Here is a 68,719-nt window from a genome sequence, read left to right on the forward strand (position 1 = left end):
TCAATTTCATATGCCATTTACATCTTCTCAAAATAAAGTTCTAAAACTCTTTTTTAAGTCATAATAAACATGGGATTGGTTATATATGACTTGTAATGGAAATTCTTGAGAAACAGAACAACTTAACAAAATAACAGAGACGAATAATTGTGATACATAACCGAAATTGCTGATTATTTGGACCTTGTAAAAATATCTAGTGTATAAGTTTATTCACTTAAATTTCTTTTTTCTGTTTAAAATAAAATATACGTTTACTTATGTTATTTTTCAATTATGAAATATACACATGTACACTGTACCATATCCTTTTTCGGAAGTTACAGTAAATACCGTTATTAATTAATGGTCTTTTTGAAGAGTGAAAATTAATCTTTTATACTTGAACATTTTGTTTATTTATAGAAATGTAAAAAATTTATTCTGTCGTGAGAGACATACGTATATAGTCATGCATTATTTACGTACAATTTATACAAAGCATGAAACAGTATAAAATGTATGTATAGGATACAAGCATCTTTCACCCAAAAATTGTGGTAGTCCAGCATGTTTAAGCTAACCGTTGTCATTTAATAATAAATATAAAATCTCCCTTCATCTTCTTGCTACTCAAAGAATGATTGATTCATCACAAGGAGAGGCCACCACTTGCCGCTGGAGAGCTACAAATGTTGTGCTCAGCCCTCAAGGCCAATGAACAGTAAGAAATCTTTTTTGAACCAGCGTTTACTGCGGCACGGGGCCTTGGTTTATACGGTCTCATCCGATGGACGATAAGATGAACTTAAGAAAGAATTTTAAAAGTTCCTGTAGAAAATGAACACAAATTTTCTAAGGGGGGGGGGATATGCCGAAGAGATAGTTCAAGATGACTCTACAAGTGATTCAAGAAGTCGACGTGAGTCATCCATTGAAAAAAAATTAACCTGAAGGAAGGAATACATAATAATAGCAAAGACGTTGTTAACACAAGTATTTTTCTACATCTTTAACAGATGTCTTTAGGAACCGACCAATTTGGACGATTAAACTGTAAACAAAGCAAAACATTAACAAAAGTCAGTGACCTTTCTACAGATGATAATAAATGTACATCAAAATATGAAAATATATAACCCAGACTTGATTACTATAAGTAGTGTATATATTTTTCACAATCTTTCAAACTACCGTAAAAATGATAGTAACCTCAACCTCCATGTAAAAATTACCAAGGTACTAGTATTTCATTGATGGACAATGTAAAAAATATATAATGACATCATTTTGTAGGCTCTATCTCGGTCAGAGGGTACAGCGGAAGCAAATGTCCAAACAGTGATACTTTAGAGGAACGTACCAAATTCTCCTGTACATACCTCAACAAAATATGGTGAAAATTTTAGTTTTTTCTAAACATGCTTAATTTCGAATAACAAATCACAACAAGGCATTATAATGATCTGCATGTCTATATTTCACAGTTGTGTTCTTTGTGGCAAGACCTTACTTTGAATTCTTCCAAATTTTATCTTTTGACCTTGAGCTTTGAGTTTGACCCACTTTTATCAAAAATTAAAAAAAAAATAAGTTGGCCATGAGTTTTGAAATGTTTGTGCTAAGATTCTTATAATTCACATATGTATTCAATGAGACCTTTATTTTTCTGAATATGTTTTATTTGACCATAGAGTCTTACCAACGTCGTAAAATAACTCGAACCTTTGCCGTAACTTTGGAACAGTTAGATGTTACATCATTATACTTCTGTTAGAATGTTTACTATCTAAAGTTCAGAAGGTAAAATAGCTATCTTTTATAGTTCACGCATAGCAAAGCTATACACCGGGGTATAGTTTTTGCTATCCACCCTCGGAAAATTTTCATTCAATTTTTTCTTCCAATTTTTATTTCCAGCGATAAATCTATCAACTGATGATTTCATAATGACATCAGTAGCATTGTGACGTCATCAGGATTCCAGATTATTCTTGCATTATAACCTTACTCCCAAAAAATTCAAACCTCAGTAATTATATTATACATCAGTATAATAAAACGCTTATCCACTAGTTGTGAGTGGGATAGCTCTTTTATCAAACCCTTGACAGTGACTATTCCCCTCGGGCAAGCCCTCGGGGAATAGTTCCCTGTCGCAGGTTTGATAAAAGAGCTATCCCACTCACAACCAGTGGACAAGCGTATAATAGTATCCCTTGTGAAAAGATCTTCCTTTTGATATCACCATTTTGACCTTGGCTTTTGAGTTTGAATTGCATTTGAGAAATTTCAACTATCTACGTGAGCAGCCCTACGGGGACATCAGTGTTTCAAAAACACATCTTTTTAAGGGGTTATTTTTACATGTAATGTCGTACGTATTAGGATGTTCAACAAATAAATCATTTACAGTGGTAGCTGGCAATTACTGCACCTGCTTCCAGCTGCTCAAGCCAATTTTTTTTCTCTTTTAATGGAGCATCAACAGGTGTTGTTTGACCGTTCTCTTCTCTTTCCTCATGATCACATATGTGAGGGTTTTTTTTATCTGTGAGCTGGTGGCCCTTCGGAGGATGTGTATTTTGTATCTCAGTCTCCTTACTTCGATCACTTTTGATAGAAGTATTGATCTTGCTCTCTCTATACATAATTGAGACAAACAGAAGACTGACAGCGTCACTGATAAAAAAAAATAGATTTTTCTATATTTGTCTATTTGTTTATGTATAAATGTTTATACATATGTATATGTATAAATCATAAATACTTTTTAAAAAGTGGCAAAATTTTAAACCTTGCATGTTTGTGCTAAACACAGTAGAGTTAGAAAATTTAAAAATAGATATTGTGTACGTTTAAAAAGGAATCTCGAGGGACCGTATCCTCCTTCGTTGCACCGGGTAATTATGTAATTATTTTCATACACCGTTTGACGACACGGGTTGGTGCCTTTCTAACGGAAACAAGCATATATGCTTTTAATAGCTCGGGGACTTTCCTGTTTTGAGTTAGGCATTTGATATAGAACATAAAAAAGAAAGTGTTTTCAGCACGAAGAAATTAAATGTATTAATGTGGATATTATAAAGTAAGTAATATATACAAATTTCAAATGTTGTTTAACAGAGATTGTCATACCTTATTTTCTAATTCAATTTGATGTTATGATAGAAACATTCTTTTGAGATGCCACTTCTAAAGAAATCTGTCTGATGTTTACCTCTATATCAGAGAATTTCGATAAGTTCTCGATAAAAGATAATTACCTTTTGATTTAAAAGAAATTAGCTCAAATGTGATTTAATCCACGTTCAAATTGATTGTAAATGTATCTTGCATTCGAGAATACATGTTACTTAAATAAATCTAATATTTACAATTACATGTATTTCAGTTTTCACGGGAAAAAAAGGAATTATAACAGGTAAAACCTTAAAATCTTTTGTTCAAATTTATATGCTCGAGTAGATGGAAGCTACATTGGACAATCAATGTTTACATAGAAAATTTATTGAAAATTTTTTTTCTCAAGAAAAGCAAAATCACGTATTTCCAATTCTATTTCTAGAGATATATAAAAATAAAAATTCTTTCTTATTTTAAATGAATACACAATATTTCAAACCATAAATGTAAATACCTATGCAATAAAATAGGATTATTTTAAAAGCCCTAATATTACAGTAGTTATGTAACTGTAATAGTAGTCACTCATACAATCTCAATTGCAATACATGTTAAAGAATTTGGCTCATAACTCCTATTAAAATCACCTTTCCTCAGAAATAAATAGAACGTACATGTAGTAAGTAGTAAATTGTCTATATTGTAAGCTCCCTGGGAATAGCCAAGCGTAAATCAGGGACGCTACAAAATAAATACTGGTAGTTCTCCTGTACTAATTAAAATCCTTGTTCCTCTGCTTATAGGGAAAACATAAGATTTGTCTTGGTCTCAACAATATTTATTAATCATAAATCAGTTCTCATTTCAACAGGTACAATAATTAATAAACTCTGGTGGCGTCTACCGTACAGGCTACTATTATAAAAGGGGGGTGTACAATGGCTATACTAGGATGATCCCCATAGTTAATTGCAGTTAAATAGGTGTCCAGTGTGTTGGGAGATAATTTTCGATCATTTTTCCCACCTGAAATCACAATGGTAATGCTATATAAGGCTACGGTGAAAATATGGGCGGATCTTGGATTTATCTCTTTGAAATGTGCGCGCCTGACAACTCGGCAAATTATCTGTTTACATAATGAAATCGGCCTATATATATAACCTTTGGAAAAGGGTCACATGACTAGATTCAACCAATAAAAATGCTGTACGGCGACGTTCCACCAATCACGGCACTGTACGGTATCGTACAAACAGAGATCTGCCAAGCAGTGCCAAATAAGGCTACCGTACAATGACGATAATAACTACAAAATGGATTAAAATGTGAAAAGAAAAAATAACCAATAAATATGGATAACAAGAGATGTGTCTATAATAAGTAAGTAAACAATTTATCTCTGAAACTAGTAAATTTCACATAAGTAATCTTGCTGAGTATGCAGACGATATTGCGGATGGATAAAAATATAGTGCAAAATGTAGACACATGTAATCAGGAATAATAATGTCTAAAATGAATAGTAGAACCCACAATAATAAATAACATAATAAATAGCAAGTAATTATGCCCGTAATATAGCATAAATAACAAGTTTGGTAAAATACGAAACTGTGTACATAACATGCGCCGATATAAAATGGCAGACAGAATGTAAACAAGTGACATGTCAGCAGATAATTCAAAGTATTACAGCTTATCCACACACGTAGAACTGCTAAAATAATGACAGTTACCTCAAGAAATACATGCAGATTTAAGATGAAAGGTAATTAATTCATGACATGTAAAAATGAATACAAAATTTTCGGCCAATGTTGTCACAACGTTTTTGACACACATGAAATATCATTACAAGTAAAGTCCACCCACCAAATAACTATTACACAGTACAACAAGTTAAATTATAGACATCTGACAGGTCCTTACACTTCCCCCTCCCTAGTTACTTAATTCTCCTGAATTAAAAGATTTGAAAATATTCAGTACATAGATTAATAACAATACAGCAATATAATAAAAGTTCATAATGATGTTATTTCACTATCACTCAGTCAGCCAGAGAGGAATCCTAGCTTCATCGATCTTGGAGATGACCTTGTCCCACTGTTTGTCCCGTTGCAACCAGCCTGCAGAAAAGAAACCATGGCCTCATCATGTTTGGTGCAACTCTTACCCATGGCAATAGATCGCACTGCTTGGTATAGGTATACGCGGCTCTTTGATGGGGGATTAGAAGTCGGAGAGAGAACAGCTGTTCCTGGCAATAGTGGCATACAGCCAGTGGAAAGAAGCTTTTTGGCCTGTCCTGCAAGTTGTCCAAGAGACGGGTCCTCAGGGGATGGGGAGAGAGGAGGCAAAGAAACAGCAGCAGGCTCTGGAGGAATGGCAACTTAAGTCTCATTGGGGAATCTCCTGTCTCTCTGGCTCCTTCAGACCTTGGCTTTGGGAGGGCTGTGGTTTCTGGTGACCACGGCACGGGATGGTGATGGCAATGAATCAATATGAGAATTAGTATGCAATTACATGTAAATTTCTAATATAGGTTTGTTTGTTTTCTAGGTCATTATGGTATTAATGTAAAGTAGCACCATTGCAGCTATAGGACTTCTCAATATGGGACAAAATCTAGGAAATCACAGGTACAAATGGCAAATGGCAATATCGGTTTCTGTTGGTATGGAAGGGAATACATCCTAGGTCTTTGGCAAGGGGTTAAGGTAGGACATCTGTATAGGTCCTGGAGGGAAAATGGGGTAAAGGACTTGCTAATATCTCTGGCAATAGTAGGTATAGTGTAACCAAATTATCATTTAAGTAAATTCACATATATGGTACCAAGGGAGACTAAAAACAATGACAAAAGAAAAACAATAATAATGCAGCAGCACCTCTGCTGGTAACAACACACAACTAATTTGTCTACACACAGGCAATGGTCACATCTTAAGATGCAGGGCCCACGCATCTAGATGTCGACCCAGTCAGGGCCAAAGGCTGCACGCATCCGTCGCCTCCCGTCACCACTTGGGCAAGGGCCATGGAGTGCGCACCTCCGTCCCTCCCAATACCCAATGGTGCGGGCCATAGACCGCACACGCCCGTCGCCTCCCTTCACTGGCCTCCATAATTATATAAAACAATAGTACAAAAAAAATTGTATGTCATATAGTCTCTTACTGAAGTAAACAACTCTGAAGTTCTATTACCTGTTCTGTTTTTGATAACATTTTGGTGGGTTTCTGCCCAGTTAGGAAAGTAATAGATCAACATGGTACACCTTGGCTCCCCTAGATTACGAATTGGTCTTAGGCCTCTCCATCTCCGCCAGCTCCAGACCTACTGAGTCAGCGGGCTGGAGTTTCCTTGGTTTATTTTAGTCCTGGTGTGGTTATAGGAAGGTCTCTGTGATCTCTGGTGCTGATACCTCTGTGGGCACATATTCATAAAGTGGTCTGGAGAATTGCAGATGAAACAGTTTTTGTGTTGAGGGTATCGTTGATAATTCCTCTGACTGTTATCATTATTTTCTAAACGGTCAAGTCTGGACATAAGTTCTCGTAGTGTTGAGTTCAACTTGTCAAGTGTTGTTGATGCTTCAGATCCTAGTTCACTAGTAGGGCGCTTTGGCTTGGGATTAGTGTCTACACTGCGTACCTTAGAGTTCTGATTGTTTTCATCTGTGCCAATAATGGATTCATATCTCTCTATAACGTCAACAGCCTCAGCAACGGTCTGACAGTCCTTGTCTATACATCTACACTTCATTTCCAATGGAATGACCTTGTACAGCTGATTCAGGGCCAGTGCCTCATGGGCAAGTGCATCAAGATTACGGTACGCTCTTTGAGCCATCTGGCGAATGTCATCACCAAGGACAGCAATAGACTCCCCTGGTAACCCCTTCCTTAACTCTAGCTTGGACAGCCATCTGTTTTGGTTTTTGCTACTTCCGAATCTTTGGTTTAATTTACCTCTGAGGGACTGGAAGGAGTCTTTGTCTTCAGCAGACAGACTCATGTAGTAGGTTCTTGCCTGGTCACGAAGACTGGCAGCAAGAAAGAGAAGTTTTGTTCTATCAGACCACCTACCTAATTCAGCGCAGTCATTGAAATGGGAAATGTATTCGTCCCAATCCTCCTTACCGTTAAAAGGTTCAGGTTTCATAACAAGGGACATACCCTGCTGGGTAAAACCACCTATGGGGCTGCCAAGCTGACGTCTTGGGAGGGGAGTTCTATCTAAGTCTGGTATAATTGGTATTCGGAACATCTCAGGGGCCATATTTGGAACTGGTGAATGATTGGGCCCCTCTAACCTAACATGCTTAGGAGAAGGGGGTAGGTCACCTTGACCTGCCTCACTGTGAATATTAAACTGTATTTCTGGGTCAGAAGAATTACAAGAGGACTCTGCCATGGTCTACTTGTGTAATAATGGCTAAATAAATTAAATTTTAAAAATAATTTTTTTTCAGTAAATTTGTATATTTATATATACTCACAATATGTACACTATATACAATAAAAACCAACACACTGGACAGCTGGGCGGTTACTGGACATGGAATGGGTTTGTATCACTGGATGCCTCTAGGAAAATAGGCATCCCACATCTGACACCAAAAATTGTAATCTCCCTGGGAATGGCCAAGCTTAAATCAGGGACGCTACAACATAAATACTGGTAGTACTCCTGTACTAATTAAAATCCTTGTTCCTCTGCTTATAGGGAAAACATAAGATTTGTCTTGGTCTCAACAATATTTATTAATCATAAATCAGTTCTCATTTCAACAGGTACAATAATAAACTCTGGTGGCGTCTACCGTACAGGCTACTATTATAAAAAGGGGGGGGGGTGTACAATGGCTATACTAGGATGATCCCCATAGTTAATTACAGTTAAATAGGTGTCCAGTGTGTTGGGAGATAATTTTCGATCATTTTTCCCACCTGAAATCACAATGGTAATGCTATATAAGGCTACGGTGAAAATATGGGCGGATCTTGGATTTATCTCTTTGAAATGTGCGCGTCTGACAACTCGGCAAATTATCTGTTTACATAATGAAATCGGCCTATAAATATAACCTTCGGAAAGGGTCACATGACTAGATTCAACCAATAAAAATGCTGTACGGCGACGTTCCACCAATCACGGCACTGTACGGTATCGTACAAACAGAGATCTGCCAAGCAGTGCCAAACAAGGCTACCGTACAATGACGATAATAACTACAAAATGGATTAAAATGTGAAAAGACAAAATAATCAATAAATATGGATAACAAGAGATGTGTCTATAATAAGTAAGTAAACAATTTATCTCTGAAACTAGTAAATTTCACATAAGTAATCTTGCTGAGTATGCAGACGATATCGCGGATGGATAAAAATATAGTGCAAAATGTAGACACATGTAATCAGGAATAATTATGTCTAAAATGAATAGTAGAACCCACAATAATAAATAACATAATAAATAGCAAGTAATTATGCCCGTAATATAGCATAAATAACAAGTTTGGTAAAATACGAAACTGTGTACATAACATGCGCCGATATAAATATGGCAGACAGAATGTAAACAAGTGGCATGTCAGCAGATAATTCAAAGTATTATAGCTTATCCACATACGTAGAACTGCTAAAATAATGACAGTTACCTCAAGAAATACATGCAGATTTAAGATGAAAGGTAATTAATTCATGACATGTAAAAATGAATACAAAATTTTCGGCCAATGTTGTCACAACGTTTTTGACACACATGAAATATCATTACAAGTACAGTCCACCCACCAAATAACTATTACACAGTACAACAAGTTAAATTATAGACATCTAACAGGTCCTTACAATATGTTAGATTTGAGATATCAAGTTTGAATATTTTCCTGTAAATGAAAGCTTTGATCTATGTTCCCACATATGATTTATCTACATGACTGATGGAATCATACCAATGAGTCAGTGTTTAACACCAACGAATGCAAATGAGATAAAGCTCCGCCCACTATGTGACGTGAGCGGCCCAACATCTCATCGACAGGTCTTACATCTCACTCAGCAGTCAAACATAGATTTCTAATGCTAGATCAGAAAAACATAAATGTCAGACTTTTTCGCATACATGTGTAAGAGGGTTGATCCAAAAGTTCGTGGAATTTCTTTATAAAATTTTATCGTGACATGATGGAAGCAAAGAGCAGGCATATCTATAATATATGTAGAATCATAATACAACAATATTGGAAAATTTTACCTCTTTCCAATTACCAATAAGGAATAAGGTCACGAGAGCTTTCTGAAAATGGATAGTTGTGAAACGTTAGGAAGACTTCGTATTTACGTCAAGTTAGGTATGCCATGTCACGTTATAGAATCGAAGCAAATCATCCTAATGTCCAGTTCGAATATCTTATTCTACAAAATGCCATCCTTTTCTCCATTATGTTTCTAAAGAAAAGTCTGGGTATCCTCTCGCTCCTGTTTATCTTCATTTTCGCTCATAATCCAAAATACTTCCTATCTTTCCTCGATTTTCCAATTTCAGTAGCAATGTCAAGCATAGTACGACAGTCCATAAAGTCCATGCAACGAGTTTTGGATATCATTTTATGGAATATGATATTTTCCATAATTTTTGTAAGTATTCTTTTCATTGTTGTTATTGTATATTTATGAATATCTATTCATTTTAGTTCTTAAACTGAATTTTGTCGTTATAGAGTTTGGTTTTTTTTACCCATGAATACATTTTTGGAGGAAAAGCACAATTTTCTTTGATTCACGGGGACGTTTTTGCCAATATCAATGTAAGTATGCAAAGTAACATGCAATTAAAATACTAGAATTGATTTTTATCATTCAAAACTTTTTATCTTTAAATCTCTGGAGTATTTTAAAATTATTTAGGTTATGATCAATGTTTGCCAGGGTTTCATTTTTTGTTGTAATCGTTTTGAAATAAAGTTATATTAATCTATACATCTCAAGATGACATGCAAAGTTTCTTATTTTAAAACATTAGTTCAATGTATATAGTCTTAGCTAAGCACAATTTGAGTTAACAAAAGTATAACCATTGTTAATTTTGTATTAAAAATCTATTTTTGATGCATTGTAAAAAAAAAAAAAAATCCAGTAAATATCGGGTGTGATGAAAAGAGGATATGGAGCATTATAAGAGACAAAAATGACAAGTTACCATAGAAATATCTTTGATGAACCCTTTATTTATTTTATATTAGTTTATTGATGTAATATATAAGGGGAGCTGCCTTATATTCTACTGTATCATATTAGTTGGAGGTAGGGCTGTCAGACTAGAAGCAGTGAAGAAGCGAATAATAAAGAATATATACGAAAATGGAAAGTAGGAGATATGGATTTAAAAAAGGGGAGCGGAATGACTTCAGTCCGTGTATTCAGAACGTAAACCCTTGCCTTTCTTCTCTCCAAGCATAAATGATGCTGAATACATGTTCAATATCGAAAAGCCAACATATCTATTATTCAGCTAAGAATCCCTTTAAATACGTCAGATATTATAATATAAAACCACTGGAAGACACTAATTTAGGAAGATTACATAAATAGTTATAAACAATTTATAGTATCCAATCTGCGAGTTTCAATATGTGCTGAAAATACACTATTCAATAGTAGTTAAATAGATAGAAACAATTACCATGTAAATGTATATAATACTGTTTTATTGCATTTTAATTGCGCGTTTGTCTGGTGATGTTCATAATAAGGGCATAAAAAATTAAACATTTAGGTTTAAACTTTGCATCAATTATGTGTTTTCATTTTGTATACTTCTGTCGGAAAATAGGTGTTTTTTGGACTTTGATATCAAATATTGTACGTTATCTCCATGTGGATTAATTTTTCACGAGACACACAAATAAAAAAAAATGACTCCTAACATTCTCTTACTTTAATAAATTATTTTTTCTACGGTTATCGGGTCATTTTTCGTCGTTTAAATTGTTATGACTCACCGGTCATTATTCAATGGGAGTTATTATTCGTCTTATTTCGGATGGTAGCTTATGCAGCCCAGAAAAAAGGGGGAGGGGGTGGTAAATTGCCAGTATATGTTCCAAAATATCCTGTAAACTTTAAAGTATCAGTTCCGTAACATCTTTTTAAAGAGATTTCAGGATATATTTTTTTTAAAAATAGAATATAAATTTCTTATCTTAAACAATGCAGTCTGAAAAGATAAACCAGCATGGTTGCTGTTCCAGTCCTATACGTAAACTCGATCGTGATATTACGAATTCTGTAAATGGTAAAATAAATGTAAAGCGTTTGAATATAAACTCATCTTATTGATCATGAAATATACTAATTAACAATATTTGATTCTATCAAAAAACAAATCTCTTGTTTTCTAAAATGAATCTTTCTAATTGTGAAATTTAAATTAAATCACAAAATGAGAGTAGAAGAATTTAGTTTTAAGATGTCTCACTGTGTTAAGGTAGTATTCTTCTCTGGTTTCTGACTACATGAAATGTTCAATGTACATTTCCATACATGTCTTTTTATTTAGGTGTAAAAAGATTTTTAAAACCATATTTTTCTTTCCTCATCACAATTTTACACCAATAAATAGAAATGGTAAACGGCGTGAAAACCAGCAGGGACCACAGGCCTTTAGATCGCTCAGAAAAAAAATTGAGGTGTGGAAAAAAAATTGTACAAACACATAATTTTTTTAAGGAGGCTCATTACACCACTTTTTGATGACATACTACACGAAAAAAATAAACCTCCGTTGTGTCGGCCGGTTTGCTCAGGGAACGAGTAGTGTAGGAACCTCTTTAATATGACCCTGACCTTTAAAACGCTTTAAAAATAGATGAAACATGTAGCCTTTCCACATAAAATTGTAAAACCTGAAAAAAAACAAACAATATTTAACATTTTCAAATATCTTTCTACTAATATTACTTAAGACTGCATTGAATTTTGATATATTCATAGTGAGAAAGAAGAAATTATAAATAATTGAAAACTACATTTTATTCTTTTAATGAAACAGTTGTTCAAAGAGGGAGGTAATCCAATTACAAATATAAGACTGTAATTTCAAGGAAAGATAATTCATTTTTATGAAAGATAACTCTAAAAAATCAATAATCCTTATAGTCTTTTTCAAGAATTTGTGTAGCAATGATCCAACTGTGTACTGTCTGAAAATTAAATAAATACTCATTTTAATGACTAAATATTCTTAGGTTACATAGTTATAATGAAATATTAGGACAATTTTAATCCCAGTAATAAATTACATCCCCCCAAAAAGCAGTGTATTCAAATAGGAAATGTAAAATGAACTTACTAAGGATAAACAAATTTCCGTCCTTCAAATCTGTATAAAATTCCTGTTCTGTTACAATATGTAATTCATAAACATCATCGTCCTTCTCACAACCATCCAGCCAATACTGCACCTGTTGTAATATATTTGAATAAGTCAGTTATATTCATAATGAGGCAAAATATATTAAAATCTACTTTACTTAAAGACACAGACATGTAACACAAAGTAAGACATTACAAATGCAAGACATACATATATAATTTACTTTAAGATTAAATGCTTTAATTTCTTAAATATTTAAAGTATACTATATTGCTAACATTTTAAAGGTACTTGGACACAGATTTGATGGTAATATTTTCTCATTTTTTCTGTATAATATCGCGAATTATATGTTTTAATAGTATTTCACACAAAAATTAATTAAAAATCTTATATCATTTAGAAGTTATTAAAAGTTAAAAAATTTTGGCGGGTTTGGTTGACACATCCTTGCACTTTCACAAATTTTAACTTTATTCTTAATCCTTAGGAAAAGTGGCAATTCTGATGTGTATTAATGAAAAATATTAATACTATAATCCACAAAATTCAGAGTAGACAAGTACTAAAGCAAAACAAACACTCAATATATTGTCAGTCCGTGCAGATGTGGTGAACAGACTTTGGCGATTTAACGCACCCGATGAATCGTTAACACCAAACAATAACATGTTTACAAAAACCTGTGTACATAACAGGAGTGCGATCGATTCGCAAAACTCTGTACACAACGGAATGACGATACTTGTGATGTAGTTCTGCTTTCTTACATTTCTACCCTGAATAAAACCATTACTCTTGATTTAAGTTTTAATATTTCTCATTAATACACATCAGGATTGCAACTTTTCCTAAGGATTAAGAATAAAGTTAAAATTTGTGAAAGTGCAAGGATGTGTCAATCAAACCCGCCAGATAATTGTTTGTTTTAATAACTTTTAAATGAAATAAGATTTTAAATTATTTTTTGAGTGAAATGCTATTAAAGTATATAAGTTGTAATATTATAGAGAAAATATTAACTTCAAATCTGTGTCCAAGTACCTTTAACCACCTCACACCACTGGAATATTATACTTCATTGTAACAAATTGTGATGGGTTTTGAAAGGAATAGTTTGAAATAAGAAGAAATTTTACCTATGTGGAGTTTGAAACAATACAAGAATAAAAATATGTTACTTATTTTCAATTCAAAATTCTATACACAACATGATTTTTTATTTACCTTTCAAATAAAATGTACCGAATGTTTAAGTATTGTTTATCACTCCATAGTCCATACCCCTTTTTAAAAACACATTCAATAAGTTAAAAGTATTTTAGAGAAAATAATGTAGGTGATAGGAAGAAAATTATTTCATACTATGCCATATATTAAAAAAATATATTTGCTATTTGCTCTCTACAGGCTTACTGACTTAAAACTTTACATTTTTTTGTATTTCCCTCATCAATTAAAATATATAATATATATATATATTTAAAATATGGCCCTAGTTATCAGTAAATCAGGTATACTAAAATTCATTCACTCAAGGTCTTGTAATGCTTACAAAGTCAAGTCAAATGAAAAATTATATTTAAGATATGCATTCTTCTTTTTTCCTTTTTTGATTGAATTAAATTGAATATTGTCTTAGAAATATAAATAATTCATGAAGAAAAACTAAAATAACTTGACACAGTAAACAAAATGATCATTTATGAACTCAATACATATCTTATAAAGGTTTGGGGATGTGAAGGTGTTACATTGCAGTGTTTTCCCTAAGAACCAGCAGTCAGCCAAATTGACCGCTGCCTGCAAATCAAACTTTGTTGTAAGGTTAACATAGCCTTAGCCTGTAACAACTCATCTTTAACCCATTACTTTAAAATAAAGGGAAAACACTGTCAGTGACTAACAAAATTTTTATTGTGTGATTTACTAACATGCAAACACACTATACCACTTTAAAAAGAGTTGAGTGTGAACTTCATATTAAAATGCTTAATACTGAAGTAATCATAAATTAATTTGAATATTCCATTCTCATAACCAACAATTTCACCATTCCATTCGACATTTTCGTATTCATCGTTTGTCCAGGTATGAATGATCTTTTCCTAACTAGTGTAGATGGAATCACTTCCCGTTGGGTCCTTTCCCTCTTTAGCTTTATGATGGTTTTCAAGTTTTCAATTAATTTTTTAATCGTAAAAGTTTTCCTTTTTCCGAAAATTTTGTCAATCCTTTATGTTGTTTTTCTAGAGGATATATTGTTTTGTATAAGTTCAACTGCTTCTTCACCGCTGTAATTTTATCGTTTTTCTTCTTTATATGTTGTAAACTGTTGTCAACCTTGCTTTCCGTGTCCCATAATCCATCGCCTGATATCGAATCTACTGCTTTTCTCAATTTTTTCTCTTTTCTTTCTTTCATTGCTTTTACATTTTCTTGTCTTTCTCTTATAATTTTCAGATGATTTTGAAATAACAATTTTTTTTCCAACTTATTCTAACTTAAAACTTCCCTCCCTTCCTAATATTTCCTAAAAGCTCTTTCTTCTCTGATACTGTCTTTTCCTTTAACCACTCACTTGTCTTATTTTCACTAAATAAAATATGGTTCTCTACACTAAAAACACTAGATGTTGGCGTATCCATCATTTTCTTGTCCAACCTGCCTATTAGTCTTTCTATAGAAATATTATTTGTGCCACAACTATTACATTTATTTACAACATCTTCAGATGGATTAAAATATTTTCCAGTTTCTTCAATAAAAGGACTAAACAGTAACAATGACTTGGTTTTTAAAGATACACGAAACTTTTTCAAAATCGAACATGTTACATCATTGTAAAAATCATCATATAAAACCTCCTCAAATTCATCAGTTGGAAGAAAAGGACCATAAAACAGAGAATTTTTTTTCTTGATAAAAGTAAAAAAGGTTCCTGTATACACAGATCTAAAAATTGAACAACTCTTCTGTACACGCTACCCATAGACAAAGCAGTGGGTAGCTCTTCCGCCTTGGACCAATAAGGTTCAGAAAATAATTGCATATAATACCAAGTGCTCTTAAAATACATAAAATATGATTGTTTTGTAAGCCACACAGGATAAAATAAGTACAAGAATTCAAAGAACTTTTTGTGGATAACAAATACTATAAAATATGCTTTCTCATACAAAAAATACCTACAGCATTATAAAACAAAACATTAAATCTATTCCCTTTGAATTTTACCACAGGTACTTTGTCAAAACCTTGTTCTTTTACATAGGTTGCTTTTAAAAAGGGATTACCTGTTCCATCTTTAAAAAAAAGTTTTGATACACATGAAATAAGATAAAAGGTGTAAGATTCCTAACTTCTACAAGATACATTGTTAAAAGAAACATTTACATCTTTTTCAAAATTTAAAACTTCTTTCAAACACTGATCTGAAAACTGTAAAAAAGCAGGTACAGAGCATTTAAAAGAATAAAAGTCCTTGTCACAATTAAAATCATCCCTGCATTTTTTCATTAAAATACTGTTAACTTTCTCTTCCGTAACACTACGGTCTGTCATAAAACTGGAAATCTTATTTAAAATGTCACAAGACTGACCATCAGTTAAATTCATTTAAAATATTTAAAGTAGTTTGGACGTAAGTGTCAGCCTTGCCGTCACTTAAGGTAAGTCACTCCTCAGCTATTTAGAAAAGTTCAGGCAAAAGCTTTTTCTTCAAAACTACTAATCAAAATTCAATTTTTATGACATATTTATATTCAACAATGTAATGTTTTTAACATTCAATGAAAAAACTGCTCAAAAATCAACAAAGAAGCAAGATTTATGAGGGACTATTTCTTTTGGTGGAAGGATATTTAGCAGAAAATTCTGCAAATCTGCACATTTATAAAATTTAATGTAATGGAAATTTAGCCTAACATACTTTTACTTGGAGAATATTTTCCGTTTTGATATTGCTAAAAATATATCATATAGGTCTTAATTCATATTTTTAGACTATGTTTTACACCTTCCATCAACAAACTTTCCCAAAAAATGAAAATATATGAACAAAGTCAAGGTCAAATTTATACCATTTTAGCCTGAAAATCACATATTTTGACAAATATTTCTAAATTAACATCACTGACCCCACCTTTTTCTTTCATTATTTTAAAGTACTCGATACTTGTGACTGATCAGCACTCAAGTCGTAAAAAGTTTGATATAAGAAAATTTTCTATTGCCTATTAAGTTTTTTGATACCCCAAATATGTTATTTTTTAGTGCAAAAAGGTCAAACAATAATTTACGCGCATTAATTTGCAAGATTTTTAAAATGTTAAATATTATTCAAACTATTTTACAAAAAGTAAGATTTAATAATTTGCCTTGCTTACATCTAATCAAATATAATAAGGGTTAAAGTAATTAACCAAAGAGATGAAATTTAAGTGCAAAAAGGTCAACTTAAATGTACCGTAGATCAGTAGGATGCACACTGACCCCCTATTTTCTTTGCAATTTTGAGTTACACTTTATGAGTACTTATCAAAAATATACTTCTCAAAAAATCCTTGATATAACAAACTTGAGGAGTGACTTACCTTAATTCTTTTAAACCAGCAGTAATAATATTATTTGTGGCTATTTTCAAACCATAAAAATGTATTCCATTTTTTGTGGTAGCATCTCTATGCATAATTAAATTTTCTGTATTAAAAAAATCTCTTTTAACTGTTTTTTACATAAAATACCCATTTCATTGCTAAAAATTGCATTAGTACTCTTAGATGGAAGTTCTTTCACTTTAGAATTCACTAAAGATAAAACAGCATTAACTACTGGTTCGACATGTTCAATACCAATGTTATGAGATCTAAAAAATATATAAGTTCCCTAATCCTATGATCAAATGGTCTACCTCTGGTATTTTCCCTAATATCTAAAACTTTAACTGTGTCACACCCTTCCTCTTCTTCTTCTTTTTCACAACGTAAAATATCAAGTTCTTTTTGTAAATCATTTAAAATACCATTTAAAGAGTTGCACTGAACACTTTTGTCTCTCAGTATTTTATCTACCGGTACACATACTTCTTCGTCTTTTTTTCTGTCTATCTTCTCTTCTTTTTTCATTTTCCTTGATACATGTAATTTTGATCGCAGATTTTTAATAATTCGGTATTTCCTTTGTATGGCTTGTTCATATCTCCTACTTTTAATTTTCTTTAGCTGATCTTTCAATAGCAACACTTTCTTTTGTAATTGAATAATTTGAATACTCTGGTCTATTGGTGCTGGTGCTGGTTGTGGTGGTGGCAGTGAGGGTGGTTCAGCTCTAGATGTCACTTTCACTGGTACACTAAATGGACTTCTTAAAAAAATGTTCACATTCACAATTTTTCCCCTTCAGCTGTTGAATCTTTGCTTTAGTTCTTTTAATTTTAATATAAAGTGATTTCTTGTCAATTTCTTACCGACTTTTACCAACAACTCTGCATATATCACTCAGAATTGTATCGATGTCCCCTTTGCATCTTTCATATATTTCGACCACTAATTTGTTGGTTAGGGACATTTTGGTTATGATAAAATAGTTTTAACAAATATATTTACCCAATATACACATATACTATGTTGGCTGTTTTGAAAGAAATGATGATATTGCATGTTAGTAAAACGAGACAAACACTAGACGATGCACACACATCACACACATATATAATTCATACTGATAGTGTCGCCTGCATTGGTATTATTTGCAAAACTTACCAGCATTACTCAATTTTTGTTATGTCAAGGTCCTATCTTATTTTATATAATTGATAACAAAAAATACTTACTTACTCCGAGCCATATGAAGTCAACATGGCCGACTCCGAACAGTTCTGCAATAGATTAGAGTTATCGTTCTTGGCAAAGATGGCGTTATCTGGAAAGGCTAAAACATGCGGTGTTGTAAACAGTGAGAACAAAGTAACGGATTCATTATGCATAAACCAAGAAGAATTGCTTTTAGGCAGAAACAAAAGACAGCAACAGTCAAATCTTTGCCAAACAAGTAATGTCAATTTCATAGCCACGCATGCAGTGAACTCTATCAATCACTGATATTTATGTATGGAGGAAATTCGAGTTAAAATCTACAACCTTGTTGAAATTAAAATTCTATTTAATTGCGCTATTTACTGTGTTAGTGTTAATTAATATATTTGTTTTATTGATTTCAATGTATTCTCTGGTAATTTAAAGCTTTAATATGAATTTCAGATGTAATGTCAAACGTTCCATAGTGTTTTGAGTCTTGGCTAATTAGGAAAGATAACTCTTGAAAGTGGACTTTTTATACCAAATATTTTTTAAATTGGATTTTTCATTTAAACATTTTTCATTCAATTTGACACATGTAATTCATTGAAATACATTCCTTGTCTCTTCAGAACACACTTTTTAGACGTTTTATGCATAGATTAAAAAGATAATGACATTAATTGTTTTTAGGAGAATTTTTTTTTCTTATAAAATTATTATCAGGTATTATGAGGATTTTCACTTTGTGTACTTGTCTTAAGAAGATGCCCATCATTTGACACTGAAAGTTCTGAAATTCTGTGAATAATAAACCTGAAATAAAACATTTCACTAAAATAAAACAAAAACTAAAAAATTCTATAAAAATATTTATGATATCAAAATCCCGATCTGGATATTTGACATCTACATTATAAGTGGTGCTGTATTGAAATCTAAAATAAACTGTGGATGTAATGAGCCACCTTAAGCGATCCAAAGGCCTGTGGCAGGGACTATAGATTTTGGCGGAATGGTGGCGTATGAAAATATCTGTTCTGCCTTTCAAAGTTATTATAGAACATTGAATTCAGTTATAATTTTTGACTTCAAAAAAATCTCAATGTAAGTTTAATTAATAATAAGGGACTAAAGTTTCTAAATATATCAAATAATCATGATATTTCAAACAAACTAGATCTATTTTAGGTTTTATAGGCTTCTAATTTGTGTACAGATTTAAGTCAAAATCCGTAAATAAACAAGATGTGTTTGTGAAACACTGATGCCCCCGTATGGCAACATAGCAAAAATTAAACTTTCTTAAATGCAAATTTAATTTAATTGATTGGTACTGAAAGTTGGGTATTCCCACTGGAAAACAATTGTAAAATTTAAAGTAGGCCAATGGTAAAGTTTTTTCAATTAGTACAAACAATACCAAGATAGGTCAAACTCCAAGGTCAAGGTCAAAGGGTCAAAGCTTTTGTTATCAAATGAAAGGTCTTGCCATAAGTATTAAATATGTAAGATATGAAAGCGCTAACCTGAACCTTATTACGGGCAAGGTTTAATTTTTTTTTACAGAGTACGGAAATCTCCAAGGTAAAAAGGGTCAAGGTTATTGGTATTCAATGAAAGGTCTTTCAACAAATAACAAATACATTAAGTAAAAATGTCCCGGTGTCTATTGTTCAAAAGATCTAGCCAAAGCAAAAGTATAAAATATTCATGTAAAAGTGGGTCAAACTCCACGATGAAGATCAAAAGGTCAATTGGTGGTACCCAAAGAAAGGTCTTGTCACAGGGAATACATATAAGAAATATGAAAGTCATGGCTCCACTTAATCAAAAGTAATGAACAAGGTTAAAGTTTTTGCGGACAAACAGACAGACAGACAGGCGGACAGACACGACAAAAACTATATACCCCCGAAACTTCGTTTACGGGGGCAAAAAATATTTTTCTACATCTAAGTTAACGTACAGAAATCTTTGGGGTTTTTTGTTCTTTACAATGACCTTGACCTGTCCTTCCCTCTAATATAAAACGGCCGAATTTAATTTCCCTGATACCATCACTTTATGATATTGTCTTCTTGAATCTGTGAATTTCATTTACTTTTAGATACAAGAAAAATTAGGAGAATCCTACCTTATGTTGTTTTTGCCCATAAGCACTTGATATTTTTTTACAGCCTGGAAATTATTACATGTACATATATTTCCGCGACAGCAAATCAGAGAAAACAGTTAATCTTTGTCCGACCAATAAGGATGACTTCGAGAGAGCTTCAAAAAGGATGAATTGTGAGGCACTGGGAGAGAAACACAGCCGTACCGAGAAATCCAATTTTAAATACCATTGCGTCATAAATAAATTAGAAGACGAGATGGTTGAAGTGTGTGCTCCTGCAGTTTTTATCAACGGTACACTAGGAATATACATGAAATTATTTGTATTGAATTTTAATCGATATTTTCATTGAAAGAACTTTGTTTAATTGATTTTCATTTGAAGGATACTGCGCAGAATTTGATAGCTCTAGTGGCAGAATTCAAGAACATCTTTTTCTAAGGAACGGTAGCTTTGCAAAACGCTTCACTGGTCGCTATGTATCAACAGATGCTTATAAATGTAAGCAGATATTTTTCATTTAACCTCAAATACACCAAAACTATAAATGGTATAATTGCACATTTAATTGATCTTCTCTTGTTTAGCTGTTATATGTACATGTAAATGTATTGAGTAAATATGATATATAATTTGCTAAGTTTAATATACTCAAATTATTGACAAATACATGTAAAGCAAACAAAAATGTACACCCTGATGTGATATCAAAGGGTTTTCTCGCAAAAATATAATTTAAATATATTCTAAATACCTTTTGAAAAAAAGTTATTACAAAAAAGGTTATAAAAATATTGTAGAGTTAAAATGTTTTGAAAATAAATATTTTCTACGATGAATCTATTTCTTTCAAAATGGAACGAGGATAACTACATATAGCCTCAATTGTGTTTCTTAATTATAAAAAAAATCTCAAGATGTAAACCACAGTTCATACAATTTTATATAGCAACAAGTAAATGTAACTTGTCATTTGTTATATTTCATTCTAAAAAGACTGACCTTTTGAAGAAGGTGGCAACCTTCGTAATTTTAACTGAAGATTTAAGGAAGGTTGGAAGGTTGAAGCACCTTAAGAAAAAATATAAATGATATGCTTATAATTAAAGATGTATTTTGAATCAAATTTCTCCTGATAATTCCTCTTTATTTTGAATGTGTATTGTTCTATAGCAATCTATACTATCATAAAAATATTTTTTTATTATTATTTGAAAAATCTGGTATCAGAGCTAGCATTTCTTTCAAAACTTATTAAACAATGACAATCACCTTGCAATACTTCCGCCAAAATTGATTCAAAGCTAGAGAAAATGTTGATTGCAATTTGTAGCTATTAAATATATTAACAATTAGCTCATTATCTGCAAACATACTTGTAAAGGGATAAAAGCTAAATATCGATCAAAGAGTAATATATTGACTAACAGACGGAGAAGCAGTTGTACAGCCTTAGAGTTTGTATAGAGTCCACTCCCTTTTATCAAGAAGGAACTTAATCTTTTTCTTATTACTTTCACTCATTTCATTTAATAAACATACAGAATGTTAGATTAATATTAATGTTTTAATTATCTTCAGATCCGAATTGCTACTCACTCGTGATCGATGCACGCGACTCTCGTTCGTTCAAGTAAGTGGGCATAGGAGGAGAAGGAAAAATGAAGGATATAGTAAATGTAATTTAATCTGAGTGAAATGGACATTAGTTCTAAATATATATCTTTAGAGTTCAATCGAGGCTTCCATTTCAGGATTCATGAAGGTTTTGTATGTGGTGTGCTTATAGTATTTCTTTGGAAGATGATGAAAATTGGGATTCGTGAGTACTGTTCTATCATACATGTAGCATTTATCAAAATATTTTGGATGGATGACTCTTAACTCAGCTTGATGATACTAAATCTTCTAATGAATTCTCAAATCGCAGTACAGTTAAAGCCGCTTAACCCGAAACAGGCACATATTATCTTACACAATAAAAGTACTGCATTACATAGATAATGTATAAAAAGAAATTATGAGATTGATTTGATAGTTTATTACAACAATCTTTACATGGAAAACGCAGATCAAAACCTTATTGACAAACAGTAGTTCCTGACGGAAGTTAAGATCTGTTATGAAGTCAATTATGAAAAAATAAGTTTATCGGATATATCTAATAACGAAGATAATTCAAATCCGAGTATTTTTCCCCTATATTAGTAGAAGCCTTAGTCATAATACATCTTTTCAATGTTAAGTAATCCATAGTATTTTTATATTAATATGCATATTTAAAGAATAAAGGAAGATCAGATATTTTAAATAATTTTTTGAAAGGAGCTAAAATATTGTCCGTGAACAGGTTACATATATATATGTTTTTATTGTGAAAAAAATGCTCGGGTTCGTTTTTCATGTGATAAACATGTAAGCGATAAATTTAATTTTTCTAAGGTGATTTCACGCAATATCAACAATGATCAACATAGGATTATTTTTGTGTGACCTAACAAAAATCATTTTTTTTTTAACTTTAAAATTTTGATATCTTTTAAAAGAAAAGGACTCTGGGGATGTAATTTGCCAAAAGTTGAAACAATTTATGGACAATCATTTTTCAAGAAGAAAATCGATTATATATTTTTAGCGATTAGAATCGGACCAAACGGCTTTAAGGTTTACAATTGGAAATATCGGCGATGTTTTACACATTAAAAAATATTTGAATAGATGGGTGATTCTTTAAGGACTTAACCGATATCATAGAAATGTAATAATATAGTTCAAATCTAAATGTTGAAAACATTTGGAATTTTATATGGACTTGTCATGTGATGTCGGTGCCACCTGATTTTAGCAAATATTCTTACACTTTCGAGGTAATCTATAAATTCCAATTTTGCAAGAACATAACCAAGTTAAAAATTTTAATTTAAGTCGTAATTCTTTTCAACATCACATGAACTTCGTGAAAGGTACTGCGAGCCTGCAAAGATTCCACTATATATATAACCTTGACATCAATGTACTAGTTACTTACAATTTTGCTTTCAATTTGCAATACTTACCTGTCAAAGCCAAAAAAATTGTAATCGAATGTGTAATTACTCGACCGTGACCGTTTTTTGTTAAAAAGCATGGAGTTCGAGTTCCACATGATTTTCAGGTGTTCTTTATATTTTTTACTTCCATATGTTCTCCATCTTTAATTGATCACGAAAAACAGAAAAAAGTTTGATTAGAATGCGGTATATATATGTACACAGAACAATGTGAAGTTGAAATGGTCCAAGCTGGCTCGTGGTTAACGAGAGTTCGGTTTCCTTTCACTGTATGACTTTATTTTCCTTAAAACCTTTATAATTATCGCCCAAAAACCCTACAAAGCATACTGTAAAATCCCATATTTTCGTGGGGTCAAATTTTCGTGGTTTGAGGAAAATTTCTTGGTTCGTGGGGATTTGATTTCGTGGATCAAGAATTAATGAGTACTAATGTGTGTGAAATTTTACATTTCGTTGTGGACATGAATTCGTGGGTTTTGTCATACCACGAAAACAACGAAAATTAAACCCCCACGAAAATTTGTGATTCCACAGTACCCGAATTCCTTATTTTCATGAAAAATCGCTAGATTTTCAACAAACACAACAAAATAATTCTTTTTCTGGAAAAATCAATGGATCCAGAACCGCAAGTGCCCTCCCCTCAATGTCAAAGTGGGGGAGTGGAGTACACATGTAATAAGACATTATGTAACTTTTGTTAGAAAGGTAATGGCAATTTCGGTAAGACCCCTTTTCATCCTAATCTCAATATTTATGAAATTCCGATGTTAGTTGAAAGATCGGGGTTCTCTATATTAAGGTCCTTTTATAATTAGGGATCTAAAGTCTTCTTTATTAACTATAATTACGTCACCTGAATTAACGTTAGTTACAGTGATAAGGTGAAGAAGAATTTACACACTATGGAAAGTTATGTTTTACGAGTAAAACATTGATTCTTTGATTTACTTTGAAACTTTACTCTAGAACTGAAAGCTTTGAAAATATCTTGAATTCGATAACAGTTAATGAGAAGTTGATAAAAAAGTATGTTAATTTACAAATAATAGTTCCATTTAATATAAAAAATTTGCATGTATGAATTGAAGAAAAAATATCACAATTAATAATTTAATAAGTAATCCATAGAAAATAATGAACTTACTATAGTAGAAAAACTTTAATACAATGGTAAACTATGGTTAAATATAGAAGTATAGAAGGTATAGTTAACTGTAATTCTAGTATTTTATAGGGGTATACTTAATTCTGAAAAAAAATATAAAAGAGGTTTGTCAAAACGTACACGGGATTCATTATGTCATCCAGTCTTTATGCAGATTTTTTGAAAGCATTGATTTAATCTCATGTATAATAATAAAATGATTCAAATATTTACCAAATATTGCTTTTTTCTAATCTATTCAAGGTAGAAATGGCTTTCTAGAACACATCACATTAATGTATAAACGTAAGTAAAGGATGATTCTTGAACTAGTTTGAAAAAAAAATGAAATTTCTCTAATGTTTCTACAATGTTATCATACACAGCTGTTTAGCTTTATTTGAAAAAAAAAATAAAGGGGTATCAAATTAGAAGTGCTTGCATCATCAACTCTTTATTCCAAAAATGATTTAAAACACAATATCAAACTTACATCTTTACGTATAATTATACGTAGAATGGAATCATCATAGATATTACAAGAAGGGGAAATCTGGTGATGATCATCAGGACCAAAGTTTCACAGGTGAGCATTGTAACCAATGAGACTCTCGATCCTATCATTTTGTTCTAAAAGAACTCCTTTTAACGACAGGAAGAATTTTAATTTCAAATTAAAGAAACTACAGAAAAACAAGGTAGACAAGAGGATAGAAGCTCTAGCCGAATCAAAATCAAAAGATGCAGGACAATATGACATCACTACACGTACCATATCGTAGTCACCAGTTTTTATGATGTCAGTTTCTCGACTAAAACACTCCCGGTATTCAGTTTCTATAAACAAATCTGCAACTGGCGTGTGTAGACAACTAGCGTCTTTTGCCATCATTCCGGAAACGATGTAGATACATGAAATCTATAGATGGAGATTACAAGTTGTAGCTAGTGAAGCTCAAAAATATATTCAAACAATGAATATTATGGGCAAAGCTAACAAGGACCCCAAAACATCAGCAGTCTGATCAGGTACAATGTAGGAATGAGCATGTCTTGTAAATCGATTAAACCTGCATGTGCTCCTTGACATGATCGAGAAATAACCGAAAAATCCGAAGACGGTTATTCAGTGGTTAAATAACGCACTAAAATAAGTATGAAAACATCAGTCAGCTTTTGTCTTAATGATAGACTGTATTTGCTGACAAAGTCATTATGCAATAAACGATGGATATTCATTATAAAATGTTAACTTATCTAGGTTGCAAGAAGGCAGAGTTAGAAATTACTAGTAGTGGGATATATATATTGGTCACAGAAAAGTGTGTTTGCTCAAAATACACTATGGATTCGAACAAAGAAATGTTCAGCTATCATGGTACAACTATGACAGTCTTTTCTTTACCTATAAGTACTCACACTGTAGATTTATTTTGCAGGTTAGCTATTTGCATGATTAAAAACAACTTCTGGTCCACTAAAAAAATATTACATTTTACCTTAGATTTATAATATCCTGTCATATTGTATACAATTATTGAGATTATATGTGGTCAATAAAATGCTTGAACCACTTAAGAAGCAAACAATTCACCGAGCCCGAGAGAAGATGTGAATATTGTACTTTAAAAGTCGCTTAATAGTGTTTATTAATTTTTGTTCTTAAGCAAAACTGATTTATTATATTATTAAACGAAAAAAGCTATTCATTTCCTCTTCAGGGCCAGCGTTTTTTAAATAATTATAAGGTTGGTTGGTTGGTTGTATACTGTTAAACGTCCCTCTCCAGAAAATTTCACTGATATGGAGACGTCACCATTGCCGGTGAAGGGCTGCAAATTTGGCCCTATGCTCGGCACTCAGGGCCATTGAGCAGGGAAGGATCTTTATCGTGCCACACCTGCTGTGACACGGGGCCTCGGTTTATACGATCTCATCCGAAGGACCCCATTTAGTCGCCTTTTACGATAAGCAAGGGGGTACTAAGGACCTATTCTAACCCGGATCCCCAATAAAGACTTTTATTTTGGGGGATGGACCGCATATTTTCTACATTATTGGACCTCAGCCAATTAGAAACAGTTAGAGAGAGAAATAATTCTATCATATTGAAATGAAAGATATTACTTCAGTTCATATTCTTTTGCCCTTTTTAAAAACCATTTTGAAAACTGATGGAGGGGGCGTTTTGGATTTGGAGCAGAACTACTAGCAATTAATCTTTTTTTTTTCCTTTTTGTTTGCATTTTTTGCAGAAATTGAGTCGATGATTATCAGCATTTTCAATGATGCATATGAAAAAGAGGAATGGGAAAATTTCAATTCTATGTATTATAGATTACTTCTACGTGAGGTAAATTTATCGGGAAACACAGAAAATTTTCTTTTTTTAGTTTTTCATTTTAAATCAAAAATAAATAAAGAATATTTGGTTTCAATTATAGCGATTGTTTAGTATCCATCATAGCCTTAATAATGATTTATCTAATGAAGTAAAGGTATTATTAACGTTTGTAAAATTACCCCAAACGTTTTTTTTTCAACTTATGTATCAATTCATTAATCTCTTTATAAAATCACGTCCCTTTCTTTGAAATAAAATTACAAAAAAAAATCCTTACCTTGATGTTTTCAACAAAACAGAATAAAAAATTTCTGAATTTCTCCTCGTTTGCATTCTGTAGATTGGTTTTTTTGATATACCACGCAGTTACATGATGGATTTATACCGTTTTGTTGAAAGGAACATTGGACCGACCGTTAAGAAAGTGTATTATGGCTTTTGTCTACAAAGAAAACAGTCTGTTATAGTTATTGTAATAGACAACGTATTCTGCGACAAAAAGAAGACTACAACGTACAAAGGACTACCGATTTTATATAAGCAATGGATAGCAATGACGGAAGAATCCCTAAAAACAAGGAAATACGAACGTTATGAAGATTCACCCACTTTCAACGAAGATGTCCATGCAAAACTCCACCAATGTATGAGGCGAAATAGTGCGATATTAATGAGGTCACATTCTAATATCGAAATTATCGGTGCATCTCCATACCGATCAATGGAAAAGGGAAAAAGGATTCGAAACGAGAACTGTATTTTGATCTACTGCACTATGAAGAATGTGATTCCTTTAGGAGAAACGTTCTTTGCTGAGAACCTAGGGGAATTTAGAATTGATATTCGAGAAGGATTCTTTTATACATACCCAAGAAGCATGGATGCTCCACTAGACCCTAAGGATCGTCATTCAGAATTAAAGATCGGAGCAGAAATAAGCAGAGAAGGTGATTTTGTATTTGATTCTTAAAGTCCTGGCCCCGGGATCATGAAACATCTTAGCTTAAGTAGAAAAATGTTTAGATGCAGCCCAAAATGAAAATGCTTTCCAATTTTGATCATCAGTCTGTTGTCATATGCAAATTAAGAGTTTCCTTTAACAAGTTTTTTAAGATTTTATAAATGATAGAAATTTTGACTTAAGTCTAAGTCTGTTTCATTATCATTGGGCCTGATCTTTGAATAGAGCAAACATACATGTATCTTTATTTTCCTATCAAATAACTTAAGTGATATTGTAAGTGAAATACATACATTTTTTTCATTTTTTGATTCAAAAGAGAGACGATAGATTTGTTTGAAATTCTTACTCGTATTTCTAGTAATTGTATCAAAAACTTAATTGTTTTCGCATATAATTTATTTCCTGAAAGAAAGGGATTTTAAAATATTCTTACTAGTAAAGCAAATTAATTGTGTGTATCATTAGGACTTTAGGCTAAACGCTGCATTGCTTCAAAACACTTTGATCAACCTCGGATGTGAATAGTGTTCTAATATTTTGCTGACTCAGTTATGGGATCTTATTTGAATTTCCCCTAAATACGCATGCTCTACCTTTGAAATCTGCATTATTCAAATTTATGGTACGCCCAACTATCTGTTTCTGAAATATTGCTATCTTATGGCTGTAATGAAAACTAATATGCAATGAAGAATTAGACAATTTTTTTTAAAAAAATTCTGCAGATCGACAAACAATGAGATGAGTTACAGGCAGTTTTTGGCGAAGCTATCAATCCGACTCGAAGCTTGATTGCTTGATTATATACTGTTTAACGTCCCTCTCCAGAATATTTCACTGATATGGAGACGTCACCATTGCCGGTGAAGGGCTGCAAATTTAGGCCTTTGCTCGGCACTCAGGGCTTTTGAGCAGGGAGGGATCTTTATCGTGCCACACCTGCTGTGACACGGGGCCTCGGTTTATACGGTCTCATCCGAAGGACCGCCCCATTTAGTCGCCTTTTACGACAAGCAAGGGGGTACTGAAGACCTATTCTAACCCGGATCCCCACGGGGCCCGACTCGAAGCAATTCCTCCGCTAATTAATCACATTCAAGATTTCAATGAAGCGTGTAGCAAAGTCAGTCGAAGATTGCCAATTGTTCCAAAGAAGTACCCAGACATTACTTTCGACTAAATGCAGAAGAATATTAAATTGCACTTTATGTTCGTCTTGTGAAACGTTATACATGAACAACATTTGTAGATTGGAGATATTAAAATAATATTAGTTAGTTCAACTGTTCATGTAAACAATGTTTCTATCTAAAAGCATATGATCTCTGTATTTAACATAATTCTATATGTTTTGTAGATGGTAATTTAATTGGAACATTAGGGGGATTCGTGAATTTTGGGATAAGAAAAGAGATAGGATTCATAACTTGTGCCCATGTTATCCATGATGAGCCTGAAAAGATGATTGAAAATGACACTCGAGTTGTACAACCAAGCTCTGGACCGTCCTGGGAAAATAATGTGTGTGGTGTTGTTATTAAATCTGTTCATCCGAGGAGTTCCGATGCAACTACAGTTGATGCATCATTAGTGAAAGTAGACAGCTCGAGGAAACCAACTAGAATGTCATTCACTGGACTGGGAATGGACAAAATTGCAAAACTAAGTTAGTGTCCTTTGACTTTTTTTTATAGAACATTATACTTTTAACATAATTCATAATTTTTCAAGTTTAAAATAAATCTACAGATTCAATCTATTACAAAGATATTTTGGATACTTTATTTACTTCATGTTCGTTAGGTATTTTCTTTTCTGTACAGAATTTTCTCCCGATGAAATATACGAAGGTAAAATTCGGGAGGACGCCGCACTAAATGCATCATGCTACAAATTTGGGGCAACAACAAATTTCACGAGCGGTAAACTGGAATCACGGTTGTTAACTGCGATTCATCTATCTGACTTTAGAGATCCTGGTCAAAATTTTGAATACCATGATCAGTATACTGTATCAAGCATCTCTTCAGTATTTGCTGATCATGGAGACTCCGGGGCTTTTGTTTTTCAATGTATGGAAAACAGCGGGAAGAAATCTCTCGAATGCATTGGGATGGTCGTCGGAGGAACGTCTGATTTCAAAATAGTGGTTACACCAATAAGAGAAGTACTCAATGCTCTTGACTTGCATGATACAAAGAAACTGTGTACTTTCGAAGACGAGCAAATGGAGACGGATGTAACAGATGAAAAACCAACTTAAAAATCATTTTTTCGTTCTGTGTCGAATTTTAAATCACGTACAGTACTTTATTTTTGGTTACTTACAAAAAAATCCTTTCCTGAGAATAAATATTGAAACAAATCATCATTACAACATTGAACACTTAATTAACATAATCCTTTTTATTGCTATTGTTGTTGTTTTAGTTTCTTTGAAGGGTACTGATACATTGAAGGTTAAAGCCTTTACTGGGGATTTTGTATCTGTAATTTGGGATTTTGTTTCTGGAAAATGATAACCAAAGAGTATTTTCTATTTTTTTTAAGTACTGTTGCATTAATCATACAGAATAAAATTGTTTGTGAACAATCCAAAGTCCCTGACAAAAATCAAACTTCTTGAAATTTTCCTTAATTGTTTTTATTTTTCAAGGAAACCATTTACATGTTAGATCTGTGATATTTTATGTTTTTTTATTTTAATTATATCTGTGATCGGTTTACGTTTCTGTATTATAACTTTATCTGTTATATTTTTACGTCTCTACATTGTAACTACATGTATATCAGTTCTGTGATATGCTTACGTCTCCACATTTAAACTCTAAGATGTAAATTCGAGGGGTTTTCAAAAAGTTCGTGGACTAGCGCCATAAAATTAAAACTGCTTTAGGTACGTCAATAGATTTTAAAATATTTAGTTATCATCATCTTTTCTATCTTTAGAATAAACCACAAATCAGTAAAGTTTTTGTAAGCAATGGTATGTCCAGTATGGTTGCATATTTCTGCCCCTTGTGTGCAAGTTATTTTTCTATGAAATATGTCGACATGCAAGATAAATATGTTGACATGCAAGATAGTTATGTCAACATGCAACGTAAATATGTTGACATGCAAGAAAATTGCAATAAAATAAGTATTATGAAAAAATCTTCAAAAATCTCATATATCGCCCACATGTGACATCCAACATGCTAAATGCAACAACTTTCTGTTAACATGCAAGATAAATATGTCGACATGCAACTTATTTATGTCGACATGCAACTTATTTATGTTGACATGCAACTTATTTATGTCGACATGCTACTTATATATGTTAACATGCAACTTATTTATGTCGACATGCAACTTGGTTATGTTGAAATGCGAGATAAATATGTTGACATGCAACTTATAAGTTGCATGTCGACATAAATAAGTTGCATGTCAACATATTTATCTTGCATGTCAACATAACTAAATTGCATGCCAACATAGAAATGTCACATGTTTACATAAATAAGTTGTATTTCGACATAAATAAGTTTCATGTCAACATAAATAAGTTGCATGTCGACATAAATAAGTTGCATGTCGACATATTTATCTTGCATGTTAACATAAAGTAGTTGCATTTAGCATGTTGGATGTCACATGTGGGCGATATTTGAGATTTTTGAAGATTTTCTTAAAATACTTATTTGATTGCAATTTTCTTGCATGTCAATATATTTATGTTGCATGTTGACATAACTATCTTGCATGTCAACATATTTATCTTGCAAGTCGACATATCTGATAGACAAATAACTTGCACACAAGGGGCAGAAATATGCCACCATAGTCCAGGCGGCGCAACCTCGAAAACGACATTTTTTCGACCTAAGTGTAAGTAAGATAAAATATTTTGATTTGAAAATTTGACACCCCCAAATCCCGTTCATTCAGGTAGGTGTTGGGAAATTATTATTCCATAAAATGTGGATTTTTTACCTCATTCTGTGAGTTCTATGAAATTGTTTTGTAAATTTTTGTAAATTTTAAATGAAGTATCAAAACAAATATTGTCTAGCAAATGGCGTCAAAAGGGGGAGGGGTTTCCTTTTCCAATATTCTATATAGTTTCGCCCCTGAAAAACTGGTATACACCTAGGAAATGTTTAAACTAGGTACGGAGAAATAATTTGCATCCAGATTAGTTGTTTTATAATGCAAAAATAGATTCAGAGAGAAAAGGAATGCTTAATTAATGACGAATTGTAGTCAAGGTTTGGAAAATTTATCACGTCAAATAATGACATTGTTCATGTGTTTTAGCTATATAAAACTAAAATAATATGCTTGCACAATCAACTGAGGATCTCTCTCAATCTATAAAATTTAATGGATTTAATCCATTTGCAATGATTTATGCATTGAAAGCTGCTGTTCATGACATTGTTAAGTCATAAAGACAAGACAGCCTGAAGTCCTTACTCATTTCTAGGGAATCTCATCAAAATAAGTGTACGAGATAAACGAAGCGGACATTGAAAAATAAATAATGATGTTTTCGGGCGTCATTAAACTAAGTGGCGACGGCGCCGGGTGATCGTATAATGTCGTTTTTATTTTATAATAATTTGAGAAAAGTGTGCATTTCAAGCTGAAATTTTCAACATTTCTTTATTTTTTTTTTGTTAATTTATGTTCCCTGTAAATTTTGTAAACTCATACAACATATTACTAATTTTATAGCATCAGTCCACGAACTTTTTGATAACTCCTCGTAAAATGTACATTGTTGTATGTTTTTTTAATGAATTGTCATGATCATGTTTTGAAAAAAATACATTGTCTAAGAGAACAAAGTACGGTATTGGCCAAAAATGCCGGCTGTCAGACTTGCTCCGTTCAAAAAATTTTAAAAAGTTAAAAAAAAAATTAATCAAATGATATATAATTTGTATATCTTACTTAAATTTATGCATTGGAAAAATAACGATGAATACATTACCTTTTATAGCAGAACGTCGAGATTTTACGAAGAATTTTGACGCGACGTCATGAATACGTTAAAAGTGTAGTAAACGTAATCTGAAAATTCTAATTTACTGGCAAGACACAGTTTATATTACACTGTAAATATAAATTTAAGAAATTAAGTTTTTGATTTATTATTACTTCATTACTGTTTTTTTAATTTATTTATTATCATTATTACTTACAATGTAATCCTCCACGAAGGTGTCTCCGCTTTAGTTGATTAGAATTAAGGTCTTCAATCCCTAATAGAAAGAAATTCGATGAAATTGAAAACATAATTGTATTTATGTGAAGCATAAAGTAATTTATACCATTTCTATTGTAAAAATTTTTATTTTCTATATTCCGGATTTTGTTATGCCTCCAGTTAAGATTTTCGTCTTACTTTTCCACTAAGTCTAGTGTTTTCCTTGATGATGGAGTTCATTTAAATAGACAGGGGAACATCAAGTATTACAATAACATAAGGGCTGTTGTTGTTTCTGTTCTTAAATCTCTGCACAATGGTGGGTAAAGTTTATTTTGTATGCTATTCTCACTATTAAGTGGGGTGCTTCATAATACATACTTCATTGAAACAAACTCAATTTGTGTACAGATATGTTTAATTTAGTGTGTAAGGCACATTTTTTTAGTGTATTACCTCTAATTACATTGTATGAGGCTGTAACACAAGTTGCCTATTTAGTTCATATTTGACCTTTGAACTTTTAAGTTCAGGTCTTAACACCCCAATATGGTTGGGTTTTTTTCTGACATTAAATATGGATTTGGTATATTTTCCATCGGGTCTTCCATTTATACCTCTACATGGTTCGTGTTATTTTGCATCAGTGTTTTTTTATTAGTATGCACTTATTTTTGGAATAACCCACTGTGTTAGGTGTATTTCTTTGTGGGATTGATACTGTATATGGTTTGGGTTATTTAAATCCTATTTCTTTGGTCCCTTTCATGTTTTTTAATCAAGTCCCATCTTTTTGCCATTTTTAGTCATGTGTGTTTTTATTGTGTACATACTAAGAGTTCTACAGTGGACCTTCAGTTATCCGGACGCCAGATACCCGGATGCTTCAGTATCCGGACGATTTTTCATTTGAACGAAATTTTTAAATATTATTTTGTCTTGTTTAACTGGTGATTCAGATATTGCCTGGGAACCAAAGCGTCCGGATAAATGAGGGTCCACTGTATATGCATTGTTATTCTATATTAATTAGAGCAAATTTAAGATATGCATTTCATTTTTAGCTCACCTCAGCTGAAGGCTCAAGTGAGCTTTTCTGATCACATTTTGTCCAGCGTCCGTCTGTCCGTCTGTCTGTCAGTCTGTCTGTCTGTCTGTCTGTCCGTAAACTTTTCACATTTTCCACTTCTCAAGAACCGCTGAGCCAATTTCAACCAAACTTGCCACAAAGCATCTTGGGTGAAGGGGATTCAAGTTTATTCAAATGAAGTGCCACGCCCTTTTTCAAGGGGAGATAATTACGAAATAGAGAAAAATTAATGGCATTTTAAAAAAATCTTCTTCTGAAGAATCACTGGGCCAGCAAAGTTGAAACTCATGTAAAATCATCTTCAGATAGTGTAGATTCAGGTTTGTTCAAATCATGACCCCCGGAGCTAGGGTGGGGCCAAAATTGCTGACCCAAGTTTTACATCTATAGGAATATAGAGGAAAAATCTTTAAAAATCTTCTTCTCAAGAACCACTGGGCCAGGAAATATGAATCTCATGTGGAATCATCCTCAGGTATTGTAGATTCAAGTTTGTTCAAATCATGACCCCCGGGGCTAGGGTGGGGCCAAAATGGCCGACCCAAGTTTTACATAGGAATATATAGGAAAAATCTTCTTCTCAAGAACCACTGGGCCAGGAAAGATGAAATTCATGTGGAATCATCCACAGGTATTGTAGATTCAAGTTTGTTCAAATCATGACCCACTCGAGGCTAGGGTAAGGCCAAAATGGCCGACCCAAGTCTTACATAGTGATTTATTGGGAAACCTTTCAAAATCATCTTTTCAAGTACTTCAAAGCTATGATTAGTGTCATATAATATTAATATGGAATCATCTTCAGGTAGTGTAGATTCTAGTCTGTTCAAATCATGAGCCCCTGGGGGGTTAAAATTCAGCCCCCCCCCCCTCCCCACTCCCGTAAACTTTCAGTTCTGATCTGATATGTGCTTTTTCCTAGCCAATGTGCTCAGGTAAGCGTAGTGGCCCCTGGGCCTCTTGTTTATTGTATGTACCTTTTTGGTTGTTTTTAGTTTTTCATTGTGACAGGTGTAACATATATTTTATATCAAACAATACTGCTGTATATTACATTGGCATTTGTAATAAATGCTCTTTTCAATTCAAATACTTGTTTATATCATTTTTGGCAAAAACAGAGCAGAGCAGATTCTGGCAGAAAAACGGAGGATTGGTATTTGATATAAAAATAGACGATTGTATAAAAGATATGTAGGCATTCAATACTCAGTTTATATGGACATAGTATATTTAGACATACTATAAGTATTTTTGTGGGATGTGTCCTAATTAATGACCTTGAATTTTGGTAAGAGTTATCTCCCCTTTTTTTAATTAGTAAAATAAAATCAATTGAAAAAAATTAGACGGTAATTTTTTTTTTCAATTATCATTTTGTTTTAAATATTTTAATGCATCTTTCCACCACAGGATTTACTTATATTCAAATTATTTGAATTTCTATTTTGAAAAAAAAAAAGCTTTTCCCCATAGACTTCAATAGAATCTTTGTTAATTAACTACTCCTTAATTAATGAACTTTTTGAAAATTTCTCCTGGGCAATCCTTTTCCACTTCTAAATTCGTTAATATAATATCAGAATATCGTGTACTTGACGGCCATTTAAGGGTAGAGAATTTGGTCCCATGAGGGATTGAAATCCTTAAATCCAAGAGAGGAACGGGGAGAAAAAGAAATAAAGAGTCTTTTCTCTTTGAGATTTGCTTTCTTTTAAATAATTTTTTTAGCTATTTCTTATGGAACGCCATATACGACAGCCAACTGCTTACTGCCAACTGTCAGCTGCTTACTGCCAGCTGCCACACATATTTGAATAAATTTTATATTTGTATTGATATTTATAAAATTACTTGCCCTGTGGATTATTTGAAGATTAATCTATCAGTTGCGGATTCAAGGGTGGGGGCATCCCCCCTAAATTCTCAAAGTTAGCGTAAATCAAATATTTTACCTTGTAGACCTCATTTTTACCCTACAAAATCCCTAGAATTCGGGAGCTTCGCCCCCTGGTAACCCACCAGGGCTTTTCCCTCGACCCACTTGGGGCCTCAAGACCTCTAACTACAAATCTTGGATCCGCGCCTGTTTATGGATGGCAACACGTACCCAACTCCCCTCTTTTTCTGTTTTTCTTGTCACATATATATTAAGATAAATTAAGAAAAAAAAACAGACAACAACTATATGAAAGAAATAGCATAGAAAACTTTCCCTGAGGAAAGCTCTGGGAATTCTTTCCTCTTCCATTACCATTGCTTTTTTCCAAATCTTGTTTGTTTGGAGTTTTTTGTCAGATTCAAAGAAATGGAATTAAGGTATCGTTACCCATTAGAATTTTTGAAAAGTGCAGAGGGCTGCATTTATTTTTATTTCAAACAAATTGATTGGATACACATACACTAAAGTCGTTTTTAACTCTTTTGTCAAAAATAGCAGATCTGTAAAAAAAAAAAAAAAAAAAAAAAAAAAAAAAAACCTTTTACCTAGTCCATTAACTACAAAATGTCTGTGAAAATGTCAAATCCAGCATCTTAAACAACTCAATTAGTGTGCATCCTTAGATGTATAAATCATGTAGGTTTGGTCAATAAAGGGCTCACTATGAGGATCCTCCATGAATCACTAATCATGTAGAGCATATGTTAAACACGAAAACTGCACTTAAAACTTAGGCCTGGGAAAGCGGTACTGAATCTGACGCTGACTCGGACCCCGCACTGATGGTATCAGAAAAGCTATATCCAACTTTGTTGAGGTTAGCGAAAAACCATGTCAATCAAACATTATTAGAGATGATTTATTTTATTTTGGCAACCAATTCTTCGGTTGTTGTTAGTCATAATCGCAAAGTATAGTTATCATCAGTGATGCCTATTTTTCCAAGTTTGATCATTTTAATTTAAATCTTATGTGATTGGAACAAATATTTGTTGCTGTGAACATCATATATTTTCTTTAATACTTCTGTTGGTTTCTACAATTACAAGTAATCGTAATGTAGAACTTATATTACGATTTTTCGTAATGTAGTTTAATTACGAATATGCGTAATATAGCAGATTTAAGAGACTATATTACGAGTTTTCGTAATCCAAGACAAATTCAAGCATTGCAAGAAATTGAGTGGCGGGTAGCAAAGTATGGCTTTTAATACGAGATGTCACGGGCGATAACTTGTACGACACTTACTGAGATTTGAAATTCTGTGTGTTTTAATAAGAATTGCACGAACAGTTGAATTATGAAACGAGGGTGTGATTTTTAGGGTAGACTTCGGAAGAAAAGTAGGGATTTCGGGTGATATGGACCAATGCTACATGCTTGAGCGAATATTGAAATTTACTGGAAAATTGGTCTTATCCGTGGGAAAATTCCTATAAAAGAATAATAAAAGAAATTGTCCACTCATCCATCGCTGGCGGTACTTTCTTCTTAAATTTCCATGCTTTCTGATAGGCGTAACTGACCAATCTGACCGCCTGCTATCATAAGCCGTGGAATCTGATATATAACTGACGTCATTCTTTGCTACCCACCACTCAATTTCTTGCAATGCTTGAATTTGTCTTGGATTACGAAAACTCGTAATATAGTTTCTTACAATCTACTTTATTACGCGAATTCGTAATTTAATTACATTACGAAAAATCGTAATATAAGTTTTATATTACGAAAACTTGTAATATTACGAATTTTCGTATTGGACTGGACTGTTATAATGGACATTGGTCAGCCAATGCTGTTTATAATAATATGCATGGATCTTCAGCATTTATGGTTTTTAGAGCAAGATATGCACATATAAAACATGTATTCACCGATACTCAGGAATACGTGTAAACCTAGCGAATTGCTCACCAAACACGCTACAAAACTTTAAACTAATGTATATCATGTATATTCTATCATTTGTTACTATAACTGTAATAAATTTTTACCGTGGTCTCGGAAATGGTACATATGGAGATCCGTGTCTAATCTGTGACTCTAATGCATAAAAAAAATATCGGATAGCAGTAAAATTCCAAGCATGTTTCCATAGTATTTTTGTGCTACTCACTCGTAACGAATTTTATTTAGCTGATTGGTCAGTTAGAAAGTATCGCCTGTGCCTCGATTAGCATATGAATTCATTCTTACGTCAAAATATCTAGTTCCGTCGATCTGTTTATAATGGGAAAGGGCAACTAGATTTTACATTTCTTTGAAAAATAGCATGTGGGCGCAGTTAGGTACAATTTTCTCCTTTCACATATAGGTAGATTTTTAATGGAATACAGTGACCAGCCAAAGGAGAAAATTGTACCTATCTGCGCTGGTATATTTTAAGGGCTTCAAAGAGAGGGGCGGGGTTATAATGCAATGGGAATTGAATGTAAACATGATACCCCTACCATAATATAAGATCTAAATCTTTCAAATCACGTTTCTTTTTTTTTTGTTAAAAACAGTATTCTATAAAGGTACACATATCAGTGATTAGTTACATACAAAAATTTGAGTAAAATTAAGACATTTAATTTTTTGTCAATATGCGAGGGGCCGCAAGTCACCTCATCCTTTGACTATCTTATTGTTTTACTTGCAGAGTTCACTTGTAACCGTTTTTACTATTTTTAGTAACTTATAGTATAGCTCAAATTGTCACTGTTGTTAGTATTTATAGTAAAATTTAATGATCATTCACAATACTTATTATACCCTTAAAAAGTGAAAGGGTATTTTACGTAAGTCTGTATGTTACGCTTTGGTATACCAATCTCTTATCTGCAACTCCTCTTTTATCACTGAGTGAAATTAAATGAAACTTTCACACAATCTTTATTAGATATTGCTATTGTGCACCTCCTATCTTATTTTTTGATCCGACACATATTTTGGGTTTCCCCGCCACAGCATAACATAAACTTTTCTGTTGTTATCATTTTGAAGGCGGGAGGTAACATTTAGTGAGCCCATTGGTCACAGTACCTCTACTTCAGTGAGAGGACGGCCATGCAAATTGAATGTAAAAAAACATAAAACACTATCACCGCAAAATAATTGTGTTAAACATATAATGCTTAAAAAACTATAGTTAATTGTATATTGAATACTGGTATATAATTGTTATTCAACTTGAGTTGATTGTATTGACTTTTGCCAATCTCTTTGACTTTTGATTTATCTCTTAAGTTCTTACAGAGGTTGCAACGTTGTACCATGCCTTAGATCACACTAATAATGCAAGATGGATTACGAATAAAGAGCAACTGTTTTAAAAAAAAGGTATATAAAAAATATACTGAATATACATACATTCATAGAAATTCAGTAATATTCTTTTTAAATTGATTTTAAATTGTGGGGTTGACATACCTAGGAAATCACTCATTTTAATATCAATATGGTTAAGTAAGAAGTTAATACAAGAATACCATGAAGTAAAACCATTTTGGTGTAGTGTTTTAGAGCAGTTAAAAGCCTCACTAAGCAAGGGAAATTCACCATCTAGATTCTCTAATCTATGCCAGTATAACAACATATTTTTAATGACATCAAAATGTAAATTCAAACGTCCTGGCTCAGATCTTACAGCAAAATTGCTGCTTTTACCATGAACCATTAGTAAATGTTTGTAAATTTTAAGATTTAGAATTCCGCCTTCTAAGCTTTTGTGAATTTTGTTATATTTGGATTTCTCTTAAATTAAGAGGTTGTTGGGTAAAAAAAAAACCATAACTCCGAACCATACAGAATAATGGGTTTAATAGTGTGGTCAAATACATTTAAAGCAGTTCTAATTGATGCATGGATTAAATCTTAGAAAGTTTTTTGAAGTTTGTAATAGGTTTTTTGGCTTTGTTACAACAATCATTTTTAGCATTTCTTAGTGTTACAGATGCATTAACAGTCAGACCAAGATACTTGTATTGTTTAACACATTCAATATAGTTGTTATCCAGATGGAAGGGAATTTTAACGTGTTTACCAGATGAAGTGAACACTATAATTTTTGTTTTCTTTGTATAAACTTTTAAACACCAGTCCTTACAGTATGTACTTAGTATATCGAGTTTTTCTTGTAGACCTTCAGCAGTTGGGGAGAGAAGTACCATGTCATCAACATACATTAGGCAATGAATGGACATAGATGAATCATTGTTTAATTTTACAAACTTTTAGAATTTGACAGATAATTTGATTGATCATTGAGATAAATCTTGAATAGGTTTGGGCTTATGTTATCACCTAATCTAACCCCATTGTAAGAACGAAAGTGACTGATTAATTTGTTACTTAGTTTAATAGAAGAATAGCTTTAAGAATACATATCCTTAACAATTGAGTAAAATTTAGTGCTAATACCAGCTTTTAGTAGTTTAAGCTTTAGACCAGCATGGTTTATACTATCGAAGGCCTTATGAAAGTCAACAAAGCAAGCATAAAGCTTCCCTTGTTTTGATTTGCAGTGTTTTACAACAAGTGTTTTCAAGACAAAAACATGATCTGAAGTTCTAGCTTGTTTTGTAAATCCTATTTGACAAGGATTAATTTTATCATTGCATTTTAAATATTTATCTAATCTTGAGTTAAGAATATAGTTAAACAGTTTGCCAATTGAGCTGGTTAATGTGATTCCTCTATAATTGTTGGGATCAATAGTGTTGTTAGATTTGTATACTGGAGTAATGTACCCTTCACACCATTAAGAAGGATAAAATGCTTGAGTTAAGCAACCATTAAAGATTTTCAGTAATATTGGTACCAAGACCGTTTGACCATGTTTAAGCATTTCATTATATATTTTATCAGTACCAGCTGCCTTACCATTTTTTTAGTTTACCTATTTCTTTACTTATTTCATTGAGAGATATTTTGTAATCAAGTTCATTAAATATGGGTGTTGTTGTTTTTTCAGCTTGTTTTAGTTGGTCTTTAAGAAACTGATCTCAATCGAGGAAATCCTCATGAGTTTCATTCAATTTTTTAAAGTGGTTTATTAGAACTGTTTAATAAAGGCTCAATAAATCAAACACCATGAATTGTTTTAGATAATACCGAACATATTTGTCTTCACTTCTGCATATACTTGTATAATTTATAGCGATTCCGTGATCCAGTGGTATGTCTCCCGCTTCACATATGAAAGGTCCCTGGATCTCGATATATGTATACATTTAATAATTCTACTAATTCAGTCAGGGGGATCTGACTTTTTCCCTAAGCGGGGGACACGAATTCTCTGAATTAGCTTGTTTTATTATTAAAGCCCGCACGTATTGTACCTATACAAAATAGGTGCCTTCTATATTTTTAATAATCAAGTACAAAGTAAATACTATCTTTCAAAACTATTAACAAAAAAATAGGTTGTAGCAGGCTTGAGGATTCACCAAGGGTGTATTATCTTTCGCAATACAGAACATGACATATTTAAACGGACACAGTCATCGTACCTTATCAAATAGGTTGTGTCAGGCTTGATCAACAGGTAAGTTTTCATTGTCTCTTTAATATTAAGCAACAATTTTTCGTTGTTTTTTCCCCTTTTTTAAAAATACAATATATACATTGCATGTTTATCAGATTTTAGTTGTTAAAAATCATGTGAAATTTAAACTGTACTTTTTAACGTACCATTCTTTTTTTATCAAGAAATGTGTATTCAATGATTTGAATTATTATTTAATGCTTTATTTTCAAAAAAGAATAAATGTTAAATAAAATCTTCGAAGATATTTGTTTGAAAGAAAGCAATTTAATGTACATTAATCGTAAATTAAGATACATCTGGCCACCAGATAACACAGAATTTATGCACACAAACACAACTAATAAGTACTTATCTAAGTTGCCCTTTCAAAAGTGTAGCACATGTTTTGTCATTTAACAATCAATAATGAACTACCTCACTAACTTGACAGTGAAATCAATAATGTGCAGCTATTCCGAGGTCGTAGAAGCATTGTAGTGTTTATACAGAAAATCTATATTTGCTGACTTAGCGCACGATACCTTTTTGTCTTTTTATTGCCCGTGGTCTTTAAATACCTTAATCATGTTAATTATTGTTTTGTCTTTTTTTGTAAAACGTGTACATTTCACATTGATGATCACCTCTGATCTGCTTTTCAAAAGCTTTGTTGTTCAATATTTTGGTTTGAAATATGTAACGAAGAGGTTTATATGTGCTATAATATTTCAAACACTCAAAATATATGCTCATGCTATAAAACTTCTCCAGTTAAGAGTCCTCATTAGCATAATTGCAGTGAAAATGATTTTTTGCTCTTAAATTTGAAAGATGTTAAATTGTATGTGTTTACCTTATAACAGGTCAAACGTATCACTACCATTGAAGACAGACTATGCACATTAAACGTAAAGTATACAAAATTTTTGGATCATATTGCTAGTTTTCTCGTTAACTTTAATATTAAGAATGGATGTAAATGGACTGGAAAACAAACTGAAAGAATATTTTGCTGTGTCTGCACATCCTCATGATAATAACGAACTGTTTACAATCGTCGGGAAATTTCTTCCAGGAGATTATAAACATGGAAAAGTCCGCAAAGAGCTGTCGATATTTCAAAAAAGACTTCAGTATTATTTCTCCCTATTCAAGGCGCAAAAATTTAGACCGGAAATGACAGTACATGAGGCGTTCAGACGAGATATGACTGTTCTAGAAGATGGACGGTTTCCACCAACTCTGCGCGAGTTATATGCGATAAGTGAGTTTCTGGAGCAAAAGATCATACTCTTGAAAATTACTGCTGGTTGTGAAACAGTCAGTGGATTCTATATATCACCGCTCCTAAGAGAAACGTCGAAAACCGACAAAATTATACTTCTACTCACTTTTGTAAATGGTGAACCGTACTTCCAGCATCTTGAAGGAGACGCAAGAAACCTTACAAAGTGTCAAGTAACATTTATCAATGAGAACCATGATTTGTGTCTTGATAAGCGATTCAAAAATTCATTTCAAGAACTAGATGCATTATTCATTTTAAAGAAAATTGAGGGACTGACTACAAGTTCTTTGGATGAAGCTATGACGACGATCACAATATCCGAAACAGATAAAACGAACATTTTTGTTGTGTTGAGTCAGCTTGTTTACGGCTCAGAATGCATGGAAGACTTCGTCAAGGATCACGTTATTACCCATATGAAGAGTGATGATTTCTGTGAAATATACCAAACTTTTGTTTGTTTAGATAAATTCGAAGCAGAAAAGAAGGCATTGGAAAGGATGTCTGAAGGCAAGGCAAAAGATGCAGAACTTGCAGATTTACGAAGGAGAGCTTTTCAATTTCATCTTGATCAATGGGATACTGTCAGCATAATGGATTATTTTGCAGTTGCAAGTGTATTCAATGTTGAAATTTATGTTAAGAGGGGAGAGGAATATAATCTTTTTCTTCCTACTTGCAGTAGTTTCTCTAAAATATTTTCCTCGCCAATCTACCTAGAAGAAGCATCCAGCATTGCGTTGATTCCTTTAGTGAATCACAACAGTTGTGCATGTGTTTGTCGAAAACCATTAATATCCGGCCGATTACCAATTTACCAAGAGATGGTCGAGGATTATGTCATGAAAAGACTTGGTAAGTCTTGGTCAATAAATTTCTTCATATTGAATTTATTCTTATGATCATTTCATAACTTTTCTCATTGATTGTTCTTTTTTAGCTTTGGAACCATGCTGCCCTGTTGGAAGACACGGCACTCATAGGCACTTCTCTGCAATTCAAGATTCTCAAATTGTCCCCAACGACCAAATTTCCTCCTATCAGATTCCTTTGGATAGACACGTAGAAAAAGTTATCGAAGTGTTGGATACACAAGGAAGAAAACTGGATCAAATAAATGGTGGAAAAGGTTCCGTAGAACAATGCCTTAGCAAAGAAATTTTTGGAGATGAGAATAAAGTTTCATTATTTGAGTCAAGGTAGTAAACAAGCTGATTGAATATTTATCTTACATGTCAATCCTCATACAATAATCAGATTAAATAATTATGATTTATCAGAGATCAGGTGGATATCTGTATTGATTCTATACCTAGAGCCTTAAATGGAGTTCATATTGTTGATGATCGAATAGCAACACCATTTTCAGCACAAATGGAATAACGTATATACATGTAAAACCTATCTAAAACTATTTGCAATTTCGAGTCCAACAAATTCTCTTTTTCTCTGCGTCCTTTACAACAGTATTTTCTTCTGCTGATGTACGATAGTATATTTTATTACCATGTGATTTTAGAATATAGTTTCTTTCTCATTATTTTTTGTTTAATCACTGATTTTCTTCCATTTCTTTCAGGTTTTGTTTGAAAAAAAACAATGAAACCAGAAGAAATATTGGCAGTCGTTGCAAATTCAACAGAAAAGCCGGTGTTTGTTTTTAAGTATTTTCCAGAAAATTATTCATGGAGCATGATTGCGCCTAACTCAGCAACACCAGGAGATAACTGCTGTCGATATTACATCACCATTTTCTACAATGGACTAACCGGATATTTTGATAGAATTGTTGCCAGAAATGGATGCAACTGTAAATTACCCTCACCTGCAGTTGATGTCAAAACTAAAATAGGTAATCTATGCTAGATTGACCCTCTAAGTTTCAAATTTTCCTGTCCACGCAAGTACAAAGAATAATTGGAATCATTTAATCTTTTACTTAATCTTAATAAATTTTAAGAGATATGCCCATTTGGATTTGGAGAGCTTTTTTTCTATATTACAATAAAGTAGTATTGAACATATATTAAATATTTATCGCGTACTAAGATCGATGAAAATCCATGTACTTAGCAAAAATTTATTTTAAGGTAAATCATTTTTTAGATCTTAAACGAGACGAAAAGAAAATTCTCGTGGCAAACAGACATAGACCACTCCTGACGTTTCTATCCGATGATGTTATGATAAGCAAGGACTTATTTACTGATGAAATTAGACGTGTACCGACAGTATTTTCAAGATATTCAGATATCCCTTTGTTAACAAGTAGGTACGATATGCAGGATAAGGAAATAGATTTTATGTCCGATTACAGCTACTCCTTGTGTAGATGTGTAAGCAAGGACATTTTTGGAACTGAAAATGAATTTGAACTTGTAATGAAGGAAATTGTGAATGAAATTCGTAAAGAGCCTCACTTATATGGTAAATTTATGCGATGGGACAAGGACGAAACAGAAAATGAAGAATTTTTGAAAAATTTTACATCAAGAAAAAGAAAGAAACTAGACTTCTTCAAGAGGCAGACGACTGTTGAAAAGGAACAAGCACTTTTTTATGCTAATCGAATAGAGGATGGAATGGAAATGGAAGATTTAGAACTCCTTGCAATAGCCACATGTTTCCAGGTTCCAGTATTCGTAATTTGCGTTGAAGAAGACAAAGGAATAATTTCAACATCCTGGAAGGAATTTACACAGCTAAGAAGAAAGCACAGACCGAAACACATTAGAAATATTGCACGAGAACATTGTTGTAATAAAGATGGCGATGGCTTTAGCAAATTTTTTATAATGGTGTATAGAACTTTTTCAGGACATTTTCATCGAATAGTCAAAAAAAATAAAATTTGCAATTGTTTGATAGACCAACCTACAGTACCGGAAATTGAATACCACAGAGTAAGCAGAGCAGGTGGGTAATTGTTAATAAGTATTCATTGAAATTTGTATCATTTTTAAAAGGACCGGTGTTCTATTTCTAAAATCCATATATTTTCATTTTTAGATGAAAATATCTTTGCAAAAATGAGGAGTATAGAGAACAGACTCAGCCCTTGACAATTGGATACGATGTAACATGGCACTTGAAATTCTTTGCACAGAAATTATTGATGGGTTAGAATGCAGAAGGAAAAATGTCAATATCGCATCAATCGTTGGTTCTTCTGTGGGTCTGGTGGGGGCCGCCCTTGCTGTTGGTGGACTTGTAGCTGCTCCGTTCACTGCAGGGGTGTCACTTGGTCTAACAATAGCTGTTGGAGTCGTAGGGGGAATGGGAGGTGTCACGTCAGCAGGATCAAAAATTTCAGAGTTTATTTTAAATAAAGCGACCGTATCCCAAATGGAAAGATACCAAATGAATTTACGAGAGCGATCGCGATGTCTTGAAAAATCCATCAAAGCTGCTGAAAAAGAATTGAAAGATCTTTTAGAGGCTGAAGATTATGTTGAATGCATGGATAACAACGCCCTGGAAATAGCAACATCTGCACTTAGATCGCTCACTGTTGTCCCAGTGATTTTGCTACGAATTATTGCCAGGGTCATTTCTTTTCCAGACATGATTCTCGTTCCCCTTTCTGCTCTCCTTGATGCAGGAATTCTAGTGTTTTCCATATATAATCTCGTTAAAGGGTCGCGGACGAGAGAAACAGAGCGGTTAAGGACAATCCGTACCATGCTTAAAGTTTCAAGAGGGCAAATGCAGACTTGGGGATATGGAAACCAGAAAAAATGGGAAAACAAAATAAATGATATTCCTACAAATCCCAACACTTAGTAGCACTTTCGATTGATAAATGCGAATAATATCGATAGCTACGAAAATCATTTGCATTAAATAAAGATTACAATACTATTATGATAATAATGAACAATCAATGAACATTATATAGTTACATGTATATCGAATAATTTGATTTTTGTGTTCTTTTTATCATTTTGCTTACTTATTATTTAGTTAAATAGATAGGATTGATATATCGTTTTTGAAATAAATTCGAGATACTGTTTTATTTCGTTGATCATATCTTAGTCGTAAATTTTTTTTTTCTGTATGAAGATCTTCGGAAATTGAAAAAAGTTTACTTTGATTTTTTTTATCGCAAATTATATTGTTCTTTAGCATTACAAATACTGAGAAAAACATACTAATATCTTTTATCCTTTCCCTCTTGCCTTTGTCTTTCAGGGAAATCGTCTAAGCTAGCTAGCTAGCATAACACATTTTTACGTTGAAAAAACTTTTTCTTGAATTTAAAATAAGCTTTTCTAGTTAATTCGAGGATTTTTAATGAAAACACTTTGGATTTCAAAACTCACCTCAACTTTCCCTTGTCCTAATACTTTTTTTAATTAACCATACAGGTTTATGATTTGCGGGGCCGTTTGTATACCGCTACCAAATATAAGCACTATAAATTTTAAATAAAGTTTTATAAAAATTTATACAAAGTCCGAAAAATTAATTTAGACAGAAAACCAGTGATTTATATTAAGTCCGAAAAGTCATACTGGACTCCATGACATGCCTATGTAGTGTACAATGATGAATCTTTCAAATGTGTAAACGATTGTAAACTAATGTGAAAGATTGAAACTATTTCTTCCCTTTAAAAAAATAAAAGTTAGATCTTTTTCATAAGAAACCCAATATGCTGTTTTGTAGAACCTTAACATTTTGTCTCTAAATATATCGTGTAGATGTTCTTCATTGCATCCATACTTCAAATTTTATTCCAAACTTACCCTGGGAACGATAATTTTATAGCTTTTGAACACATATACTCGTCTACTTATATCAATAAAGATGATCATTTTCAAGTTGAACTTAATAAAGAACTTTTTACTCATGCCTGTATTAAACATATACTCAGTTCTGTATGTAAACTTTACACTGCAAGATTCCTATTTTAGCGGCTTTGGCGCAAATAACGATGCTCTATCTCGTAAATACCGCTAAGAAATCATTATAAAATTTAATATACAGTGCAGGCATGTGTAGCGCTAATTTACGATTAGGCCAACGCCTCCATATATAGTGACAGGAAAAAAAATGAATAAGTACTTATTCAACCATTGTGTTCTAAGAGTTCTAATTGAAATTACTGATAAGATAATCTCTGTGGTCATTTGGTTTCATGAGCTGATGTTTTCTTACATGTAGCTATAGTTTATCGTAAACAGCATGCATATAGACAAAAGGAATATGTCACACTCTGAACTATACACAAAGTACGAGAGTATAGTCAATTAAAGTGCAGTTAGTATATATAGTAATCGTATAGCAGATATTTTAAGTTTTTGGTGTCAGAGGATACAAACAAAAATGGATGCCTGGGTTGGTGTTTTGGACATATTATGGTTGTATATACAATGGCTGGAACGTTATTGTTGACAACTTACACGAACGATCACGTTACACGCACGATTCCGCACGATTAACACACGATTAAACCTGATTCATGAACGATCTTTCACGTTAAACGATTCTACACGTTACACGATCTTACACGATTGCTAACGCAAACGCACGATTTTTCACGCAAAATTGTTCAAATTAAATAGGAATCGATATTTCCAAAATGAAATACGGCTTTATATTGATTTTAGATTCAAAGAATTATCAATAAATATATTATATCATCGACTTTGAAATAAAAAACAGAAATGGGTATTTCTGGTACTAAATACATGTAAGATTTTTTCATTATTATTTTAGATAATAAATATTTTTTTAGATAATTCGTCGACATAAGAAAACGGATTTTTTGTTCTATCAGAAGATAGTAGAAGGTGGACCGTAAAATTTGATTGAATTGGATTTCATAATATGTAGAATGGGGGATACGATTAGGAAAAAAATGGCAGCATGGAATGACTTAACTTAAAAGTTATATCTATATGTTTTCATTACTTCAAAATGCTTATAAATATCTAAAACATGAAAAACGACATTGCAAATTATTGTTTTACTTTAAAAATTAATTAAAAGTAAGCTACAGAGATAAACACTGTTAAACAAAACCCCAATAATCATGTGCGTGACGTGCATGTACATTCGCCGACTAAACATTTATGTTAGCTTTGAAAATATTTAGTTATTTGTAAAAATACTTTTTTTCATTATTTGAAAAATTGAAGAAAAAAAAATATCTCACCACAATTGGCAGCAATCTTCAGAAAAATATAGAAAAACATCTAAGTACGGTATATCACAATAAGTCACGCTATTTCACGAGAACATAATATTGTACGACTAGTAACGGGATGTTTCGCGCCTATGCATGGTTCGCACCGCGATGTTTCGCGCCGATTCTGTTTCGCGCTGAGATGGTTCGCCCCGCGATGTTTCGCTCCCAGAACATGAAATGTATGTTATTTATTTCGTTCGTTTTGAAAAAGAATTAAAAATTAATAAAGTATGATATCTGTGAATATTGATGTAAGTATCGAAATTTTGGCGAATATTAGTTTATATTTTAATTGTAGAAGTTTATTTGAAGTACTTAGTCTAATTGTTTATTATTTTTACACTCTGATAATTATAATTATAGTAGTTACTTTAGCATACCACCATCTAATTAGGTAATTCTGTAATTATTGCCGGCTTGGGGAACCTATCAACGTAAATTTGCTGGCTTAGAGAACCTATCAACTTAAATTTGGAGACTTAACAGCATTTCAAATAAAAAATAAATTTAAAAATCTTATTTCACGTAAAATTCACTGAAACTTCAATTTTGAATATTTGAGAATATATAACTTTAGATATGTGTCTATGCACCTATAAAAAAAAGTTGGTGATCTAGATTGTTTAAATCAAATATCCCTTTTGCATTTATAAGCATAAATTCTTTCAAATTTTATGTCAACATTTCTATGTTACTGCATGTGCGCAAAGTTTGTCTGCCCCCCTTTTTTGTCCATGTATATTTTAATAGTTTCCCACAAAAATACTTTAATTTCGGTTTTAAAACTATAGAGCCTGATCTCATGAATTTTGAAACATATCGACATGAAAATACAATATTTTATGATTTGTTTAAATGAAAACAATTACATGAAATGTATGTTATTTATTTCGTTCGTTTTGAAAAAGAATTAAAAATTAATAAAGTATGATATCTGTGAATATTGATGTAAGTATCGAAATTTTGGCGAATATTAGTTTATATTTTAATTGTAGAAGTTTATTTGAAGTACTTAGTCTAATTGTATATTATTTTTACACTCTGATAATTATAATTATATTAGTTACTTTAGCATACCACCATCTAATTAGGTAATTCTGTAATTATTGCCGGCTTGGGGAACCTATCAACGTAAATTTGCTGGCTTAGAGAACCTATCAACTTAAATTTGGAGACTTAACAGCATTTCAAATAAAAAATAAATTTAAAAATCTTATTTCACGTAAAATTCACTGAAACTTCAATTTTGAATATTTGAGAATATATAACTTTAGATATGTGTCTATGCACCTATAAAAAAAAGTTGGTGATCTAGATTGTTTAAATCAAATATCCCTTTTGCATTTATAAGCATAAATTCTTTCAAATTTTATGTCAACATTTCTATGTTACTGCATGTGCGCAAAGTTTGTCTGCCCCCCTTTTTTGTCCATGTATATTTTAATAGTTTCCCACAAAAATACTTTAATTTCGGTTTTAAAACTATAGAGCCTGATCTCATGAATTTTGAAACATATCGACATGAAAATACAATATTTTATGATTTGTTTAAATGAAAACAATTAGGTTTTTGAATGAAATAAATTATTTTCCGACTCCTGGGATGTATTAAATTAATATAGGAAGAGGATGGTGCTGAAAATCTAATGAGGCAGTTGTCTCATAGCTAGCTACGTCCTTGTTCTTAGGGAAATATAGAGATGAAAGGAAAAACAATTGGCCATTTATAAAGCCTAGTTTATCAAATAAGAAAATGTTTAGCTCATTCTGGTGAATTATTCTATACACATGTTCTCAATAACACAATTTTTTTTGTTTTCAAGTTCACGCAGATAATTGCTGTACGACTTTATAATTGCTGTAATGAAATAATTCTCACCTTTTGATCTCCAACTAATTGATCTACAACTAATTATAATTAAATAGTTGAACACACACGCTAAGCAAACGGGCACCATATTAACATTTACGATCCGTTACCAGTGGCACTGCATATTATAAAGTCATGAGTCTGAGCATACAACATATTTATATCTAAGATTTAATAAATGATCTTAATTTATTACAAAATAAATGAAATATTAAACAAAAGAGGGGAGATGTTTCGCACCGAAATCGGCGCGAATCATCCTGGTGCGAACCATCTCAGTGCGAAACAGAATCGGCGCGAAACATCCCGGATTCGTACGACTTACTAGATTGCTTGTTTACAAGCAATAGTTAGTTCGTTCCGCATTCAATTATGTAAACTGCGCTTTATTTCTTTTTATTTTGATTAACAATAAAATATAAACGAAATACTTGTTTCACAGACAACATTCCGATAAAAACTTACAAAACGGAATTTACACGTTTCTAAACGCCCGTTCACGCACGATTAAACCCGCAAACGACTGAGTCTGTTACACGCACGATCTCGCACTTTACACGAACGATCACGCACGATGCACGAACGATTCTACAAGATTGGTTTGTCAACAATAACGTTCCAGCCACTGTAATGCAAATTAAGGTATAAATTGCTATGATATTGTTAACTTCCTAATGATGTTCAAAATTTTACCTTTCTTCAGCCACCCTTTTCTAGCTATACAACTATCACTTCAAAGTATTATGAGCTGCAACTTTGTTGTCGAATTTTTGTGTTGCAAAATTGTATATAACTATTTTAATAACATTAATAAACTTCTATTTTACATACATGTATTTGGGAAGGAACAACTGTCGTCCTGTGCAATATTGATTTTTTATATAACATTGTATATTGGATTGTATATGATCATATAGAAGTCTTTCTTCTGCTTCATTTTAGTCTAAGTGTTCATACAGATTTAAATCACATACAAATTAATCATAATAACACATTTTAACAGTCAAAATAAAAATTTCAAAAATGCAGCTCATATTGCTTTAAATCATGTCTTTTGTAAGATTTGGAATGAAAAAATGAAACATATTATTCATTTTACTTATATGACTTAATTTGTTATTTTTACACTTTATACTTTTTTACAAAATGTGTTTTGTCTATCTTTCAACGGGGAGGTACATTTCCTGAAGCTGGCGAGATAATAGACAATCGGTTTTCTGTAAAACACTTGCTTATTTTTTGTAAAGGTATCCGTTTTAGGCTTCCTGAGTTAAGCTCACAAAAAATAGAATTCATTATCAAAGTAAGTTTAAGTTTTTATATTTATATATTTATACAAAATTTTATTCACAAATAAGTTTCACTTACTATTATTATATGAATAATTTTCAAACAATGCTTAAAATATTTTTATATATATATACAGATATTTTCATTACATTCATTTACTTTCGTTAAATACATGTAATCATTTATATTCACTGCTTTGGTTATTTACTGTCCTATATTTTTAGACGAGTGTGTATGTATACCTGTATATGTTTTACACATTTGCTTATATAATTTGAAGAAAAGGAATTTCTTCTTTAATCTGAAATCTTCTTATATATATTAGGAAAAAAAGGAATTTACTGACAATGAAGGAAATGTCTATTTAAACCATTGGACAAGAGAAAATAAGGATTTGGAGGTAACGAACATTAACCTATGATACTTCCATTGCCCCTATGTTATAGGCATTTGTGTATAAATCCCCATACACCATGGTATAATTTCACATTGTTGCAATTATACCATTGCTTCCATAGTATAATTTCTTTTTAATAATCCATGCATAAAAAATAGAGCGAAACAGGGTTTCTTTATTAATTAAGATAAACAAAAAAACAATTGTATCACGACAAACAAATTTATGTGAATTTGTTTACAGTCCAAACAAATCTAAGAATGTCTGAACATGGTTATTAATTTTCAAAATTAAAAGTGAAACTACACTGATTAAATCCACTTTTCAACTGGTTCAGAATTTCTGTTGCCGACGTTTCTGTAGGACCCACATTACATTTCAAATCAACATCGGAATTTGGGAGACTTGGCAAGCTCGGTTTCAAATCCACATTATGATTTTCTTTACCGGAACTGCATGTAGCATTTTGAACACACAAAGACGAATCTTCAACAACTTTCACTTTTTTAGAACAAGGTGGTTCTCGAAATCGGATAAAACGGTCATCCTTTTCGTTCATAAAGTTCAGAGTATTTCCGTTTTCTCGCATGTAGCGCAGAATACAGTTGTTAAAAGGTAGAGTGATTTAGGAGTGTAAAAATCCCCATCACGTTTCCTTACTTCAATAAGTATGAACCTCGAGAGCCATCTGTTTATGTCATCCACGGAAAAATGGTCCAAATTTGGAATATTTTCAAGTGCAGAATTTCGTGAAATGCGCCAATTATTAAACACACGAACTGCCCATGCTGTACTTTTCTTAGTGTTGGCAGGGGTTGTCCCGGAGAATAGTTCATCCAAATCTTCGTCTTTGACTGGATTTCCGAATCTCAACGAATTCTCTGAAAGAGTATACACTTATTCTGAATGGTAGTTACTTCCATGTTAGAATGGCTGGGTCCCGTTTCTCCACTCTCAGACTGATATCCAAGGTCAAAAGTAATATCCGCAAAATTAGATATCATGCACTCTGACTTAATGTAGTCTAGTTCTATACGATCGGCGATTTAACTTAATGTAAATTTTTCATCGTCATCCCCAACTTCATCGCCAAAAACTGGCAAAAGTTCCATGAAATCAAGATCGTCAACCTCCGTCGTGTTTCTTAACTCAACTGCGCGCTTGACACCAAATTTGAATCACGTGATCATTTGAAAAAGGTTCTTCTTCAGGTTAAACTTTCGATAATTCTTACATTTATCGCACTTTTTACAAACATTTACTCAAAAGTTCTATCAAAGTACAAAATATTTATTGCTGAATATTATCTTTTAAATATTGTATTTAAAATAATTAAATTTATCACTTTTATTGATTATAAATTCCCCTTTCCATCCCCTATTTTCTGAGAATGGTTCCTTCTTTAATTAATGATGATGCAATTTTCCGAGAATCGTTTCTTCTTTAATTTGTGATGATGCAATACTTTGATTGAGGTTCCATAGGGATAATGCATGAATAAAATTATATTTCACTTAAATTAATACTGATAAACATGTTGTACACATTTAAAATAAATTTGATATTTATATATCATAGGTTAAAACAGATAAACCATACATATTTTGACTGTTTTGTGATGTATTGTAAATTATACCATGGTTTGGGTTTCACGACCCTGGGTAACCTCACTCGACTTCGTCTCGTGAGGTTAAACCCAGGGTCGTGAAACCCAAACCATGGTATAATTTACAATACACCACAAAACAGTAAAAATTGTATGGTTTATATATTACGTATTCAATCTCAAAGTCCATAAAACAATACAAAATAAGAGCAGAGCAAAGTAAACAACGACGAAAAATTATATACCATTTATTGATAATCTATAAAAGATATTTTACACCTATCACTATTGATCATATTTTCTCTTAATTTAATTTTCCACCCGATTTTATTCAAAAACTTTCCATTATATTGATGATTTGATGCAAAAATATTAATTGAAACTATTTGTAAAATATGTTATTGTATAATGGAATTATATGAGTTGGTAGCTACAGTAAAGAGGTGACAAATTGAATGTTAATCCTTTAAACCTATATATATATATATATATATATATATATATATATATATATATATATATATATATATATATATATATATATATATATATATATATATATATATATATATATATATATATATATATCTTTATAAGAATTAAAGTACTGAGGAAAATTTAAATAAACACTAAATCATGATTTAAAAAAAATTATAGTGCATGCACTCTCTAAACGAGTCTTAATATTATCATGGATGTTTACTTTCAAGTATATATATATCTATATTTTTTTTTCTCTTTTTTACACAGTTGGTATTGACTAAAACCGTTCATAACTTGTAAAATGCACATTTTTAATGTAGGCTCCTAGGCCTAGGAACCCAAAATTGTGCCAATATATAATAACCAAAAGAAAACAAAGCTTTTCTAAGCATACGCCTCGTTAATAAGATTGTCTGATGACTATTTTTCTGTCAAAGTATTTCTGTTTAGCAAACCCGTCTGAAATTGATTTCCATGGTCATTTTATGAAATTACTTGCAATTTATATATGACCAGTTACTACGTTTTTTCAATTCATAGGTCATTATAGTATTTATAAATCCAGGTCACTTCCTCTTTCGATCGTTATTCATATACAATGTATTTATACTTGAAGTGACGCGTTCTATGGTGTCGAAATTGAAAAGCCCTCTAAGTAAACAAATTTAAATAATTTATTTAAAATATATTATTTTTATTAAAAGGCTATTTTTGTAAATTCTTCAATTATAGCAAGCTACTCTTCCTATCTTAAATCTTGGATAGGTTTAATAACTTAATCGAGGTTACACAATTGATACAGAACCGAATGCAGAAAAGGAAAAGAATAATTATAAAGATTGTTCTTTCATCTACTGGATTTATATCTTTTATGGAAAAATGCAAAATTTTGATAGAGAATTTTAGTAAGAGATCACTTCAGACTAAAATTAATTAAGATGCAAACAATAACTGCCACACTTTGTATATTTGTTGTTTATTAGTTTATTGTTTCCCACTTTCACCAAAGCGAGGGGACATTAAATCTCATTCGTCTGTCATAACCAATCTGTCCCAATAACTTTGGTCACAACTTTTGAATGAGAAGAGATAGGGCTTTCATATTTCACAAGTATACAAAACCTGTGACAATACCTTTCAAAATATATATCATGGCGCCATGGTGTCTAATTTCCGATTGCTGCTTAAAATAATTAACCAATAGTAACCAAACTGGTGACCATCTTTTTTATGATTTTTCACCCTAATATACATGTTTAAGGTTTTAACATTTAATTGTGATGTTAAACATGTTAAAAAACATACGAAAAAGGTAAACTTCAAAGGGATTAGTCAAAGTTACCGGGTCAAAAACATGGTAAATTTGGAAAAGTTTTGTTACATGTAATGTACATGTGATGTGAAATATGAAAGTCTCTTCTCTTCTCATTTGAACGCAATGAACAGTGTGAAAGTTTTTGGCACCGACGAATGAGAGTCGAATTCACCTCGCTTTTGCCAAAGCGGGGGACAATAAACTAAAAAACAAGTAAATAGTTTTTGCGAAAGTAGACTACAAAAATCCTTTTCTTCTGCCTCGTACTATGTATTATTTTTATTTTCAATTTCACTACGAGTAATATATATCGACCGCGTGGGGCAGTATAGTAGAGCGTTGGCAATAGCAATAGAGTCACGGAGATGTCGCGGGTTCGAATCACAGTATAGGTTAAATCATAGAAGCCGAGTAGTATTGATTATATCGTTTTCATGAGTCGTGGAAATCGAGGGCGCGGAGTGCCCGAGATTTCCAAGCCCCATGAAAACGATATAACCAATAGTACGAGGCATCTATGATGTAAGCAACTTGTCGCATGTCTGATGACGTAAATTTCATTGAGAGTGTCAAAATTCAATTATTAAAAAAAGATTCATTTCAAGCTAGCTCTCCAACATGTCGGGCGTTCTTAGTGAATTTGACTTTGAGTTTTTAACTGAGTTTGAAGAATTTGACAATTTATTTTTGAGCCAGGCACACGACATATATGAAATCACAGAAACAAATAGCAAGGAGTTTAACGATAAAAAGTTTGGCGATTTTACAGTAACTTTCAAATTTTCAAAATGGATTAATCTTTTGAACGACTGGGAACTTTCAACCGAGTTAAATACATGTATTTTAATTTAGTTAAAGGCTAAGAAATAGCTATTCATGTTCATTTTTCTGTGGTTATGAACTTGTGAAATAAAATTCAGTTTTTTCTCATGACCTGATTTCTGCCTCCTGCAGTGATATATGAAGGGGCGTGGAAATTATTATCGCATATGTGATATGGGATATATCACCACAGAAAGATCAAAGAAAATCACCGCAGATATGCGACAACTGTGGGTTGCTGCAGCCAAACTAAAGCGAATGAAAAAGGAAAAGAAAGATTCATGTTCTCTATTTATATCAATGTATTCGATTAATACTTCTTGTACTTTACGAAAAAAAGTACATGACTCATTTTCGGTTTAATGACAAAGTGTGTCGATGCAACTTAATTTAAGATCTCGAAACTTGAACATTTCTCATTTATAACAATTTTTGCATACATTACTGGTTTATACTTCCCACAAATTCAAGGGCCAAAAGAAACTAAACTTTATATTATTTATATTTATAGATTTATATATTCCGTGCAGGAACTTTAGTCACTCTCTGATTATAAATATGACATGTTCAAAACGTCTCTCGGTGACTTAAATCTGGTAATTGCAGCGTTTTTCATCTTCTGAAAGCAATATAAGCGATTGTTTCCTCCGGAAACATATGTGAAGGGGAAACTATATAGTATTTTGTCATAATCCACTTCATTAGCACTGGTGCAGTAATTGGATAATTTTCTATAAGCCGAAATAGGGATGTCTTATGAGTAAAAGTGGTGTCTTTCCTTAAGTGATTTGTGTAGTGGGATTTCGTGCAAGATGGATTCAAATGCATTAGCTTAAAGATAGCATCAAACAGGATATAAATCCTAATGTAATTATTGTACACATCATTTCCCTGAAAAGATTTGCAATGTTTTTACCAGACCAAACAGGTTAAGTATAGGTTTGTAAGTGATACAAAGCTTCTTCTTCCATAGACATACATGTGGATCTTATCATAATGTACTCTTTTTCTGGTTTGATGATCTTTTATTGGATTGTTTTCTACATGGATGCAAGTTCTGTATTTTCTAAAAATGAAGTGTAGAGTCTAAGTGGCGTGATTTTGTACTGATTTTTGACTGTTATTTCCTTTGTCAAAACTCACAACTCGGGCTTATACGACATGCATTATACATGTATTTCTGTGGCCAATATCTTAGTAATTTCTTCGATTGTCGTAATTAATAAAGAAATATATGCCTCAACATTCCTGTTTACCATCCAGAAATTCTTTAAACCTATTTTGTGCTTAGATATAAGAAATTTTATAAATTAATTGTCGTATTCATTTTTAATAAATCGGTAATTAAGGAAGATAATAGCAAAATACATAAAGCTAAAGTAATGAAATATTGACTTTCAGTACCGCTCGAGAGAACAAAGTTCAAGTATCTCCCCCAAGCCATTCATACATGTATTTCCTGCATGCATGGAACTTTATATCACAAACGAGATAGAGTTTTGATTCAATCAAGCACTTAGCTAATGATCATTCTGTAGAAACCTCGAATAACATTTTTAATTAATTGAAACTAAACATTTGTTTTATATTTTTCAGAAATATATTTCCGCATTTGTAGAAATTACGAATCGAATGTGGGAATCCTTCGTGAATTTTGTGATGGATTTCTCGTAGACATTATGTCAGATAGACAAATGTACCAAACTTGGCAACAGCTTTGCTACGACCTTATTTAGAAATGGAAGATATATTTGTCAGACGAGATGAATGAAAAACTAAGGATAGAATGGAATCGTGGTCAAACAAGACTTTTTGAAATTTATGGTGCCAAGAGTGTTGGAAAAACGAGATATGTGAAGAACTTTCTTCGAATTCCAAGGACCTCTGATAAAAACTCCAAAGTTAAAACACTTTCTCTTGATTTTCATAAGATAAAAAGTTATAAACTGTATGTTTAAACAGTTGCTGGGTATTTAGGCATAGAGGGCTGTGAAGCTTGTTCACATGAACATTGTAAATGCATACAAAGGATAATCAAGTTTCTGAAGGACAGTGAAGATTTGTACATTTTCCACCATGACCATCAAGAAGAAGCTAAATGTAAACCAGATTTGGAAGGAAAACTTCCAGATTCAACAAAACATACTCTCTGGGATCAAATCTATGCTGAAGTCGTCAAACCACTGCTTACAGACTGCAGCAATTGTTATCTCATTATCTCTTCCACTGACGAATTTCGATTTGCAGAGTTGAGAAGGGTTTTCTGGGTGAAAAAGATCCCTTGATTGACAGAGGAGGAGTCGATGGAACTGTTGAAAGACGTGTGGCCTTCTTGTGAAGCCTTGTCAACAGTTAGTCAAACTATGTGACGGTGTACCACTAGCAATTATCAAGCGGGTTATGTAAATATTTTCTGCAATAGCAGCGACCGTTCATTCCAGTGATAACAAACAAAGAAAGACATCTTATTGTTTATATTTATATCTGTTTAAATAATCAATTAAAGTAGGATTAAAAATATTAATTATTGTGTTAATGATGCCAACGGCCACTGATCAAGAAATCTGTACAGGTGATATGCCTAATGCAGTTTATGCAGGGATGAACGTAATGGGTTTTCTTAAGAAATAAAGAAGATAAAGAAATAAAGAAGAAAATATTCAGTGGATGTAAATATGAGGTAATAAAATTAATGGTAGAACAGATCATTGTGGTACTAAGTGATGAATTCCTTCCTTGTCCGGAAAGAATTAGTAAGTCTTCTTTTTCTTATGTTATATGAAAATTACTTAATACTCTTATTACTAAGGCTTCTATTTCTTTTCATGATGACATGATAAAAAAAAAGGTTTCAAGACTTTCATCCAAACACTGACGATTTATGCTTCAGATTGGTACTTTTTTGTAATTTTAGACACGCAGTTGCAAGATCGGTGGAAACATTTGAGCGAAGAACAGAGTGAAAACTTAGTAAAGACTCTTGTTATTATCAAGGACACAAGCCAATCGACGATAGCAGCCAATGCAAACTGTTCAGTAAGAATATCGTAAACGTGATGCATCGTGTGCATGTGTAAATCGAGAAGTTATACTTCAAAATCTAGGGTGCTTATGTCCTTTTAAAAATACAGTTGCAATCTGCAAACTCATTTCTTTTTTTATTTTTTATTTTTAAACGGTTTATATGTACGTTTTTTGTAAAAGTCCTCTTTAACTGCACCTTTTTCTTAGCAGCATGGGCTAGTATTATTAGAAAATGGGTTAAAAAGGCTTGATTAAAGATTAGACTTTAATGCATGAACGCAAGTTTAGGATGAGCTTTGAACTAGTTTGAAAAAAATAAAATTCTCTGATGAATCCATAACATTATTACATGTATATGAGGCTATTTTGATAAAGAATATATTAAACTGATCTCAAAGCACAAACAAAAGTGTTTATATCATCAATTCTCTATCCAATTGTTTTAATAAGCACTATTTCAAACTTACATATTACAGGATTGGGCCACTATAGGTATTACAAGGAGAACAAATCTGTTGAAAATCAGCAGGACCAAAGTTTCTCAGGTGAGCGTTGTTATCCATGAGACTCTCATTCCTAATATTTTGTTTTAACGAGGCCCGATCTAGTTGAAAATTACGAAAACGGAATGATAAAAAATTTTAATATTTGGAAATATTTTTGAATGTATTATGCTAAGAAAAATTAGAATGAATTTTTATTACCTTGCCTTTATTATAGTCAAATGGGGGCACTGTCAAGATATGGACCATTTTTTGTGTTTTTATACACAGTAACATAGTAAAACCCTCCAATAAACAAAGAAATTGAAAATTAAAAAAAAAATACATGATGAAAATTTTTGTTTTTCACACATATCATGCAATTTTTATTCTTCTTATAAAAATGCAGGTAGGTTAAGGTTACAACCAAATATTCTACTTGACTATAAGATATGACGTCATAGTAAGCTATATGACGTGAAGTTTAGAGATAATGTTAATTTCTTATAATCGATATCTAAGATTGATTTAAGGTCGTAAAATTTAATCAAAATATCCAGAGGCATAATACAAACAGAATTTTGTCGTTTTTGGGTCTCTGTAGTTATCACAGGGGGTAAATTTTATACCGAACCCGTGACGTCATAACTGTTGATCATGCAGTAGCAGAGTGAAAGTGAAACGTACCGAGAATTCATGTAAACAAACACAAGAAATCGGAGTTTAAAAGCATTTAGGATTAATATCATGTGTGATTCAAGTGGGAATAAAGCTCATGAATAAGGTATGGTAATATACTTCAACAATTTCTTCGTGAAATTAAAGCAGGGAGGGTGTTTACTTGCCGATCAGCCTTTCCTCTGTCGTTCGTAACAAATAAGATGCAAAAGTTCAACACTACGCCGCACAATTTGAAACTTTATTTTTGTTTCTATCTAAAATTCTTATTCTATTGTTTATGGAAAGTGCTGCTAGAATCGTATGGTTTACGGGAATTAATGCATTTTTTCGATGTTATTAACAAAATGTAATTTTGGGAAGGTTTCGTCAGAAAGTGTTGAATAATTATTTCTGTGATAGGACAGTAGGATTCTAGCAGCAGTTTTTTTTAGTAATGGTAAAGAGATGTTTTTACATAATTATTATTACAAATTGAAATTGATTATCCACGGGGTAGTGTTGAACTTTTCATTTTTTCATTAAGGCATAATTTCTAGTTATAGACGTCACGTGGTGACGTCGCGGTGAAGTGCTTCATGTAGTATAAGTCCCATTGAAGTCTATAGAATGCATAATTGTAACAAAAGTTTTATGCTTGACTTTTCCGATTTATTAGTGTTACATAATTATAAAAAAGTCTTAATTCGCCGAATTCTGGTCCATGTGCTGCCTTAACATACCCGCGAATGAAAAGAAAATTGAAGGTAGCCTTTATTGCAGGGAAAAGTTGGCATATCGAAATACAAAATTAGCACTTATTTTATCCAACTAGACATGAAATAAGTCGCCATGGGTGTACAAAACATCAACAAACGATTGTAATACTGTATTAGTTTCTAAAAAATAGATAATTCTTACATTTTGAAAAATTTTCTCTTCATGCTTTCTTTTTTTTTTAATTTATACGCGATGTTGTTTTACGTGGAAAAGGGGGAGGGGGGGGGGTAAAAGGCGAAAAATGACGAATTTTACTAATATCATGTATTATATGGAAAAATAATATATATCGGGGGTTGCATTTAAATGATTCAAATACTGATTTTTTTTAAATCAAGCTAATTCATGCATATTTAAGTCCTCAGTAAAAAAGGTGTGTATAAATACTTCAACATGTTCAAAAAGAAAGACTAAAATCGTTTACTTTCGGTTGCAGTGTTTGTTTTTTTAACTCACAAATTGAAATAAAACAAGGTAAAATTAATGAATATGTACCAAGAAATTGATACCTCAAAATAAATCATTTTCCAAAGTTGTTTATCAATTAAAAAATATTTTTTAAAAAAAACCATGTAAATAATAGAAATACCATCTTTCAACATGTGCAGTCTATAGAGTTGCCAGGTATGCAGGATCGGCGAAATATTTTAGCGCAATTTGACATCATTTTAATTGTGACGTTATTGTGTTCAATTGTGACGGCAGTCAAAGGTACTGTGACGTGCCTGAGTCGACGCTGCGTTAAAACATATGTGCAGTTCAACTAGATCAGGCCTCGTTAAAATAACTCTTTATTAAGACAAGACAAATTTAAATTTTAAGAGAAAAAACTAGATTTCTGACATTTTGTTGTAAAATAACATAACAACAAAACTACAGAAAAAGAAAGTAGACAGAAGGATATAGAAGCTCTATCCAAATCAAAATGAAACAATACAGGGCAATATGACAATCCCCCATGTACTTCTTCGTAGTCACCAGATCTTAAGTCAGTATCTCGACTAAAACACTACCGATATTTCTTTTTAACAAATCTGCAATTGGCGTGTGTTGACAACTAGAGTCTTTTGCCATCACTTAACTTAGATTGCAAGAAGGCGGAGTTAAAAATTACTAGTAGTGTGATATATATTGGTCACAGAAAAGTGTTGGTTTGCTCAAAATACACTATGGTTTCGAACAAAGAAAATTTTGTTTATAGATGTTCAGCTATCATGGTACAACTTTGACAGTCTTTTCTTTACCTACATGTATAAGTATTTACACTGTAGCATTATTTGGCAGGTAAGCTTTCTGCATGATTAAAAAAAAACAACTTCTGACCCACTAAACAGATTTAGTACGCTAACCCTGGATTTTTGGTCATATCTTTACCAAAACTGGCCTCGGTGTCAAAGGAACAAACTTAAAGATAGTAATAACCTTGTCATATTCTATACAATTATTGAGGTTGTTTGGGGTCAATAAGATGATTGAACCACCTAAGGCGCAAACAATTCACCGATCCCGAGACGAGAGAAAAGGTGATTAGTGTACTTTAAAAGTCGCTTAATCATGTTTTCAACTTTTATAAAAGCAAAACAAAAATGTTTTATTATATTATTAAACGAAAAAAGCTATTCATTTCCTTTTCAGGACCAGCATTTCAAATAACATTTTATTCTTAAAAAAAGGTAAAAATTTACATTCAGTATTAAGGATTTTTATTTTTTGGGGTGTTGGTGTTCTTGCACTGTATATTTTCTACATTGCTGGACCTTTGCCAATCAGAAACAGTTAGAGGGAGAAATAATTCAATCATATTAAAATGAAAGAATTTCCTTCAGTTCACATTCTTTTGATCCTTTATGAAATCGTTTTAAAACTCATGGAAGGGGCGTTTTGGATTTGGAGCAAAAAAACATCAATTCATCTTTTTCCTTGTTGTTTTTATGTTTTGAAGAAAATAAACCGAAGATCCTGAAAGTATTCAATGACGCATATGAAAAGGAAGAATGGGAATTTTTCAATTCAGTTTATTGCGAATTACTTCTAGCTAAGGTAATATTCTCGAGAAACTAACCTAAAAAAATCATCTTTGTTTGTTTTAAGTTTTCCAACTTCAACAAAAAAATTATCAGAAGCTATTATTTGTATTACAGCAATATTTGAGCAATTATCATAGTCTTCGTTTTCTTTTATATTGATCTGATGAGTTAAAAATCATTGTTAACGTTTGCAAGTTCCCCTAGAATTTTTTTGAATTTTTATATCATTATGTAAACAACATAACATAACAAAATCACGACCCTTTTTTTTGAAATAAAATTATAACAAAAGGATCCTTATCTTGATATATTCAACAAAACATAATTTAATTTTTCTGAATTTCTCCTCGTTTTCATTTTGTAGGCTGGATGTATTGTTATACCACGCAGTCACATGATGGAGGATTATACCGTTCTGTGGAAAGGAACATTGGCCCAACCGTTAAGAAAGTGTATTATGGCTTTTATCTACGAAGAAAACAGTCTGTTATAGTTATTGTAATAGACAACGTATTCTGCGACAAAAAGAAGACTACAACGTACAGGGGACTTCCGATTTTATATAAGCAATGGACAGCAATGACGGAAGAATCCGTTAAAACAAGGAACTACGAATGTAATGAAGATTCACCCATCTTTCATGATGATGTCCATGCAAAACTCCACGAATTTTTTATGCAAAATAGTGCAATATTATTATTAATGAAGTCACATTTTAATATCGAAATTATAAGTGCATCTCCATTCCGATCCATGGAAAACGGAAAAAGGATTCGAAAAGAAAACTGTATTTTGATCTACTGCACTATGAAGAATGTGATTCTTTTAGGAGAAACGTTCTTTGCTGAGAACCTAGGGGAATTTAGAATTGATGTCCGTGAAGGATTCTTTTATACAGACGCAAGAAGCATGGATGCTCCACTAGCACCGACAGATCGCCATCCAGAATTAAAGATCGGAGCAGAAATAAGCAGAAAAGGTCATTTTTACATATACTTGATTTATAACTGATCTAGAAATAGTTCAAAAATCAAGGTCTTTATAAGATAATCTTTATTCTCAATAACTTGAGTGATAACTAACTAAAATGATATTGTAAATGAAATATATGTATTCAATTTTTTATTTCATATTCTGATTCAAAAGAGAGAATTTTGTGGATGTCTGAATTGTATTTCTAGTAATTATAAGAAATTGTTTTCAAAGATAATTTTTTTCTCGAATATTAAAAAAGGTGATTTTTAAATATTCTACAAATATTGACTCGGCTTAACGTTGAGGTCAACATTTATTGTGTTAGCCTCCAAGGGATACATGTAAAATATGGCAAGAGTACCAAAATTTCACTCATTAGAATATTGCATTACTCTTAATCCCTATCGTTTATTAGCTTAAATTGAAAAAGATATATCAATTAAAAAACTCTAAATTAGGAATGTTTTAAGCAAAATATATATTAAAACAAATACAAATGTTCATGTTAAACAATATTTCACAGCTCTGCATAAACATATCTCTGCATATTTTATTGATGGTAATTTAGTTGGAACATTAGGGGGGTTCGTGAATTTTGGAGCCAGAGACGAAATAGGATTCATTACTTGTGCCCACATTATCCATGATGAGCCTGAGACTATGATTGAAAATGACACAAAAGTTGTACAACCAAGCTTTGGACTGTCTTGGGAAAATAACGTGTGCGGTGTTGTAATTAAGTCTGTGCATCCAAGAGGTTCCGATATAACTACAGTTGATGCGTCATTTGTGAAAGTAGACAGCTCGAGAAAACCAACTAGAATATCATTCACAGGACTGCGAAAAGACAAAATGGCAAAATTAAGTCAGTTCTTTTACATTTTTTGTATTTTTTAAACTTTAACACTTTATTAGTTTACAAGTGTAAGATTTATACGCTTGCATAGACATTTTTGGATACTTTTTTAGTTTTTGTTTATGCAGTATTTTCCTTTCTGTACAGATTTTTCTCCCGATGAAATATACGAAGGTAAAATTCTGGAGAACGCAGTACTTAACGCACCATGCTATAAATTTGGGGCAACAACAAATTTCACGAGTGGTAAACTGGAATCACGTTTGTTTAATGCGATTCATCTATCTGACTTCAGAGATCCTGGTCAGAATTCTGAATACCGATCAGTATATTGTTTCACGCATCTCGTCAGTATTTGCTGATCATGGAGACTCCGGGGCTTTTGTTTTCCAATGTGTGGAAAACAGCGGGAAGAAATCTCTCGTCTGCATTGGGATGGTCGTCGGAGGAACGTCTAATTTCAAAGTAGTTGTTACACTAATCAGAGAAGTACTCAATGCTCTTGACTTGCAAGACACAAAGAAATTTTTGCCGTTTTGATTACTAGTAAGGTGTATGACCACCATTTGCAACTTCACATGCTCTCAAGCGGGATCTCGTGGATTGGCATACATCTCGTATTCGTTTCCCAGGGATGCTTTTCCACTCTTCCTGTTGAGCCTGCGCTAATTCTGGCATGCACTCTTGCGGTTTGGCGTTGATGCCTTTTCAAGCTCGTCCCGCACGTATGTGATGGGAATAAGGTCGGTAGATCGAGTTAGGAATTCCAAGATGTTAACTCTATTAGTGTTTAAAACGTCGTTTATCAATGATATGGATACATGCCAAATGATTAAAACAAAATACATTGGCAAAATATTAGAAAATCAAAATTGTGAATTTGTTCACAGGACATTTTCTTATGGGCGTTTTTAAAGTCCCTGAGTAATTTGAATTTCTTTATTTCACAGTATTCAATTATTTGTTAAATAATATTTGAGCTTTTACACATATAATATTTGCAATATGATATTTAAAAATGTATGTTACCTTTACCTTGTGATTAATATGGCAAGAAATAAAAAAAAATGACAAAAATAAAAAATAAATAAAATTTTAGTCCGAATTTCCTCTCCATTGCCATACATTAACTTTTGTTTCTGTATATTTTCTTTGAATAATAAAATATTAAATTTTTTGATTGATTTTAAATTAAAACTTGCTTATTTTATCCATTTAAAACAATTTTTGATTTAACATATTATACTTTATAAAATTTCCTTTCTGATTTCTGAACCCCGAGTAAACGTCTTCCTTAAGCGCCTACTCAATCCTATGCATCTTTCAGATCCTCTCTGACCCTTCTATAGTAGCTGTGATGACGATACCTATTGTGATTCAGATACTAAGGAACAGCATAACTCCTGATTACAGTGTACATAAAAATTCTGCCAAACACTCCCATTAGCGTTACTGGTGATATGATAGAACATTTCTCACAGTTGAAAAATGTCTTATAGAAATAATATTGGATAAGGAATATATAGGATTAGCCAAAGAGCATAAGAAACTGATCCCAAAATGAACAAAAGTTCTCTATTATTGGCGGCCAGTTACAGTGTAGTATAATGTAGCCAAAGGAAGTTTTTAAATTAAATTATTTCAGTCCTGATATTTGATAGCGTATATTTGACAAGGGATCCAAGTGATACCCATGGCCCCTTCAAATACATGTTTGCAAAACCAAAAAAGTCACTTTCTATTTCTATACACATCAAGAAAAGCTTCCAGACTTTTTAATTATAAAAAAAACTCTACAATATCGAAATGTAAAGCCTCGAAACATAATTCTCCAATGTGTTCATGTTCTTCACCCTATAATTTTTTTTTTATTTCTTATTACAAGAGGGACAAAGTTTGATTTTCAAATGATACTTAATTTTTTTTAATGTTTAAAATTCTGTGGAGGATTATGCCGAGCATGAAAAAGGAGATCTTGTTTCTTTGTCATGTTCTTACGTTTCAATACTTTTTGTCGATTAAAAAAACATCTCAATAAGGCTGCAACATATCAAAACGTACTGATGATCAAGAATGTACTGGATCGACAAATAACTTCCAAATCCATACCGGACAGGAACATTTTTTCATTATCCTCTGTAAAGGTTCAGAATTACAGTCACAAAAGAATACATTTAATATTTTGAATTAAAGCAAACCAGTAATAAACATTAATATGAGGGCATATCTTATATAATAATTACCAGAGACAGTTATTTTCAATATGGACCGGTGGGCGTGTCTGAATATGAGGATTCAAGGTTGATAGAAGAGTACTGCTGTTCAATTTCTGATTATAGTTGTAGAGAATGATGGCATGCACTTGGCAACATGTTTCTACATATTTCTGCGATGGTATAGGGAGATTATGAACAGTAATCAACATTAATTGTCCATTGATACAATACAAATCAGTATGGAGAAGTAAGTGTCCTTGTCGACCGGCTATATTCACCGTGTTCTCATAGTCATTATCGAAAAAAGGGGAAAATCCGTACCCTTCCAGTGGGTAAAAAATTGCTTAACAATTAAAGTGAGAAATGTCTCTCAAAGTAGGATTTTTCCATATAAAAAAAATGGTAAACAAAAAAAAACATATCCTGGGTTAAAAGTAAATTGATACCTTAGTAAAGGGAAGATGACAATAGAAAAGTTGATGAACATCTTTGCTAAATTTGTTGAATTTTGGCATCCATTTCATCGGTGATTTTTTGTCCTAGTCGCCAAGGATATACTGGTAAGTCTACTTTAATAGATACCGGTATTTTCATGTCTGATAATTGTAATTTACCTGCTTAGGTAACTATGTGACTATGTGACACACATGGGTTTCTTTTCACATCAGATACACTGTGTTTCAGCTGATATTTCTTTGGGATTCTTTTAAAACAAGTTTTCAACATCTTTATTCAAGCTTCTTCGCCCTTATTTCTGATTCT

At 32.3% G+C, this 68,719-nt stretch overlaps 5 protein-coding genes across 5 annotated transcripts; all 5 read left to right on the top strand.

The window, feature by feature from the left end:
• The first annotated feature begins 25,087 nt into the window (after window positions 1-25,087).
• LOC134231771 (uncharacterized) lies at window positions 25,088-30,188 on the top strand. The gene is made up of 5 exons (XM_062713737.1): window positions 25,088-25,201; window positions 26,871-26,968; window positions 27,300-27,906; window positions 29,281-29,589; window positions 29,747-30,188. The coding sequence occupies exons 2-5, from the start codon at window positions 26,882-26,884 to the stop codon at window positions 30,184-30,186; spliced, it is 1,443 nt and encodes a 480-aa protein (XP_062569721.1). The 5' UTR covers window positions 25,088-25,201; window positions 26,871-26,881; the 3' UTR covers window positions 30,187-30,188.
• Window positions 30,189-43,739: 13,551 nt separating this feature from the next.
• LOC134231773 (uncharacterized) lies at window positions 43,740-44,633 on the top strand. Its single transcript, XM_062713738.1, has 3 exons — window positions 43,740-43,816; window positions 43,902-44,160; window positions 44,541-44,633. The coding sequence occupies exons 1-3, from the start codon at window positions 43,786-43,788 to the stop codon at window positions 44,623-44,625; spliced, it is 375 nt and encodes a 124-aa protein (XP_062569722.1). The 5' UTR covers window positions 43,740-43,785; the 3' UTR covers window positions 44,626-44,633.
• Window positions 44,634-44,653: 20 nt separating this feature from the next.
• Window positions 44,654-46,023, top strand: LOC134231753 (uncharacterized). The gene is made up of 3 exons (XM_062713712.1): window positions 44,654-44,813; window positions 45,068-45,877; window positions 45,971-46,023. Exons 1-3 carry the CDS (start codon window positions 44,654-44,656, stop codon window positions 46,021-46,023), a joined length of 1,023 nt encoding a protein of 340 aa, XP_062569696.1.
• Window positions 46,024-46,042: 19 nt separating this feature from the next.
• Window positions 46,043-46,744, top strand: LOC134231754 (apolipoprotein L3-like). Its single transcript, XM_062713713.1, has one exon. The coding sequence runs from the start codon at window positions 46,043-46,045 to the stop codon at window positions 46,742-46,744; it is 702 nt and encodes a 233-aa protein (XP_062569697.1).
• Window positions 46,745-65,503: 18,759 nt separating this feature from the next.
• LOC134231774 (uncharacterized) lies at window positions 65,504-66,235 on the top strand. Its single transcript, XM_062713739.1, has 2 exons — window positions 65,504-65,750; window positions 65,889-66,235. The coding sequence occupies exons 1-2, from the start codon at window positions 65,546-65,548 to the stop codon at window positions 66,101-66,103; spliced, it is 420 nt and encodes a 139-aa protein (XP_062569723.1). The 5' UTR covers window positions 65,504-65,545; the 3' UTR covers window positions 66,104-66,235.
• The last annotated feature ends 2,484 nt before the right edge of the window (window positions 66,236-68,719 follow it).

This window comes from Saccostrea cucullata, unplaced genomic scaffold (assembly GCF_032062105.1).
Source record: "Saccostrea cucullata isolate Sc308-1 unplaced genomic scaffold, CSIRO_AGI_Scuc_v1 ctg170, whole genome shotgun sequence".
NCBI lineage: Eukaryota > Metazoa > Mollusca > Bivalvia > Ostreida > Ostreidae > Saccostrea > Saccostrea cuccullata.

Coding starts and splice junctions, on each gene's coding strand:
- LOC134231771 (XM_062713737.1), top strand. CDS start 26,882: ATGATTATCAGCATTTTCAATGATGCATATGAAAAAGAGGAATGGGAA. Junction 26,969..27,299: donor ATAGATTACTTCTACGTGAG/GTAAATTTATCG, acceptor TGCATTCTGTAG/ATTGGTTTTTTTGATATACC. Junction 29,590..29,746: donor GGACAAAATTGCAAAACTAA/GTTAGTGTCCTT, acceptor TTTTCTGTACAG/AATTTTCTCCCGATGAAATA.
- LOC134231773 (XM_062713738.1), top strand. CDS start 43,786: ATGGTCGAGGATTATGTCATGAAAAGACTTG. Junction 43,817..43,901: donor TTATGTCATGAAAAGACTTG/GTAAGTCTTGGT, acceptor GTTCTTTTTTAG/CTTTGGAACCATGCTGCCCT. Junction 44,161..44,540: donor GTTTCATTATTTGAGTCAAG/GTAGTAAACAAG, acceptor CATTTCTTTCAG/GTTTTGTTTGAAAAAAAACA.
- LOC134231753 (XM_062713712.1), top strand. CDS start 44,654: ATGATTGCGCCTAACTCAGCAACACCAGGAGATAACTGCTGTCGATAT. Junction 44,814..45,067: donor TGATGTCAAAACTAAAATAG/GTAATCTATGCT, acceptor ATCATTTTTTAG/ATCTTAAACGAGACGAAAAG. Junction 45,878..45,970: donor CCACAGAGTAAGCAGAGCAG/GTGGGTAATTGT, acceptor TTTCATTTTTAG/ATGAAAATATCTTTGCAAAA.
- LOC134231754 (XM_062713713.1), top strand. CDS start 46,043: ATGGCACTTGAAATTCTTTGCACAGAAATTATTGATGGGTTAGAATGC.
- LOC134231774 (XM_062713739.1), top strand. CDS start 65,546: ATGATTGAAAATGACACAAAAGTTGTACAACCAAGCTTTGGACTGTCT. Junction 65,751..65,888: donor AGACAAAATGGCAAAATTAA/GTCAGTTCTTTT, acceptor CTTTCTGTACAG/ATTTTTCTCCCGATGAAATA.